The sequence below is a fragment of the Xyrauchen texanus genome, chromosome 33 (genome assembly GCF_025860055.1).
Source record: "Xyrauchen texanus isolate HMW12.3.18 chromosome 33, RBS_HiC_50CHRs, whole genome shotgun sequence".
Classification (NCBI taxonomy): domain Eukaryota; kingdom Metazoa; phylum Chordata; class Actinopteri; order Cypriniformes; family Catostomidae; genus Xyrauchen; species Xyrauchen texanus.
This window is the reverse complement of record NC_068308.1, coordinates 31,978,808-32,050,896: the sequence shown is the minus strand read 5'-3', so window position 1 is coordinate 32,050,896 and position 72,089 is coordinate 31,978,808. Positions and strand designations below refer to the sequence as shown.

Genomic DNA, 72,089 nt, shown 5'->3' with positions numbered 1-72,089 from the left:
TGCTTCTATCTGAAAACAAACTCCAGCAGATTTTCCAAAGCTATGTGCAACAGAGAGAACGTGGGTTTGTGAGAGTGGTGTGTGTTTGAATAAGAGAGAATAGAGAAAGTGACAAATATACAAAGATACTGACAGACTAAAAGATTTTATATGACTTTCTTGCAAAGCACTATAGTACAGTATACACATAAGTAAAAATGTATTTGAAAATCATACAAAAAGACAGAATAAGTCTACTTATGAGGGAGTGAATTAATCAATTATACAGCAAAACATTACAAATTACATAAATTGAATCAAATCGGCCTGGGGTTTTGTCTTTTGATTTATATATAACCACAAAGACTTGTGTGAAGGAGGGAAGGAGGTATTGCCCCAAGTGAAGGAGTTCAAGTACCTCAGGGTCTTGTTCACGAGTGAGGGGACGATGGAGCGGGAGGTTGGCCGGAGAATCGGGGCAGCGGGGGCGGTATTGCACTCGTTCTATCGCACCGTTGTCACGAAAAGAGAGCTGAGCCGGAAGTCTGTTCCTACCCTCACCTATGGTCATGAAGGCTAGGTCATGACCAAAAAACTAGGTCGCGAGTACAAGTGGCCAAAATGGGCTTCCTCAGAAGGGTGGCAGGCTTCTCCCTTAGAGATAGGGTGAGGAGCTCAGTCATCCGTGAGGAGCTCGGAGTAGAACCGGTGCTCCTTTGCATCGAAAGGAGTCAGTTGATGTGGTTTGGGCATCTGGTAAGGATGCCCCCTAGCCGCCTCCCTAGGGAGGTGTTTCAGGCACGTCCAGCTTTGAGAAGGCCTCGGGGAAGACCCAGGATTAGGTGAAGAGATTACATCTCCACACTGGCCTGGGAACATCAGAGCTGGTTAATGTGGCTCGGGATAGGGAAGTTTGGGTCCCCCTGCTGGAGCAGCTTCCCCTGCGACCTGACTTCGGATAAGCGGTTGAAGATGGATGGATGGATGGATGGAAAGACTTGTACAGAAGCATATACTATATCATTGTTTAACAACATTAGAGCTCATGGTAGGTCCATCTTACACATTATTGCTAAAAAAACTAATGTGTATGGACACTTTAAAGAGGATTCAGGAACGCTGCTGTTGTAGTCTTTTTCATGCCATATTTTGAGGGCAACACTTTCATATCTCTCTCTTTCTCTATCTATCTCTCTCTCTCTCTCTCTCTCTCTCTCTCTCTCTCTCTCTCTCTCTCTCTCAGCATTTGGTCCTAAAGTCTTGAAAATTTGAGGACACAGTAGTGTGTTTTGTTAGTAAGAGAGGGCATGAAACTGTTACATCAAGTTAACTTACACTTGTGCAAAACAGCAAACTACCTTATTTCCTAAAGTTCTCAAAGAAAATTACAGCCACAATAAAATGGAATAATACAGTATAAACAAACAAAACATGATATTAGAGGTTGGTCATCTGCTTTAATTATTGTTTACGATGATTCATTTAATGAGTGAGTCAATTTTTTTTTATACATTTGTCATTTATAGAGAAAAAACATTTTAGATAATCATGATAAATGCAGGGCTCCACTGTAAGTATTTTTCTTCTGCAGGCCTGGTCAGCCCAGTAGTTCATAGTATGTTCACTGTAAAAAAAAGTTGAGAGTTGACATAAAAATGTGCTTCATGTGGTAACATCAACATGAACTTGTTTTATTTTTTTAATTATTACATTTAATCAAAAATGTAATTTAATCTGACTAAATTTAGCTGCCAAATTAGGATACACCAATGAAAATATTTTTATGGGTTAGATCATGTAGAAATAGATACTTGAAAAAAAAAAAGATAAATTATTTAAATTTAAATTAGCTGAATTCGCAACAACCAAGTTCACATGACAGAAATCCAAATTTTTTATGGCATAAAAACACATTTACAAAATAAGTGAAATCAAGATTCAGCGACAAGGCATTCTGGCCCGAAAGTGCAAGCGACAGTTCCATCAACTGGCCTGAAACTTTCTCACATTGGACCCAGGCAAGTGGGCCGTACATTTGGTCTTGCCCTGAAATGGGACTATATAAACTGAAGACAACTATATAAACTGCAGACAACAGCGGCCAGCAGTAAGCAGTTACACAGTAAGCAGCATGCTTAAGAGTGTATTGCGTTTGTTTGCTGGTTTGGACTGGCTCACACAGACTTTTGACTGTCAGGTTGGAGCATTTGAGCAAGGGCCAGGTAGAATTACACTTGTATAGGTAACATTATGTATAGGTGTAAATGTTTGTACAAAACTATCAAACTATAAAACACATGTGAGAAATAAGAAGTAATGTAGGGGACAGTGGTAGCTGGTGCTTTTCAAAACTGTGAAAGTGCTGACTGTTGCTTTTGGTGTCTGCAATTTTGCTCCCAAAGCTGCTCAAACTACTACCCAAACAGTGAAACTTCTTTATGAAAATAAGTAAGCTCAAATTTTGTTTGCATAAAATACACAACATATCAGATTACAAAATCTGAAATAAATATGCATGCATCTCCAAGCCAACAAACACTGTGCTTGACAGTGGTGCTTTTACATCCAGTTATGTTGAGCAGACATATCACTCTGTAGCTCTAGACTCGTTAACCTGTCTGGTCAAGGCCTGGATGGGAAACCTCCTGGAGAAAACGGAGGTTGCTGCTGGAAGAGGTGTTACAGAGGCCAGCAAGTGGTCTGTGTGGGTCCAAACACCCCAGTATAGTGATGGAGACACTACAATGTAAAAGGCACTGTCCTTCGGATGAGACACTGACACTCTGTGGTCATTAAAAATTACAGGGCATTTTGTAAAATTCAATTTCATATGCTTTTATGTAACTCCCCATTTTAATGTTAAATAATTGGCCATTTAAGAGCCAATAAGATTGATTAAAAGTTTTTAAAAAATTAAATGCAGATATATTGCAAATAGCACTCATAAAGCTCCTTTAGACTTCCAGAGAAGTATGACTTCTGGACTCAAAATGGCATGTTTAGATACTTTTGTCCAATGAACATCGATCTTTTCTTTCTGAAATCTAATGATACAGGTATCTTTCATAGACTCCCATTGAAGCACATCTTCAGAAGCGCTCTACGTGTCATGCGACAACTGACATCTATGGACATATTCGTGTAGAAAAAGAAGATGCAATACTTGAATATTCCCTGTAATCTCAGAACCTCTTCTTAATATGATTAACTCCTTGCTATCCTTATTCAACTTTAAAATGGCAGTTTAAAACCAGCATCAAACCACTTATTAAGAAGCCACAGATTGATCCTGGAGAATTGGCTAATTATAGACCGATTTCAAATCCCCCGTTTATGTTGAAAATACTAAAAAAGGTAGGGTCCTCCCAACTATGTTCATTTCTACAGAGAAATAGTATAAAGGGACAATTTCAGTCAGGATTTAGGCCCCATCACAGTTCAGAGACTGCACTTATCAGAGTTGCAAATGACTTGCTCTTATTGTCTAATCGCAGCTGCATTTCTCTTCAAGTGCTTTTAGATCTTAGTGCTGCCTTCGATGCCAGAGATCACAATATTCTCTTGAATAGGCTTAAGAATTATGTTGGCATTTGTAGACTTGCATTAGTATGGTTTAAGTCCTATTTATCAGACTGCTACCACTTTGTCTGCGTGAACGAGCAATTGTCAAATCAAACAAAAGTTAAGTATGGAGTGCAACAGGGATCAGTTTTAGGGCCTCTGCTTTTCTCTGTATAAATGCTTCCCCTGGGAGATATTATCATTATGCCAATGATAACTTTATATTGCTTCGAAACCCGACAACATTTCACAATTCACCTAATTAGCAGACTGAATCAATTAAATCAATGATTGGAAGGCCATAAGCTGCTAAAATATTATTTGATTCTCGATGGATGCAATGTTACATTGTCTTCTACATTGAAGAATTTAGGTCTTATATTTGATACCAATCTGTCCTTTGAAAATCACATTACCAATGTTTATATAACAGCAGTTTTCCACCTCTTAAATATTTCTAAGTTTTGACACATGCTCTCTGTTGCTGATGCTGAAAAACTAATTAATGCGTTCATGACCTCAAGACTAAATTATAGGAATGCATTACTGGGAGGATTTTTATTTGTTTTATTTTGTTAACTACGCACAACGTTTTCAATTATGATGATGACTAAATGCAGCCGGTGCCAGCCAGACATCACTTCAGTCCATTATGATGGGCTTTAGGGGATGAACTGATGCCAACTCCAACCATAAGACATGGAATACTTCATATGCCACTGCCTGAACCTTGGACTTAGGATAGACCTCACTGAAATGACCTTCTGCAGTTAATCCAGGATAGACTTAAAAGACATTAGTCATTAATCTTACATTTCATACAAAATCTTTGTTTAAACACTGACCTTTAACACTTACTTATTTTACTTTAAAGCATGACATGCACTGCACACAAATAACTCATATTGGAATTATATTCATGCTGTTTAGCCAGAGGGGAACTGGCCCCCACAGTGAGCCTGGTATCTCCCAAGGTAATTTTTCTCCATTAAACAACATCTTATAGAGTTTTGTGTTCCTTGCCACAGTCACCTTCGGCTTGAGGTTCTAAATACAATTATTATTTAATTATTTATATTTATACACAATTTACAATCATATTTAATAAAACTGCACAATTATGACTCTAAGATTTACAGATAATACAGTTTCTGTTAATGCATGATTTTCTGTAAAACAGCAATGAAACAATGTGTGTTGTGAAAAGCACTATATAAATAAAAATGATGACTTAATTCAAACGGATATAGATTATTTGTGCATACTTTATATTAAACGTGTAGTTCTCAAGCAATCACTTGAAATATTGGGGCAAGTTGTCATGTGTTTTATATGTTATAATTTTATATAATTATTTCTGTTGGCCAAAATAAATGGTTTGTTATTTTTGATTGTTACTTTCAACATCTTTGCTGTTTTGTGAATAGATTTTTTGTTGTTTCATAGATGCTTTACGGTTTACATTTAGTTAAAAAACCTATAATAGGGTAGGTATAGCGTGACATCATGCCCCACTAATGTGTAAAATGAACTCTTTCTTTTCACCAGTGCAATAATGGTGGACATGCATGGTAATAATTTGGTAGCCAATGCATTAAGGAATGTGCCTATTGAGAAATTGACTTCCAAAAAGTGTCTCAGCTATTGGCATTGTATACATTTATCTGGATAATGAAAAAATCCTTTCTCATGTTTCTTAAAGGGTAACTAAACCCCTGCTCAGAGTCTGACTCCACCCACTAGCAATATTTGAAAAATGCTCGAAAAGTGTGCAGACCCCAGCGGGGATAGAGGGGAAGAACCGAGGGCGGGGCTGAGCGGGGGGAGGGGGGGCGTGAACCTGAGACCCGTAGTGACAGATTAATTGACAGCTGCTGTCAGACTCTAAAATGGAGAGTGACTGGAGTGACGCAAGTAGCTTTGCCACGGAGCGGTCTTTTGAAGTCGAGGACCTTTCTCCCCCACCTTCACCTGAAGTGGAGGAGGGTGAATTGTCTGTGGACACAGGGCCGGAGCCATATCAAACTGCGGTTTTAACTCCTTGTTGAGCATCCGAGTGCGCATTCACCTTCACTCGCTTGCAGGAAAAACAAACGAAACGCTGTTCAGTGATGTTTATCCTTTTAGCAGGATTTTTATTTAGCAAGCTTCACTTGAACATAACATCAGTTAGCTGTTCTCTCAACTTAGAAGAATATGATGTAAAGCGTAACGTCATCATGTACAAAACCGTATACCTCCAAATAAAACTATACAGGTAGTCAATACCGTAATACAATGTATAAGGGTGAAATACGTTTAACACTCCGCGCGCATGACGCAGCGTTTGTCGACCCCAGAGGATTAACTTTAGCCTAACCATAAATTGTGATTCAAATATATATGATCACTCACCTCAAGACGCCGCTGAGGTGGTGGAGTCCATGCAGGAGGAGCAGCGTTTGGCACTGCGTCGCTTTTCAGCGCGAGCTGTTTGGAGAAGCCCATTTCCACCTCCATTGCGTTGGAGAAGCAATCCCGCGTAAAATGCAGTTTGCACACTCCTCCAGCTCTAGGCGGGAACTCGAACTTCCAGAACAAGGACGTGCAACCCCTGGCGCCTAATTTCCAAGTCTGCTGGAAAGCTATACAGTCCAGCAGTGCTGTTGCAACCAGAAACACTACACCTACGTACCATCCTGACCACTGTACTAAATACAGATAATCTACGCTAACTTGAAGCTATCCTAACTGGCCTTAATACTATGCTACTAACTAACTATGCTTCTAACAATACTACACTAACAAATATGCTAATTGACTACCTAGGCTACACAAAATAATCTAAATAACTATATAAATGCTATGCTAAATAGATGCTAAAATACTCTATCCTGATCGTTTTCAATACTCGCAATTCCAACTCCTGACTCGCTACAGTGGTTTTGACTAAAGCGAGATGGTTTTTATACTGCCATGGGCGTGGTAGCTCGTACCAAGAGCGTGGTGAGCTGGAACCTGCTTACGTCAGCTGTCACCGCTTACGTCACGAAGTACCGCAAACAGCCAATAGGAAAATTCAACTGCAGTAGCCACCGTTCAACCTGAAGAGGGCAGCACTCAGACGTTTTTACACCATATATTGTAGAATTAAAACACTTTATACACAAATGTCAAAAAAATTACTTGAATCAATGACCAGTACTAATAAAGCCCCATTCTTACAGATCATTAACTAAAAAAAGTTGGTTTAGGGTTTAGTTACCCTTTAAAGAAGAAACATGACATGTTAAAATAATTATGCTGAAGTCTACCATGATGTTGTACCATGCATTCTGAAAAAATGTGTCAAACTGCAAGATAACTAAAGTTCTGTTAGGTATCCAAAGCAAGCTAATAAATGCTCTCCACCTCCCAGACAATAAAAATAAATGGTATTTTTAGCGCACTCGGGAACAATCATTTACATCTGACTATTTCCAAATGTGAAATTGCTAAAATAACAATTTACCAAATTTAAGGGTCTAGCAAAGGGCGAAACGTTCAATTTACACAAATAAAACAACAAACAGCAGACAGAAATGTTTATTTTCTATGAAAAGTGAATAGACCGTTTGATGGAGCTAAAATAACCATGGCGATGGATAAAACAGAGGCATTAAAAATAGTATCCTTAATCAAACCCCAAGTCAAAAACAAACTTACAAGCTCTCGTGATGACAACAGGTCAATGTGTGACCGTGTTCATGAGGTTTTCTTGGATAACAATCTAAAAAACTGTTTGACAGGCTGGTGACATCTTTATGAAGACTTTATAAAGGCTAACAGACCTTTCAGCCTCCTGTTGTCCTGAAGCCATTTACTGTTAATCAGTCACCAGGAAATATAATCATGGATTTAAGCGAAGGATTGAGACAGAAGGAAAGTTAGAACAAAGAAGTAGTAGAATAAAAAGGACTTTATGTGAAATATAACATGGAAAAAGCAGATCTGCGATGGAAACATGCACGTGGAGCCAAGCGGTCAGGTCTCCAGGGGCAGGGCTGAGGTAAGGTGAAGAAGGTCCAGGGAAAAGTGGCTATTTCCCCTTGACGTGCTCCATCAGATTAGCATCAGTTCACTGCCTTACGGCACTGACATGAGAACACTTATGAAACTGGGAAAAAAATGTGAGCCTCCGAACGGCAAGGGAGGGCCCAGACAAACCTGCAGCCATATTCACAGTGGGTGTGTACACAACCGTTAGAATGCTTTTCATTCATGCAAAATATTGAAGTAATAGTAAATGTAAAATGTAGTTTACACAAAAATGAAAATTCTCTTATCATTTACTCATCCACATGCCATCCCATATGTTAAGGACTTTAATTCTGTGAAGGACATTAATTCTGCTGAAAACCAACGAAGGTCTGTAGGTCCTCACAATGCAAGCGAATGGGTGCCACAAATTTGAAGCTCCATAAAGCACAAAAAGGCAGTATAAAAGTAATCCACAAGACTCCAGTGGTTAAATCTATGTCTTCAGAAAATATAATACGTGTGGCTGAGAAACAGATCAATATTTATGTCCTTTTTTACTATAAATTAATATGGCCACCTACTGGCAATATGCACAAATAATGCAAAATGCCAAAAAACAAAAGAAGAAGAATGTGAAAGTAAAAGTGGAGATTGGTAGTAAACAATGACTTAAATATTAATATGTTTTCTCACCTACACCTATCAAATACTTTCTGAAGATATAGATTTAACCACGTGAGTCATATGGATTACTTTTATCCTTTTGGAGCATCAGTATTTTGGTACCCCTTCACTTGTATTGTAAGGACCAACAGAGCTGAGAAATTCTTCTTAAAAATCCTTGTTTGTGTTAAGCAGAAGAATGAAATAAATTTAAATTTTTGGGTGAACTATTCCTTTAATGAATAAATGCTTAAAGTTACTATACATGTTTTCTTTTCTTTGTTTCAATTTAGTTTTTTAATACCAGGCATAAATAGTTTCTACTGATAGACAACACTGATATAGTTTACTGAGAAATTGTACCTGTCTCTCTGAGAGTGCTAGGCTCTGTAGCTCCCATAGAAGCATTGTGTCTGCGTCAGACCCAGAATGAATTGTTTAAAGCCTCTTGTCTAATGGATATCAATCTTATTTTAATTTTTTTTAATTTTTGTATTAATTCATATATTAACAAATAAAAGCAAAAACATTTACAAACAGAATCAATAATTAACACCCCCCCCCATTACCCCCAACTAAGACATGAATTGTGTCTCCAACTTCTGATTGGCATTGCCAGCAGGTGGGTGTGTCTTTAAGTCCTAACCTATATAATCTAGAGAAGGTCCAATAAAATCTATGTAAAACCTTGGAACAGAATTATTAACTCCTTTTCCAAGTTCTCCCTAATGTATCTTTAATCTGTTTGAGAGATTTGAATTGTAGATGTTAATTTATCAATATAATGACTCCCCTGCTCTTACGTGAACCAGCACTAAAGAAAACTTGCCCACCCTATATCTTCCCAAATTTTTCATCTTCCTGCAAGGAAAGATGTTTCTTTAAGAAACAATATATATCACATTTCTTATGCTTAAAAAAATAAATAACCTTCCTCCTTTTTATGGGGTGCCCCAACCCATTCACATTCGACGTGGAGAAAAATAACCCACTCTGGAGTGTTAGTCCACAAAATAAAATCCAGCCGCTAGATGGAACCAACACAAACAGGAAAAAAAATGCCACCCAGCTTCCTCAGACAGCCAGAGTAAGTACAGCGGATTCATCTACTCTGGAGCTACATGAGAGCCAGGACTCTGTGAGTTTGCTTGAATTCCAGTTTATGGCCTGTTATATCGAGCAGACTTGGAAGATCTCATCTAGGAATTTCACCATATCTCTGCCTTCTTCATGCTCAGGAATTTCAACAATGTTATTTTGTTGGCTCCTATTTTCCAAATCTGCAGTTATTCCAAAATATTTTTCACATCAATTTTGGTCACGAGCGGATTAGTGGATAATTCATTTTCCGATGACTCCAGATAATCGATCCATTTCTCAACATCTGCCACTCTTGTGACCAACTCAGAGAATTTTGTTTCCATCGCCGTAATCAATCAACGTATTACAGTGAGATCCTCCAAGTCAGCAACAATCTTCGTCAGCATCACAGACATGTTGAACAGTTGACATTGAATGGCTGCACCGTTCAAACAGTGTCCCTAGACCGCAGGTCCAGCAGAGGTTTCAGCTTGAGCACGGAAGTGTCTTTTAATGTCTCCAGAGACCAAATTTTTTGACTTCCTTACACCATGCTGGGTGTATCGAATCTCAATGGATTATAACATGAAAATAATAAAAAACTATCAAAGTGCGCAGAGCTCGCCATTTACATGTCTGCTCCTCGCATGGCTTCGCATGACTCCCAATGGATATCAATCTTTTGTGCATTGATTTAAATGGTACAGCTACCTGCCAAAGACTCCCATTGAAGCATGGCTTCAAAAGCGCTCTATGGGCCATGGGTCCACTGACTTACACTGGCGGCAAAACGTTTGGAATAATGTACAGATTTAGCTGGTTTGGAAGGAAATTGGTACTTTAATACACCAATGTGGCATTCAACTGATCACAAAGTATATTCTGGACATTACTGATGTAAAAACCAGCCCCATTACTATTTGAATTATTTTTTTTATCAAATCTAGATAGACCCCATTTCCAGCAGCCATCACTTCAACACCTCATCCTTGAGCAATCATGATAAAATGCTAATTTTGTTCTTGAAAATCACTTGCAATTATAAAAAACACAGCTGAAAGCTATTTGGTTCATTAAATTAAGCTTAACAATGTCTTTGTGTTTGATGTTTTATGTTGCCACAGTATGCAATAGACTGGCATGTATTAAGGCCAATATTTGGTAAAAATGGCAAAAAAAGAAACAGCTTTCTGTAGAAATTTGTCAGTCAATCATTGTTTTGAGGAATGAAGGCTATATATATATGAAGGCTTGAAATTGGCAAAAAACTGAAGATTCCATACAAAGTTGTATAGTGCAGTCTTCAAAGACAAAGGACAAATGGCTCTAACAAGGACAAAAAGAGATGTGGAAGGTACAACTAAACAAGAGGTTAAGTACATCAGAGTCTCTAGTTTGAGAAATAGATGACTCACATGTCCTCAGCTTACAGCTTCATTGAATTCTACATGCTTAACACCAGTTTCATGTACAACAGTAAAGAGAAGACTCAGGGGTGCAGCCTTTATGGGAAGAATTTCAAAGAAAAAGCCACTTTTGAAAACAAAAAGAAAAGATTAGAGTGGGCAAAGAAACACAGACATTGGACAACACATCATTGGAAAAGAATGTTATGGATCTTAACCCATTGAGCTTTTGTGGGATCAGCTAGACTGACAAGACAGCCACAACTTTGGCAAGTGCTACTGGAAGTGTGAGGTGAAATGTCACCTGAGTATCTGGACAAAATGACAGCTAGAATGCCAAGGATCTGCAAAGCTGTCATTGCTGAATGTGGAGGATTTTTGATGGGAACTCTTTATTCACGTTATTAATGTCCTGACTATAAATTGTGATCAGTTGAATGCCACTTTGGTGAATAAAAGTAACAATTTCTTACCATAAGAGCAAAATATGTACATTATTACTTTTGCCCGCCAGTGTATATGGAAAAATTTATGTAGAAAAAAGCAGATTGCAACTTGAACGAACAATGCGATTTTTTTCGCTAAGGTAATGAAATGCACAAAGATTAATATGTAATTTATCAGACCTGATTATTTGTTCATTTTAACCTTGTCATTGCTCCATTTCTGATGACATTTTAGGGGAAGCCGTGCTTCCAAAATAGTCTTAAAGCAATCACCACTGGTTTGAACAACCCCTAAGTGTAGCTAAACCTAGAATTTCACTTCTTGATTCGAATACAATCACACTTCATCAGCAGATCTGATAAGGCATTAGAACTTTGCATTAAAACACTTAGAAATGATTTAAACAGTGGCATTTGAAAACATTAGTCTATTTGGATTGCTACAAGAGATATTATGTAAGGTCATTCAAGTGCAGGCTTCAAAAGTCTGTTTTTCCCTTAATAGTTCACATGTGAGAAAAGCTAATGGCCCACAGTAAACCAGTACTGACACAATCAGAGTGTTCTGTAGACAGGGTGGCCTACAGGGTCCCTGCAGTCACACAATCGTTTGTTTGTTTGTTTGCTGGTTTGCTTGAAGGACGACATTTAAACGGGAGATGCTTTCTGAACCATTGGATACCAAATACCTTGAATAGACTCATAGACACGCACACATGTACTTTTTTACAAGCACAACCATTCAACATCCTTAGCACAATGAGTACGTATCATAACTGCGTACCATAGTCACAGATCAAACTTCATAATAAAGTGTCAGGGTCAAATATATTTAAAACCTTCATTGGATTAAAATTAAACTCTAGATACTGATTGCATTGAGCTGCCTAGTAAGTAACAATGTAGACAGCATTTTAGGGCATTATACAGTAGGCGCACACTAGACACAAAGTCAATCAAATCAAATCACTTTATTGACACACGACCATATGCACAAGTGCAACAGTGGGTGAAAGACTTGTGTGCAGTTCCGAGCAACATAGCAGTCATGACAGTGACGAGACATATACCAAATTAAAGTCTGTTCCAAAAGGTAGGCAGCACAATGTATAAATGGTGGACAAAACTTGAAATCAAATAGAAATGTCTATTACAAATCTACTTGTACTGTAGTATGATTAAATACCAAAAAGTATCAATAAACAATGGCTCAATGTAGTTAGTTATCCAGGCAGTCTATCAATATTCTATCATACTGTTCACAGTATATTATATACACTCACTGAGCACTTTATTAGGAACACTATGGTCCTAATAAAATACCCAATGTGGTCCGCCTCAAGGTTCGACCTGTTGTGCATTCTGAGATGCTATTCTGCTCACTACATTTGTACAGAGTGGTTATCTGAGTTACCGTAGCCTTTCTGTCAGCTCGAACCAGTCTGGCCATTCTCCATTGACCTCTCTCATCAACAAGGTGCTTCTGTTTGTAGAACTGCCTCTCACTGGATGTTTTTTCTTTTTTTGTCACCATTCTGAGTATATCAAGTCAAGTCAATAATTTTTTTTTTCTTTGTTGTTATATAGCGCTTTTCCCAACACATTTAATTTCAAAGCAGCTATATAGAAAATTATGCTTTAACAGAAAAAGCTGTAATATAGTAATGTGTCCAAGTCATAATAGTGCAGTTTAATAAAAAACATGATTTTAAATTGCACCTTAAAATAAAAAATAAAAAATAAGTATATTATATTTATATTTAGAGACTGTTGGTGTGAAAATCCCAGGAGATCAGCAGTTCCATAAATACTTATACAAGCCCATCTGGCACCAACAATCACTTAGATCAATCAGAATCACTTAGATCACATTTTGTCCCCAATCTGATGGTTTATCTGAACATTAACTGAAGCTCCTGACCCATATCTGCATGATTTTATGCATTGAACTGCTGCCACATGATTGGCTGATTAGAATCCAGATAATCACATGAAAACTAAGGAGGTGTACAGGTGTTCCGAATAAAAAGCTCAGTGAGTGTAAATTGCAGAGATAGCATGCTTAGTATGGTAGTATGCCATTCTGAACATAGCCATTGTCTCAATCAGGTGCAACAGTGAAGTGCTTGGTTCGATAAGCACCAACAGAGCCTGGTACGTGAGAGGGGTCAACAGACTGTGCAGTCTAACTAAATAAAAATAAAGCCAAAAAACTCCCTATTTATTGAACAAATGCGATAATTTCTCATTGGAAGCATGTGCATGCCAAGGTCCTTGATGACAATTTTAGTCTAAAGAAAAGTAGACATAGTATCTATTCCAAAACCTAGTGAGTTGCCTCTGGCAGCAGCAGATTAAGACCTCATACACTTTCCAAAATGTAGGTATCTTAATTATGCTGCCTCCTATATCTCGTTTTGGCCAAATTCTAAGGTATCATCCTATGTATCCTTTCCTGCGTAAGCGATCTCAGAATGCACCATGATGAGCTTAGTGAAAAATAAATAGAAGAGTCTCCCGTGCGCTGCGCATAAGGAGTGATATTTGAATTACGTGTGGAGCTGCCGCCTTTGTACAGCATTGCAAATAGGTCTCTTATCAGGCTCAATTTAATTTGGGATGCTGCCATAGAAGACAGCTGCATTTGTAGGCAGAAGACAGCGAGGCAGCTCACTAAGTTTTGTAACAGACCCATGTTGATAGAGGCAGGCATTGTTTACACCCACACTAAAGGATACTGTAAATTAAGTGTAACAATCCTGTTTATATTAATAATAAATTACATAACAGCAAAAAGTATTTTTTTACATACACACGCTGATTGCTTGAACAGAAAGTGGTGGTACCAAACAATTAACTGAGTGTATTCGATACAAAAGAAGCACAGAACAATTTACATACTGTACTCAAGTTTAAGGTGAAAACTGAACTACAGCCTTTCCTCAATATGTATGCGTTTGGATCAGTGTTGATCCTACTGTGTACTTGCTGGGGATGGCATTGGGGAGACATCCTCTGCTCGCTCACTTCGTTCATGGAGCCATGCGATTGAGACCTCCATCTAGGACCAGGATCCCTTCATGGGACTTAGCAATAGTCCTTGAAGGTCTGGTTAAGACCCCTTCGAACCTCTAGAGTCAGCGTCTGATAAACGTCTGACTCTCAAGATGGTTTTCCTTATGGCAATTACTTCTCTAAAAAGAATTGGGGATCTACAGGCTCTGTCTGTCTTGCCAGCCTGCTTCAAATTTGCCCCAGGAATAGCTAAAGCAATTTTGCACCCTCATCCTGACTACCTGCCTAAGGTTTCTTTCTCGACTGTTCATCCGGTCACTCTCAAAGCCTTCTGCTCACCGCCTTTTACAACGCCGGAGCAGAAAAGACTTCACAGACTTTGTCCAGTCTGTGCCCTTCAGACTTATGTCCACCGCACTAGCCAGTGGCGTAAGTCAGGGCAACTATTTGTTTGCCTTGGGGGCCGCAACAGGGGGCGGCCGCCACCAAGTAGACTATGTCGCATTGGGTGAGGGATGCTATTGCCCTGGCCTACGAGGTGCGTGGTCAAGCTTTGCCAGTAGGTATCAGTGCTCAATCTATCAGAAGGGTCGCCTCCTCTAAAGCCATGTCTAGAGATGCCCCTCTGCAGCATGTTTGTGATGCGGCAGGCTGGTCCTCTCCACACACATTCATAAGATTTTATAGTTTGGATGTTCATGCCACTCCGGGCTCTTATGTCCTTGAGTCAACATCACAAGCTCATGTCTGAGACCTCTCGCACTCTTGTGAGCACAACTACACAACTGTAAGGGGTCCTGATAAAAAGCAGAACGAGATGCTGCACTTCATTAATGCACTGGGATGCCCCAGGCCTGCTTTTCAGACAAAATACCTGACGATGAACCTGTGACGCATCTATTTATAGCCCTGCTACAGGTGCATCCAATGATGTCACCAGCAGAGGCTACAAATTCTGGTCAATTTCATTGACGTGTTGCACACATATTCACAGCTGGTCATGCCTAAAGTTGTTCCCAAATTGCAATATCAGCACAGCATCTCGTTCCGCTTTAATCAGGGAACAAGGGTTACAGTTAACTAACCCAAGACGTTTTTAATGACAGACTGTGGTTCTTCTTCTGAAAACATAAAACTAGTAACCTTAACATGTTCTAAAAAGGATCTTGTTTGCAACTAATTTGTAACTTCTTTTCATCTTATACATCGACATTACCCAATTAAAATACACGTAAAAAAAGCAATAAGCTTCAAATGGATGTAAGTTACAGGGTTTTTTCCATGGTTAAGAGACATGACATAAAGCTAAGCGGTTTATTCATCATAGTCTCATGACAACAAGATTTTGTTTGAGATGGCAAAATCGGAAGATATCTTATAACTTGTCTAGTACAAAAATGCACAACTTTTATTACCACAGAGAATAAAATCAAACAAACCAATCAACAAACAGAATTTCAAATCAATAAAATACAGGCATGCCATTTTAGCTAGCCTCCTATCCAACCCCTTATTTAAAAAAAAGGAAACAGCAGTGCACAAATATGGTTCCTTTTACCATATTTATTTATGCAATGCAAATGACTGATTTACGTCTATAACCTTACATTAATACGCTTCCCTCTTCTCATTTCAAACCCCAATGTTTTCTTCTTCTGTGTACACAAAGTTATTTTCCTATTAAAATCATGGGTAGGTTTAGGGTTTGGATAAAGGATTAAACTGCATGTTTAGGTTTGCAATAGGGTCAAAATGTAAAAATCTTAATAACATTGTTCATTGGTTAGTTTTCTCTTTGGGGAGTAAGTCATATGCTTTTTTTTTTTTACAAGCCAACTAGTACGATTTCTTACAATTTTGCCTGGGTTGGGTTTATTGCTTTTAGAATAAAGCAGCAACAGCAATATGCTAAAAGACATCAATAGTCAATATATTTTATTTTGAATTACAATAATCACAATGAACATTTCTTCCACAAACTAACATAATTTATTAGCCTTACTATAGGCTATTTGCAGATGCCAAGCCACATAACGATCAAAGAACATTCCGTGAACAGTGCAATACTTGGCGGCCACAGGTTTGTGTATATTGGCTATTTTACATTGGCTTCAAGAGTGGCTTATCCAATCTGATTCTTAAATACAAGGAAAATTGACAATCCCCTTAATACACATTCCTGGTCTAATTGTACATGATTCATCTGTGCATGTTAGTTTCCGCTTCTGAAACAATCCTTTTCATGATCCAATCAATACATAAAATCAGGTCTGGCTACTCATATTTTCTAATTAAATATTTTATTTTACTCAGAAATATATCACATTACAGAAGTAAAATTAATTGCAGACACTGTTTCAAGTTGATTTAATTATGAAATGAAAGAACAATTCATCAGTTACTTTTTTAAGTTAATCATCCCATGCTACTGAAGACCATTTAGTAAGAGTAGCATTAAGACTTAATCATCAGTATTATTTTCTGGTTTTATTACATGAATTAAGACTTCAGTACTCAGGGAATGAATGGAACACTATGCTGTTAGAACAACAGACAAGGACCCATATGGCACTGAACTATTGAACAACCCAAATAGCTATAAAATCAATGGTTAACAAAAGACTGTGGCTGACACACCAATGGACTGGGAAGAACAACACCTATATAGCTCCTGCACCTATAGCAATTCAATTTCTGTCATATCTTAACAAACAATATTGCACTGTGATGCATTACTGCTGTCTGTATATGCACACAATAAAACATTTTCTGAAACAACACAAAATAAAAAATCAAGCAGTATGATCTCATGAACATTATGTGACTATGGTGAGATTTCTGCAAAATAATATTATGTGGTTCATGACACATATCACGGCAGTTCCGAGATGTCGATTCGCATGCTCTTCAGGAGTCGTTTCCCAGTCCTTTACATCGCAAGTGCAATGCTCTATTAGTTGAATTACCATGCAATATAATCACACTTGAACAAGCTTGTAAATGTAGTTGGTTATGTAATGCAAATGTTAAAATTAGGGATGGGCATTTTTAAAAACGTTTGTAATCGCGTACGCTAACCCACAAAAAAACGAGTACCGGTAATCGTTTACTCCAAAATTAAAATGCAAGTAAAAAATATCAAGTATGGCACGTTCATGAAATTTATATTTTGTTTTATTCAAATGGTTTTAAAATAAGGTAAGTTCAACAAAAATCTTGAAAGTAAAAAATATTTGCACTCACTCTGAGCTTAGAAACATAGAAACCAATGCTGATGGCATTAAGCTAATGAATTTATATGAACTCTACATAGTAGAAATAATATTTGTATAATTTCACGTTATTATTCAGAAAAACAAATGCTACGTGCCTATGTTAAGAGATTTATCGCATAAACACACGTGCCTGTCTGATAAGCTTCCGAGTTTCTCGTAGTGCTTCCTAGATTCTTTCTACCATAAAAACAGATCCTCGTCTGTTGTCTGCATGACTCCAATAAGAACCAAATATCATTAGAGTGCAATTTAATAACAATCAAAATATTACAAGTATTGCTAGTGTTACACTAGGTTTTGCTTTCAAAAGCTCTTCTCTCATCGAACACCTCGATGGCACACATCCACATTGCCCTCCAGTCAGTAACTGCGAGATTTGGTGAGCGATTTAGAGGTTAAGTACAGTATTCAGCACCGCTCACAGTAGACAAATGTGCAAAGAAACATCAATTTGCAATCTTAGAATAGTTTTTTAAATAGTTGAATAGCTGGTGCAGAATGAGTTTTCGATTAGTCCATTACTCATGCACATCCCTAGTTAAAATGTTTTATCTTACAAATCATGACCTATAGTAAAAGTGTTTTGATGTCATGGGAAAGCATTGTGTAAGGAACAGGGCAAAATGTGTATATGAACCAACAATCTGCTGTGATTAATGTAAAAGTTCATAAAAGTATTTGTTGTTTTAGCGCCTCTAGTGTTCATTTCACCAGGAAACTGTCGTAATACAAACAACGGGTCACGTGAAAATAATTTTGCTAAATTGTAGGTATAGTAACGTGATTCTATGGGAACATTTAATGACTAAATACAACAGGTGCACTTTTAAGAAATAAACATAACCAAACGTCTATGTGCATGTGCAATTTCTAGTTAGAGCATTGACATTTATGGGTCATTTTCATCTGTACCAGGATGGAAAAGTTCCTGTGGCTGAACAGTAATCTCCTGTTTCCATTGCACTAAGATTGCCTGTAGGCACAAAACAGCAGCAACCTGCACAAACTCAGTTTATAAGTCAAGCTACCCTATTATTTCTCATGCCATGACGAGACAGTTAGACTATAGTTTAGCATGTCTGAAAAATTAGAAAGAATCTGCAACTTACAAAGAGTTCTGGGTCACCATCTGATCTGATAAGACAGCGGACAGCAGGAGAAAAATAATATGCAACTAACCAATTGTGAGTATTTTGAATAAGAATATAAATAGTTTAATAAATGTTTAAAAAACGAGGAGAAAACACTTTCCATTTTTGTTATTGTTGATATCAAAGGATATGTGTCCAGTCAAACTCCAGTAAACACTCTTAGATAATAAGTGGTTCTGCACCATTTTTAAAAGGATTAAAAATGGCTGGGTTTAGAATAACCCATTCAGAACAGTGATTGTCCAACAGATTGTGTTAGCTGTAACTCTAGACATCTAACAACAAGCTGTACAGGTTCATGTTGTCTGTATTTACAGTGACAAGTCCTCACTCCCAGGAGCATGCACAAGTTTTATTTAACTTCATCACATACAGCATTTGTTACTTTAGGGTAGTTGTGTGTACACAAGGCAAATCTGAGTTTTTGTTTGTACTTTAAAGTGTAATGATACACATGCAGGGATTTTCATTTATTCAAGTAAGCATGTTAAAATGAGTGTGATAAATATACTTGAAAAAACTTATGCTTATATTAACTTAACTGAGTGCGTTCTATGCACAACAATACTCTGATAACTACCAAAAATCAGCTTATTCAAATAATCAGACAACGCAATAAAACTGTGTTTACAAGAGATTTGAAATCATCAGATTATTCTGTGCTTTTTATGTCAAAAGGATAAACATGCATTCGCACAACACTTGCACACATTGAATAAGCTGGTAAGAACGGCAGTTAAGCTGTTTACACGCAATGCAAAACTAGGATATAGGGCAATTTGAGGGGTTTGATCAGTTTATGCCTTCATGCCCTTACCACAATAAAGGAAAACCGTTTAAGGCATGTACAAGTTCTTACATGCTGTTGGCTTACTAAGCATAATCAGTGTAAGATACAGTTACAGTCAGAAGTTTACATACACCTTAGCCAATACATTTAAACTATTCCTGACATTTAATCATAGAAAACATTCCCTGTCTTAGGTCAGTTAGGATCACCCTTTTTCCTCCAAACATAATGATGGTCATTATGGCCAAACAGTACAATTTATGTTTCATTAGACCAGAGGACATTTCTCCAAAAAGTAAGATCACTTAGAAACTGTAGTCTGGCTTTTTATGGCGGTTTTGGAGCAGTGGCTTCTTCCTTGCCAAGCAGCTTTTCCGGTTGTCAATATAGGACTCATTTTACTGTGGATATAGATACTTGTCTACATGTTTCCTCCAACATCTTCATAAGGTCCTTTGCTGTTTTTCTGGGATTGATTTGCACTTTTCACACCAAAATACATTCATCTTCAGGAGACAGAATGCAACTCCTTCCGGGATGGGTGCGTGGTCCCATGGTGTTTATACTTGCGTACTATTGTTTGTACAGATGAACGTGGTACCTTCAGGTGTTTTCAAAATGTCCTCAAGGATGAACCAGACTTGTGGAGGTCCACAATTTATTTTCTGAGGTCTTGGCTGAAGTGTATGTAAACTTCTGACTTCAACTGAATGTTAAAGGAATCAGTGGCTTAACATTAATCGTTTGATTTTGTGTTATCATTGTCATAGCACAGCAGTTTCAAATGTGGTTGTATAAAAGCACCACAACAAATAACTAAATAAAAAACAGACAAAACAAAGTGGAATATACAGAATTCAGCAACATTTTGAGTATCTTTCAAAGAATTGATGCCATTAACCTGGAAAATCAGAATCAGAAAATTAAAATCAGTTACAGAAATACTCAAACCAGCCCATCTGGCACCAAAAATCATCCAAGTGATTATCAGATCAGACAATCGTGTGACAAACAAATCATATGATCTCAGTGATTTGGACTGTGTAATGATTGTGGTGCCAGATGGGCTGGTTTGAATATTTCTGTAACTGCTGATCTCCTGGGATTTTCACACACAACAGTCTCTAGAATTTACTCCGAATGGTGACAAAACAAAAAACATCCAGTGAGGGGCAGTTCTGTGGATGGGAATACCCTGTTGATGAGAGAGGTCAACAGAGAATGGCCAGACTGGTTCGAACTGACAAAGGCTTCGGTAACTCAGATAACCGCTCTGTACAACTGTGGTGAGAAGAATGCTATTCTGAGATGCGGGTTGGTACTCTTTTGGTGGCCCGAGGAGGACCTAAACAATATTAGGCAAGTGTTTTTAATGTTGTGGCTGATTTCAAGATTGCGATGCATCATAAAATTGCAATTTGTACACAGTCCTAGTATTTTTTATGTACACAACTTTGTTTCCAGGCAGACTAATAAATAAAACAGCATGCCCTCACTCCTAAAGGTTGTATAAAGCCAGCCAATTAGATTGGAACTCACAATTTTAGACAGCCTTAAATATGTATAATACGCTCTAGATGATCAGTGAACTGAGTGTGGGCTTGCGGTCTGAGGCTGAGACTAGTTACTATGGCTCCAAACTTGCTATACACACAGAGAACATGTGGATCTGTCCTGAGCATTCAGTAGGTACAGGTGGGCAGGCTCTCTTTCACACACTCTCACCTAATCCAGCCTCTGCAGTTAGTGCAGGTTGTGTGCAGTCCTGGTGGAAACTTCAAAGCACGCCACACTCTAACAGCGACAGGAGCAGAGACAGAGCAGGTAGGCACCCTCAGCATTCTTACACTGTTTATGTATTCACCTGAAATGGCAAACATAGCTGACCTTTGAGAGGAAATAACAGTGCTGCTTATCTGTAACTCATGCAAATTATCCTACAATATTTGTTTTATTTATAAATTGTAGATGCTTTAAGGTGGTGTGTAATATTTCCAAGTTAAAATACATTCCCGTATCCCAGCTTAATATGCACAGATAATTTGACAAGTAAGCCAATTTGTAAAATGATTCCTCTGAAATTTTAAACAGTGACTATTGTGGTGCAATCAAAACATTGCTCTATTTGTTTGAGCATCCGTCGAACACGACAAAGTAACATTGACTCCAATAGCATGAGTTTGGGGGCGGGTCCAACGGGTCTGGTATCGAATGTTCTGAAACCCTGACACTGACCGCAGAGTTAATGACAAGCACCATTCCTCATCAGACATATTTGTATCAATTCAAATGTGTTTACCTTTTCCTGTGGAACAATAGCACGTTGGGGGTTTTGGATGCGGAAAAACCAGGAAGTAATCGTGTTCACAAAAACAAATTATGTGCGTGATTCAGAGGTTGAAGTTTCCCTCTAAGATTATATTTTTAATACATTGATGATTAAGTTTTGTGTATGGTTAACAAAATTACTGTTCACTCTATTACATCATTTACAATACGCTTTTGGTGCCACTCTGTGGACTTTTCACCCGGAAACTGGACTTCACACATGCTCATACATTTAACAACACTTGTTAATGTATGAGTAATGGTTCCAATTTCATTAAGCACTAACCAATTTCAGCTAAAGAACTTTCGTCCTACTGTTGCCGAATTCACTGTGAGATCAGTCTGAGGACTATGCATTTGTCTAACCAATGGCACAAGGATGGAGTGTTTGGGGAAACTTGTTTGATTTTTGCCTTTGCAGTTTTGTTATGTTAGTGGTGCAGAAATGACACATTTCATCTTTAACTTTTATATTAAGTCCGCCCTCCATCCCCTTTCTTGAACAATATGTTATTAAATTGACATGAGGTGTGGTTAGAAACCACTGTCTAAATTTCCAGTAATCCCACCCATCCCCAAAATTGAACACTATTCCTTGTTTCCTGCTTCTGTCAGACAAAGATCAGACTAGTATGTGAGCTGCGATAAAGGTATGTCTGCTAGGTTTTTGGGAAGTTAGAGGAAGGGCTGAGTCCGCATAATGGTGACACTTGAGCTGCTTTAGGGAAGACAGCCAGCCCAAAATGTAAGAGAACATGTTGTAATCGGATTTAAAAATAATAATATTAATAACACTGGACTCAAATGACCAGCAAGTGCAACAACAGATGGCTGTTGGCTATAAAAAAAAAGGGTATATTTTCCATTAATTGCAATTCATACTTAAAATATATTTCCATTTTGTATATGAATCAAAATGATCAGTTTTCAAACATAATTAGTTATGTATGTATTGAGAATTAGGAATTAATTAAAGGCAATAATGCAAGTGACTGCCATGGGCACATTTCTTGAAATGTCATAAATGCTGACAGTGCATATAACATAATGTTTACTTACGCAATTCTACAGTCAAGTATTCCAGGGACAGGGTAGAGGAACATTAAAAACTCTGTCATCGTTAAAGTGCTGCAGGCAAAGATTAACAGAGCTTAACTAACACAGTACCCATGTTAGTAATAGAGTAACACTTTAAGTTTATTGTAATACAGAAATGTCCTTACACAGACCAAGGTGATCAAATTGCTAACAAGCTATAAAGGCTTTCTCTTCCATGCAAGATTTTGTCCTAACCAGCTGCTCCACATAACAGTACTTTAAACATCAAATACTGTACATTATTATTCAATGTGATTGTGTCACATTACACATTTTAACTTTGAGTGTGGACAGAAGAATCGCTTGTCACTGGAATCTTATTGCATCAGGGCTGGTTAGTCCTCACCTCAATTCTCCAACTCTGTGGTCAACTATCCACACCATGAATTCAAAAATATTAATCTTAAAATTCACCTGTTACCTGCATGCGACATCCACCAAGATCTTTGCTCGGCATATTTAAGTATTAAAAGCTTTACATAACTTTAAACCTTTGCTAAACAGAGTGCTCCACATGAGCCGGTGTTTGAACTGGTAAAACGTTAGCTAAATAAAATGCCTTGGATTTCCTTGGAACAGAGAAACTGAAGGTCATTATCAGAAAGACAAGGCCCAGGGCAAAAATGTTCAGCTCCCCACATACAGGGTGGTTTCGTGCCAGTGAACTTTGTGTAGCTGCATAGACGTTATTTGCTTTAAATGGGCATGTAATGGTCTTGTAAAGCCCTAGGGCAGTGCAGAAAACATAGCGGAGGTAAGCTGTACTGGGACATTCAGAACATTGCCATATGTCCCAAATGAGCAGTTTATAGATATACCCTTCACCCTTCAGCTGAACATAAGTACTAGAATCAGTCTGGGGAGAGAAACTTCATTTCAGAAGACTATGTCATGTGCACTGAGTAGCTTATGTTGCAAAAACTTGTGTGCAAGTGTTTGTCTGTCTATAAAGGCATATTTTCACGCCGTTATAGACAGACAATTTTGAAAAACCTTAACTCGGCTGCATAAAACCAGACTAGATTATGCCTGCTCTGACCAACAGTACTTCAGCCTCTATATCAAAGACAGTTCTGATGCTGCTGTGGTTCTGTATAAATGATATGCAGCATCAAAGCAGCCTTAAACTTTGTTGTTGTCATGTGATAGAGCATACATTTCATTATTTATTGTTTGTGATTTGATAATAAATTTGCATTCCTTACTTGACCATTGAATGTCATTATCTGGTGCCAGTGGCCTGTGCAGTAAATGGAGGAAATGTTTATGCAAGTACATGATTTGCTATTTTGAGAAGTTGGTATTATTCTCTCCTGAACTTGACCCCAAAATAAAAACTAAATTATGTGACTATATTAACATTCTTGTGTTTCATCTAACAGCATTTTTCAGTGTATAAATGTAATGAATAAACTAAAGGCCCTGTGGCAACTCTGTCAGACAAAAACTGCTTTTATAGGATGACCCAGACTTCGGAGACACTCAAATGTAACTCTATTAGGACTTAATACATTGTAAGGCCCAGAGCTGAATAAAAATACAATAAATCACCAGGGAGTTAATTAAACTATCTGAAAAGACCATTGACCAGCATTCCTTGTGAGACACAGTTAAGGGTTTATGGACAATAATCTTAAAAATGACTGGAAGTATTGATATATAGGTATATTCATGATACAGAGAGCACTCTGTGATCCATTTCAATGCTCTAAATGTGTGTTGACACAGGTTAGAAACAGGCTATAAAACTTGTAGGTCAGTAGCCATGCTTTCAAGTTTATATATCACTTAAATAAAGGGCTCAGTTAAATTAATTCATGTTTATGGTTGGTAGTTTGGGCAAATATACATTCACCTAAATCTAAATTATACCTTCATAAATTTTAATCTGTGTGGTTGGTTACACATCCATGTGAAACGGCCATGTTGAAATGTGTGATTTATGTTATTTGCAATGCTTACAAGGCAGAACTGTGCAGAACAATCTGGGCAGGATTTTTTATTTTAAACCTCTAATGGCCAGACCCAGATCTAGTCACTTAACAAAGACTCAATTCAAACTTAGTTGTGTTGACAATTTTAGCCTAAGGTATGCTATTTATTTTAGATTATTATAAATGTAATTTTATATATTTTTTAAGAAATTTACTGTAAAATTGAAAACCTCAATTTTACCTACAGATTGAATGTTCAGCATTCATAATCTAACCAACAGCAATTGTCATCATACTATTTGCATACTTTAAATTCTGATTGGTCTTGTCTTCCTTGAATACATTAAAAGGAATATACAAGTTAAGCTCAAAGCCCAATACTTTTTCTTTAAAAAAAGTGAAAATGAAGGTTAAAATGAAAACCTTACAATGGAAGTGAATGGGACCAATCTTTGTAGGGTTTAAAGGCAGAAATGTGAAGCTTATAATATGATAATAGCACTTACATAAATGTTTCTGTTAAAACTGGAGCTGTAGAATTGTTTAAATCATAATTTTTTTACAGTCGTTTTAGGATTTACGCCATTACATTGTCATGGAAAGAAAGCTATAATATTAAAGAGAACTTTTGTAGTAAGCAATATTATCCCACTACAAACATATTAATATGAATAAGGGAGTATTTTAACCTTTACGGATTGGCCCATTTACTTCTTTAAGTGCCTCGATAATTTTATCTTTTTTTTTTTTTTAAAGAGAAGGGGCAAGTTGAACAAATATTTGTGCCGATCAACATTGTTACAAATGCTGTCAATATAGCTTAACTTTTATTTAAACAAAAGTATTCCTTTAAGAGTCGCCTTTACACTGTACAGTGACTACAGTGTGTGTCATTTATTCTTGTGCATGGCTGACTGAAAATAGATGCATGCTAGGTGTCATGCCAATGGCAAAGTGGCTCTTTTTTAGCATTTCATTGGCAATGAATAAAAGCCTAAACTTACCTAAAACGTTAACACTTTTCTTTTGCTGCATTGCAAGTGCTGTTATTTCCTTCAGAAAATACAAATCTAGGCTAGTTTGTTTAAATCTGCAAAAGACCAAATTGAGGTGTTAAGGACTGAAGCACCAATGATCATCTATAGTAAATAGTGAAAATTAAGTTTGAACAGTTGTGTTTATATAAACTAAAAGTGAATATAATATATAGACAAAACCTAAAGGCCTCTTCCCTTCTATTTGTATCCCAAAGAAGAGATAACTGGAAGGCACACTGGCTATTTCACATGATTACACAAACATTATTCCATAATTTGGAAAGCATGCACGTCTCCGTGTCCAGAAGGAAGTGAACACCAGTTCAGCCAGTAAGCGAGCAGAACTTGCAGCCCAGTTTGGCTGGGTGGGGCGCAGGGATCAGTGCAAAAGATGCTCACAGTGGTTTGGCTGTGATACATCAGTCTGCTGCCAATTCTTTTTTCCAATGGGATGCTTACAGTTTCCATTCTCTCTTCATTCGCCCTCTCTGGGTGTTGCAGTTTAGATGAGCTTCTTTAATGGTGAATGGAGAAAGTTTGGGACTCGATCCAGATAAAAGTCATTTCACATTGGGTGGCTGCCCTGGAACAGCCACCTAAACCTGCAGTAAGAAAACACCAAGCTCTTTATCATTGCGGAAACCAGCAAATGTTTGCAAAAAAAAAATTTGATATTGTTGGAATCACATTTGTCTCTGACTAAAATTTATTTTAAAAGAACAAAATCTATTTATATGATGAACTAAATGGCTTTTCACATTTCTTAGCTTTAAATTCTATGTGAAACACCATCTACAACCTATTTTACTCCCACAATCTGATGTACTTGTAAGCAAAACAGAATATTCAATGCAAAAATATTTTAGCACAGGACTTGATTGGATTGTGAAAAGTGGGCTCAACATACAAGAATGGAGCCAGTGGGTTGGGTTGAAAAGTAAGAAGTACTTATGACATATAAGTGGACCCTGTTTACACCTGGTATTAAGATGTGTATTAGGTGATTCGATCACATGTGGTCAGGCGAGATACATTGCTGTTTACACCTGGTCACACAAATGCGTCTCCCGTGACAACTAGTGTTTCGGGTTTCAGGGGAAGGTCTATGATTTTATGATGACATACATCAGTCACTATGTCAGTGTGTTACTGCATGATTATTAACCATGAAAATGTCAGAAAAGACAAGGAAAGCGTGAACAAAACTGGTGCACTGTTTCTCCGAGATGCAGTTGAACTTTAATCTAAGCAAAAACTTTACTATTCATATTGCATAATCTTCTAAAATGAAGTTTCTCTCCCCAGACTGATTCTAGTACTAATATATACAGCCGATGGGTGAAGGGTATATCCATAAAAATAGCGTTATCTGTTGGGATGTGGTCACATGCGTTTTTGACTACCTCTGTATGTAGCTTTTGTGATCCGAACACAAAACATTTTAGACCTCGTTTAGACCTGTATTTAACCCTGACTGGATCACTCGAAACTCATCATAATGCCGGTTGTAAATGGGGTCTTTGATAAAACGATACGAAACGATACGAAACGATAAAGATTACAAACTTGTTTAAATAATGGAATAATGTGCACCAATAAATCATCCATTAAGGACACCCATAAAGAAAGTAAATAGGGTACATTTTGATGTCATGCAGATGTTAATTTACAGTATTTCACTTTAAACAAATTACCAAATATGATTGTAGATTTAGGTTTGTGCATTCATAAACAATCGTTTAATTAAATAACTTTTTTGTTTACTCTTGGATGCTTCAGTAGCAACTGCAGTAGCAACAAAATTAGTGGAAGTGAGACATAACTCATCAGTCATGCTAAAAGAAAAATAGGAGAGTTACATTACACTCAGTACTTAAATTAAAAACAAACACATGAAAGTATTCCTTGGAAACCCAAACCAAACTTATCATCAGAGAATGGCCTAAGATAATCAATGGAGAGTTGAAGATATTAGTTTTCTCTCTGTACTACTGCCACACAATCCAAAGTTTCTATGAAGAATGCAAACTGGAAAGTTAACAGTGGTTTGTTGCAATGAGATTTGTATCTCCAAGCAACCAATCTTTTATGATAAATTGTTTTGACACTGGGCAGAGAGAACATAGAAAAAAAAGAAAGAAAAATTGCCAATGGTAAACCTTCCCATAATGCCATCTTAAAATAGATGCAGGAAACCAAAACGTACCAGTTAAACCAACCTCCAAAACTCAAATTAAACACATGAATGAAGTTATGACAAAGTCCACAACTAGAAATAAAAGTGTAGAATGATTTCTCTATCTGATCCCTTTTCTCTATTTTGCCTTTTTGCTGTCTCTTTCTATCATTCTGCCAGTCTGGCCCATTTGTAAGTTTCAACGCATCCAAAGCTTTCATATAGACAAGATAATTAATTGATCGGCAAAGTGGTTTATTGGAAGGTCACAGAATCCACAGACAACAATACACTTAAATTGCCTGCTTGGAAATGTGGAAAGTACACAGGTTGTGGCAACGGAAGCAGGCGTTCTTCATCACAGATAGTGTGTTCCCTTAACATTGTAAAATATTCAGTTTACATGGTGAACATTTGGATGGAGACTAGCTGGAAGTACATCCTATGATATATTGACAGGGACGCATTTAAATCAAAGATGCCAGGAATTTACGCTAAGAGATGGAACATGAAGTGCATGACATGTCATCATTTCCATTCCATGTTAAATACAGATGTCGCTATTATGGGTGGTGTGGAAAATTTCATAACTTGTGTCATGAGTGTGTTTGACAGAGACAGTGAGGGAGAGAGAGAGAATGTATGTGTGTGTAATTTGTATTATTTCCATGCAAAGTTTAGTTGTTTTGCTTTGTCATTACCTGCAAAAATCTATTTATATTGCCTCTCATTCATAAATGTAATGTGTGTTTTAAGTGGGTGTCCATAATGTATGTTTGCGCTTGTGCATTAAACTGCAAACAAATGTCGCACACCGTCATACTGAGAAGAGTAAAGTCCACGCTGAAAGTCTTAGCTCACTATTGACACTAATGATGTACAAAAACTTACAGTAACATCTACAATTACGCAGGCCATGAAGTGTCCAGACATGTTCTAGAATATCTTTGTTTGCAAACAATACTTGAAAGCTATAGGTAGTGTTTCACAACAGAAGAAATACTGTATAATGCAACAAGACTTGACCTGAGGGATGGGGGTAGGGGGGTATGTATGTGAAACCCGTTAACAGCTTTCTCACAGAACTACTGTATATTCGGCAATGTGTGTACTTGACATGCTTCCAACGTCTGTTGTAAAGGCACACTTTCTCTTCTCAGTAAGTCACTAAAATCCTCTCTATAATCTCTCTAAGACCTTTAATCAGAACACAAATATGTGGATTGTGTAATAAAATAAAAAAAAGGTCCCTGCTCTGGATCCAGGGGCATAGATTCCGGATCACTCAAATCATGACTTAAATGGCTGATTATGGCTTTATAAATACTTCTATTTCTTTCTATTAATCAGAACCTGTTATTTTATGATATCGACACACTTTTACTCAAACACATCTTTCGAAGCATATTCATTTTTAATGCTTTTATTACAGACTCAACAACATATATACATGTATTCCAATATGGATAGCTTGCACAGAAGCTCACCTATAGGGAGTTGGACTTATTGTCAGAGGACCGCGGTGCAAGTCCAGCCATTAACTCAAGCAGACACGTACAATAAATTTGCTTTTTCATTTCACTTCTGCATTTTAAAGATTTAGATTTAGTTATTGATAAGGTAAGGATATCTTTTTTAAATGTCTCATTTATATTTTAAAACCAAGGTTTTAGGTAAAAATATATCTTAAATTCACCTTAAAACCGAGTCTAAATACTTGCTTTTGGCGCCCCCAGCTGAACATCTCACTGAAACCCTGCAGCCAAAAGTAATATACAGCACGTCAATTTTGAATTGCAAAAATGTTGTCATGTTCACGTGAATTTCATGAGACCAGTCTGGTTAAGTCATAAACATGAAATAGCTAAACCACTGACCGCAACCCTTTTCTCGTTCCACACATGACCACCCTGCCTTAAAACAGCCTTAATGTTGGCACCCTTGGCACTTATGAGTATGACCAAGGGACAAAGTATGGTGGTGTTTACAAAATATGTTCTCATAAATGTTTTCAATTCCTATATTTCGCAACAATGCACAAAATAAAATACCACATTCTGACTTCCTTCTTACATCAACAAAAACAACCAAATCAAGACACATTTTTAAGATAATATGATAGGATGTTTACTGTTACATCATGCAAACAAAAAAAATCCAACCTACCACATTATTAGGCCACTTAAAAAATACGTTTCTCTGCAAAAGGTGAACCTTATTAAATTTATGGCACACTCATAAACTTTCTGTAACGACCCTGGAAAAACATGGATTTCTCCTTCTCCATTTAATCCCACCATAAGAGTTCCTGTCACATGCAAATTTTAAAAAATAAAAAAAATAAGTAGTTCACCAGGTGCACCAAGCAACCACCATATCATGTTTTTGTAACTATTTTGTGTTAACATTGTAACCCTTATCCTGTATGCTTGTGGTAAAGGAACTTGGAATCTGGAAATCTGCCAATGGTAGGGCTGCACGATTATGAAAAAAAATCATAATTGACGATTATTCCCCTTGACATTGTAATTGCAATCAATTTAGAGATCACTAGAATTTAGGTCAAAAAGATTATCGCAATTAATCACATTTTTTGTAGTTAATTGCAATTAATCACATTTTTTGTAGTTAATGGCGATTAATTGCATTTTTTGAAAATCCTGAAATGTATCACCATATATATTTCCTGTCAAATTGCATTTATTTCCATCTTAGGAAAGAAAACAAAACAATATGTAACAAAAATATGCTTTATTAACATTTTAAAAACAAGCCTTCCACAATTTAAAGATAGAAATGCACTAAAATATCACATATCCCAGTAACTTTAAATGTCTAAAATGAGAGGTTGACTTATTGAAAGAAATAGTCCCCATAGGTTGAGTATTCATTCCATTTGTCTATATTCATAATTTTACATTTAAAATATTAATCTCATAGCATTATTTATGCATTTGCAAATGTTGTGTAAATGCATTTATTTATGCACTGAGAAAATACATCTAATTGCCACTTCAGATGAAGCTTCTGTGCCACCTTTGCTGTGTATAGATGGCTTTAGTCCACATAGGTTTAGTTGCAAAGTTAAATCTCTTAAACACTCCTCCTCCACAATATTAATCTGCCGGTAGACTGTGACTATCCGTTTCCAACAGCATTCGTGAAGTTGCGTTCAAGATTTGCGTCAGAGCATCAACATTAGCATCCAGTGCTGCTTTGAGCTCCACGGGAAAAGCGGAGTAATAGTTAAGACTTGCTGTGCTTCAGTGGTAATTAAAATGTGCTGAAAATGCTTGATTTCTATCACAAGTCCCATCTGGATTCTGGAGTTTTGTGCATCAAATAATAGCGCTAAGAGGTCTATGGAGGCAAAGGCGTGGCCGAGCATTCATCTGGGGAGAGAGGAAGCGGTAATGGTTTTCACCTGAGATGAATTGTTGGTAATGGCATAAAAAAACGAAGCTGTTATTCAAAATACAAAATTCTGTTATACACAAATGTGAGCAATTTGTTTGTGATTTGTCTTCAATGCTCACCTGCTGCAAAAACACACATTAAATAGAAAATTAAAAAAATGTTTTTTTACACAACTGGACTGCTACAATTGACACTTTTCTCGATTAGTTACTTGAGGCAGCTGTAATTGCAATCTCTATTATTTATGTGATTAATTGTGCAGCTCTAGCCAATGGCATCATTCAAATGTCAGTCTGTCAATATACTTCAGGGTTAGTTCAAGCAATACATTTAAATTCTGTCCTTAATTACTCAACCTCTCATTGTTCAAAACCTGTATGACTTTCGTCCATGAAACAAAATAAGAGATGTTTGGCAGAGTGCTAGCCTCAGTCACCATTTACTTTCATTGCTTTCCATACAGAGTCATACAGGATTGGAACAACATGACAGTAAATAAATTATGACAGAATTTTCTTTTTTGGGTGAACTATCCCTTTAACTATCTCAGTTAATGTCAGTACAATGTAATGGCTACCTGTAAATCTGAATGTACATTCTTCTTATCCATAGACTGAGGAAGCATGAACTCAGACATGGTGCAGTACTCCGGAGTAAAGTGCAGTGATGACATACCTAGTGTGCTCACTGATGATAGCTACTACACAAAGAAGAAGCGATATGTGAGAAAAGATGGGAGATGTAACATGGTGGTGCGCCATGTTCCAGAGCAGTGGCTCCTCTGGGTCACTGACATCTTCACAACCCTGGTGGAGATCCGCTGGAGGGTCATGTTCTTGACATTTGCCCTCTCCTACATCTTATCATGGCTCCTTTTTGGAATTTTGTTCTGGATCATTGCTCTCACCCATGGCGATATGAAAGAGCCCACCAATGAGCCATGTATGTATGAGGTGCGAAGCTTTACGGCAGCATTCCTTTTCTCATTAGAGACCCAGACAACCATTGGTTATGGTTTTCGTGGCATGTCCGAAAACTGCATGATCGCCATAATTTTTGTTACTATCCAAGATGTCATCAGTGTCTTCATTGATACTTTTGTCATTGGTGTAGCAGTTGCCAAGATGGCATCTGCCCGGAAGAGAGCCCAAACGGTCGGATTCAGCAAATGTGCCGTGATCAGCTTACGTGACGGCCACCTATGCCTGTCATGGCGGGTGGTAGACTTTCGAAAAAACCACATGGTGGAAGGGACAGCTTATGCACAGCTGGTCCAGCACATGGCCCATGCCTGTGGGAAAATTGACATTTCATACAAAGATCTCATCATTGAAGAAAGCAACATCATCCTGGCCACCCCTACAACCATAGTTCATAAGATCAGCCCCGACAGTCCTCTGTACAAGGTGAGCTTGCAGGACTTGAGGAAGGAGAACTTCGAGCTTGTCATGTCTTTCACCTACACGGACGACTGCACAGGCATCCTCCACCAGTCACACACATCCTACACCCCAAGTGAGATTCTGTGGGGCCAGCACTTTCAAGAGATGATAAGGGTCACCCGCAAGAACTACAGAGTGGACTACGCCCTGTTCAACCACACAGTTAAAGTCCTGGTCCCAGAATTAAGCGCAGAGAATTATGACCTAAAGAAGTGCTCTCCACAGCCAAAACACAAACCACTACACATTAGTTCTCCAACAGCAGCTGTGGAGTTGGTTAATTGGAATGGTCTCGATGCCGAAAAAGCCTCTACCAGCAGTGCCGTCCAAGAGTACAAGCTATAACAGTGGGCCAGATACATAATGACTCTATAGCACTTTGAAATGAGGCTTCCTTATAGGCTTCAGTAGTATAAGCAATACTGCACTAAAGTAGTTCAGCCAAAAATGAAACTTCAAGCAGGATCTCAAGAAGTTTTGTCACTGTAGCAACATTTTTGCAAAATTATATTATGTGACTCCTTACACGTATCGTGGCAGTTCTGAGGTGAAGTGTCCACTGAGTTGTGCTAAAAGAGAGCATATTCTTCGTGGCTCGTACACTAGTCTTTTTCATCACAAGTGCAATGCTCTATCAGTTGAGCTACTGCGCAATTTGATCGCAAGTGATTGTAAATGTAGTTGGTTATGCACAGCAAAATTTCAAATGTTTTGCCTTACAGGTCATGCACTATAGTAAAATTGTTTAGATGTCATAAGGCTTTGGTGTTTCTGAACTGATAAACTGCTCTTTTATTCATGATTTCAGTGAAACCGAATAAAACACATGTTGTTCTAGCATCTCTAATTTCAATTTAGCCAGGAAACTACTGTGATGCGTACAAGATGAGTAAATGATGGCAGAAATGTCAATTTTAGGTGAACTAAAATATCCCTTTAGGACTTGGTGTTGAAAATAAGTAGGACAATCTAACAGAGATCTATAGGCCCATCTAATATACATGGAACTGGAAGATCACGTTAAAGCCCTGTAGGTACTTTGGCTTTGATGAGATTACTATTCAGAGCACAACATTTTAAAATGATTTGGTCATTCTAAACTCAACAAAACTTTTGGTTGTGTTTGAATAACAGAGTATTAGGTTGTTTGATTTATGAAGATTTTATTTCTAAGGTATATCAGCTGTATATGTGTGCACCATCTAGCAGTCTTGCATAAACCTAGAATCTCTTTGTATAAAATGTTCAATCACAAACACTTGCTCTTGAAGATCAAAGAGGTGCTAAAACTGTGATGTGAATTGCAGATTCTTCCTCTATAACCTTAAAGGTTCTTTGATATACAGATAAGTAAAAAAAAGACCTCCTTGATTAAATTATGACCCAACAGGACTACGCCCTGTTTAACCACACAGTTAAAAGTCCTGGTCCCAGAATTAAGTGCAGAGGAGTATGACCTAAAGAAGTGCTCTACACAGCCAAAACACAAACCACTACACATTAGTTCTCCAACAGCAGCTGTGGAGTTGGTTAATTGGAATGGTCTCGATGCCGAAAAAGCCTCTACCAGCAGAGTGGTCCAAGAGTACAAGCTATAACAATGGGCCAGATACATAATAACTCTATAGCACTTTCAAATGGGGCTTCCTTATAGGCATAAGTAGTATTAGTAATACTGCACTAAAGTAGATCAGCCAAAAATGTATCTTCAAGCAGGATACTCCTTACACGTTTCGCGCCAGTTCCGAGGTGAAGAGTCCACTGAGCTGCGCTAAAAGCGAGTAAAATTCTCATTCAAACAAATGTGTTTTTTAATGTTAATACTCTATCGAGTTTTAAATCAATAAAACCTCCCTCCTTACCTTAAACCAAACCGACAGTGTCATAATAAGCAAAAGTGACATGGAACGCAATTGCCGTAGCAACCGCAACATTTTGTGATGCTTCTATGACACTTTTGGCTCACGTCAACTCACATGTTCTTCCGGACTCATACCCTGGTCTTTTGCATCACAAGTGGAATGCTCTATTAGTTGCACTACTGTGCAATTTGATCGCAAGTGATAATGCGTTTAAATGTAGTTGGTTATGCAATGCAAAATGTATAATGTTTTGCCTTATCTGTCATGCACTATAGTAAAAGTATTTAGATGTCATAAGGCTTAAGTGTTTCTGAACTGATAAACTGCTCTTTTATTCATGATTTCAGTGAAAGGGTATAAAATACATGTTGTTCTAGCATCTCTAATTTTAACTTCACCAGGAAACTACTGTGATACGTACAAGATGAGTAAACGATGGCAGAATTCTCAATTTTAAGTGAACTAAAGAACCCTTTAAGAATTGGTGTTGTAAATAAGAAGGACCATCTTAAAGAGATCTATAGGCCCATCTAATATAGATTGTATCCTGGAGTAGTACAGGAAAATCACGCTAAAGCCCTGTAGGTACTCTGGCTTTGATTAGATTACTATTCAGAGCACAACATTTTAAAATGATCTGGTAATTCTAAACTCAACAAAACTTTTGGTTGAGTTTGAATAACAAGAGTATTAGGTTCTGTTTGATTTATGAAGTATTTTATTTCTAAGGTATATCAGTTGTATATGTGTGCACCATCTAGCAGTCTTGCATAAACCTAGAATCTCTTTGCATAAAATGTTCAATCACAAACACTTGCTCTTGAAGATCGTAGACATTCTAAAACGTTGATTTGAATTGCAGACTCTTCCTCTATAACCTTAAAGGTTATTTGATATCCAATGATGTAAAAAAAAGACCTCCTTGATTAAATTATGACCCAAACCCTTGACCAACATAAGAGGCTATGGATCAATTATAATGATCAACAGTGAGATTAACCTGACCAAACTGTGGTCCGTCAGTCTCTTTTGAATCAGTTGAGGAAGCCCAGAACATTGATCCACCTTGTTCTGCAAAGTGGTTAATCTTTCTTTACAAAAAACTAATAAAATATTTTTAATATTCAATGTTTACATAGCATGCAACAAGCTCCCTAAGGAGAATCTAATGGGTGATATCGGAAACATTTCACCAACAATGGCAATAAATTATCATTTCGTTCTTGAATTACCCTGTACTGTATAGTTTATTCCTACAGAAAGACCCTCTTGAGACCTAGCAAGCTTTTTTAACTTCCTTATACTGTTTAGTGCAGGGTTTTTCTTTTTTTTTCCCCTTATTTTTTATTTATTAATTAATTAAATAATTTATTTGAGTAAAAATATATTATTGGGTACTTGATGCATAACAAGTTCACAAGGTTATTGATTTATTTTTTTTACTCAAAATCAAGACTGCAGTGTAGGAATTAAAACAATTTTAAAAGTACAAATATTGATCTTGTAGTCTCTCAATTAATATGAAACCACATCTAATAATAAATAAACCCACATGCATAATAATCATAATTAGCTAAATGCTTTTTAAATTGCAAGGAATAGGGCATGCACTGTAAATGTTATAAAATTATTTGTCAACTAGCCTGTTATAGCATTTCAAGCTTGTTAAATCATACATTAATGTGACCATATTGGACACATCCCCAAACATTTGGCATAACAGGCAAGCCCAGGATGTTTTCCTTGAAATGCACCAGGACTTAAAACAGTGGCATTTATGGTCTAAGTGGTTTAAAAAAAAAAAAAAGAAAAAAAAAAAAACATATGTTCACTAGAGTGAATTAAACTGAATTACTGAGTCTTGGTAGCTTTATCCTAGGAAAGTGAAGTCTCCAGCCCTCCACCTTGTGGTTGGATGCAGCGCTATCCAAGCATCACCTCAAATTAGGCTGAAAGGTAAACAGAGGACAGACAGCTCACACACCACGTTCACCTATAAATAGACTGTATTATTTATAGAAATGAACAAGAAAGTAACTAAAATAAGCTCACTGAAACAGCTTCACAAATAAAACTATAGCACGGCTCATTACTTATGATAGGTAATCAATGTGTGACACGCAGCAGCCGGGAAAGGCAAAGGCCTTTACTGCTGGGTTTTCATTGGACCACTTATAAAGAGAAGGGGAAACATTCCTCTGATTGAACAATAAATGATCATTAATTTATTTCACAATGGACTTGTATTAGTAATTCAGAACAATACAATGCATGGTCATAATATAGAATTAAATGTTGAAGATAAACAAAGACCTAAGACTTAGAAAAAAAGTGTTCAAGTTTGTGCTATTACTGGAAAATGTATTATTTATAATTACATGTTTATATATTTGTTGATTATTTTTCATAATGACCAGATGATCCTGGAAAAAAAAACTTTACAATTGCATAATCTAGACTAAAGACCATCATTTAATTTAATTAAATAAAAGCCACAATACACGGCCAATGGTGTAACTAAATATTCAATATTGGCAAGGTGACCATATGTTAATGTTTAAAGGGATAGTTGACTTAAAATGTAAAAATAAAAAAATAAAAAAGAGAGAGAGAGAGAGAGAGAGAGAGAGAGAGAGAGAGAGAGAGAGAGAGAGAGAGAGAGAGATGTTAATCTCAGTCACCATTTACTTGTATTGCATCTTTTTTCCGTAAAATGAAAGTGAATGGTGACTGAGGCTAATTCTGCTTAACACCGTCTTTTGTGTCCGACGTATGCAAGAAAGTCATACAGGTTTAGAACAGCATAAAGGTGAGTACACGATGACAGATTTTTCATTTTTGAGTGAACTATCCTTTTAAAGCACTGTAACTATCAATCAGTCAGTCAAAAAAAACATGTAAACATGAAGATACACCAACATAATAAGCACATTTCTGAAGCTTTATACAGCATATTATGTAATGGGGGGAAACCTGTATGAAGATATTATACTTGTAACGATGTGTTTGGATTCAAATTAATTATTATCAACAACATGTAAATGACACATATACTCAGTCCTCAATGATATGTTTATAATCAAAGGAAAAGTACGATATAAGCACGTACCAAACTGCAAAAACCTACGTAAAATCGTGAATTGCCAATTTATTTACTTGTCTGTGTATTACCCAATGGATTTACTTGAAAACTAGACAGATTTCTCATCTTTTAATCTCACCTGAGCTTTTCTCTTTCACTTGCTCTCCAGCCTGAGCAACATAGCTTTATCCGCGCGTCAAACTCACCCTCTCACCGGATTGGTCGGTTTCAATGGAGTGGGCGTGTCTAACCGGTACTTGTTATTTAAATGGCTTTGAAGCCTAGTGGAAACAGCACACGAGTTTACCGCACGTTACATACAAGGAGAAACGTGGAGATTTCTGTTCTAATCTTTGAATATTTCAAGACCATACGCGGAGAGAACAACATCAATGAGAAAAATATTGTGGATAGTAAAACAATTCGTGGGATATACATATGAGAACAGTTTCTTCATTTACAAATGACTTGGTAAGGTCCACATTACTAACATTTTATAAATTATTACAATATATGCATTTTATGATTTTGTGTAACAGTAAATAAACGCACTGTATATGCTATATGAAGTGTCTTTTATTATATACATGTTTTTGTTAGTTTTGAGAATGCTAAAGGCAATTAAGGCAAGTGTATTTATAAAGTACATTTCATATTTACACAATGGTCATACAAACTGCTTTACATAAACATAAAGAGAAAAAAGTACATTTTAAACAATTTGAGAACAAGTAATTAAAAAATTATAAAATGAGAGAAAAAAAAAGTACATTTTAAATAATTTGAGAACAAATTATTTAAAAAAAAAAAAAAGATTAAAAGAGAGAAATAAAGTTTTAATTTAAAAATTTATTAATTAATAAAAAGGAAATAATAAAATACATACATGTAAAGTGCAGCAAAATGCTCAGTCAGTAAATGCACAGGTAAACAGGTGTGTGTGTGTGTAGTCTGCACTTGAATGTGGCTACTGTCCAATGAAAAGTTCATTAAAGTTTAGTTCTGGCCTTTAGAAACACATCATTCAGTGAGAGCTGTCATCAATATTTGCATTTTTTTCATCTGAAGTTAAAGATCTGTTCCAACAAATATAAAAAAGTGACATGATATCTAGGGTATCACCACACCTCAAATAAATGGAGAAAAAAAGAATGAAATAAGTAATGGGGGGGAGGGGGTAGATTAAGGGAATGTCTTTGTCCTCCCTCGCACCTGTTGACTCCATATGCCCCAGAATAGCATGACAGATATTGCTTACAAAAAGTAACATATGGGGTTTGTTGTTGCATTATGCATATTGTTGCATATAGCACACAACGTTTATTCTTGTATATTGTTGTTTTTATAGTCTGCTTTACTGGACTGTACTAAGTGTGTACTATTGGTCTATTTGGGGCACAGCTGCGCTCGGCAGTTGTCAGGACTCCAGCGTCAGAAGGCTGACAGACGCACAGACCTCTATTCTGCCTTAAAACACCCACTGACTTTAAATTGGCAGCTAAATTGAGGCTTAATTTGTTTTTCAGGACTATGCACACCACATAATGTTAACAACAATAAAAAGGCAATAGGAATTTCCCTAAAGTATGCAAGCCAGTGGAGATATTTTAGGAATATTAATCTAACTAGATCACCAAAAAGAATGTAGACTTTATGTAACATTTTCCATTGGTCCTTACTGTTCCACGCCATCAAAATAAACATCTCTCCTGGATATAAACACTGTCATATTACGTTTCATGTAAGAAATAATGCAATCTATCAACCTGCTCCTGATCTGAATGTCTGAGAGACCACATGTGAAAACAGTCTTTAGGAAATGGTGAATTGATGCTGAATAGAATCTGAGCAAGCCAGAGACCAAAAGAAATAAACCGCTTGCTTTTGTTCGAGATGGCAGAATTCAATAAGGAGAAAATAAAACCTCAAGAATTACAAACTGAATACAAACTTCATAAACTACTTTGATTCAGTCATTCACTTTTTATTTTACTTGCTCCTTTTACTCCTTTTGAATGGCATGCATCTACTAAATAATATAAAAAAGGGCCCTTCTTTTCAGTTATGATCGTCAGGAACATTGAATAGGAGCTTTGAGTCGTGTTTTAACCCTCCCCAAGGAATTGTCACAGGGCTATCAGTATACTGCTGTGAGAGAAGATGAGATCCCAAAGGACAAGGTCTGAAGTCAACAATACTTGTTTCAGTCCCTGTTCTGCACCCTCCAGAAAACTGATCTTTGCTTGTTATATTTACTTTTGCTGACGTTTAAGCAATAGATCAGTATGTTATGTGCTTCGAGACACTCTTTTAGTAGGTCAGGCACAAGATTGCATTTGATCAGAATGTCTGATCAGTTTTACCTGGAATATTTGCGAGGACATCCCCGCAAGACTAAAAGTCTTTTAACATTTAAAGTAGCTTCACTACAACATTTTAAAGAAGCTACAGGTGTGAAAGATTTCAGGGCTCAAGAGACAGACTAAGCATGACTGAGAACAATGTTCCATCTACCCATACTCCGATTAGCATGGTATGTGAAAACGGGTTTTATTAATGGTTCAGTGGGCAATAATAAGCTCTGCACATGAAAAGACTGGTTGGCATGGCATTAATAAGTGAATACTGTATAATGGCACTGTCGGGTACTGAAGAATGCCATTATACAGTATTCAAGATAGTTATAAATTGTGTAGTGACAAACTGACAATTATGTCCAATATAAGCTAAAAAAAAAAATGGTGCAGTGATAGAAATTATAATATGATATAAAATAAGGACATATGATGTCATTTTGCATTTCTACAAGATCCAATAGAGTTCCTCTAAAGACAAATTATGTCTTGACATCACCATACAGCAAACAAAAAATAATTGATGCTTATACATTGATACTTCACCATTTAGTTTGCAGCCTCACTTTATGATTTGAAGAAATCAGACTTGGGTTAAGGTCTGTTTTGTTTTTTCATTTTGAGTGAAGCTTTGTTGGATCATGCTGCTGTTATTGTTACTACTGCTACTTTTATTGTTATTGGATTAACGTGCAAGGACAATTATAAGTAAGCCATTCTTAGATTGATTCCCCTCGAAAAGTTAAAACCCCTGGCTCTGTGGCACTATCGAAATATTGCTCCATTTGTTTGAGCATTTCGACAAGCCCAACATATCAACATTGGCTCAACCAATGACGTGAGTTTGGGGTTGGAATTTCTTTTTGGTCGACCAATGGAAGACAACCAGTGGAATTCCATTAGTTGATACTTGTGGGGCAGAAATTCTGTACTTCACTTTTAACTCTTGATTAAACTATAGTGAGGATGTTGTGTTTTTGAGGATTTTGTAAATTAACACTAACTGTTCTATCTTGTTCCTGATAGACATTTGATTGATGAAACCACCAGAGCAGATGAAAAAGAAGTGACCACCTCATCTCTGGGCCGTCAGACCTTTTTGTCAATCAAAAGGTCCAACTGGAGCAACGAGACGCCTCCTGCGTCTGGCTCTGAACAACCCCACCATTTCCTGCTTGTGTTGGTTTCCGTGAGTGTTTCAAAACTGTTTCTCCAACGCTTTTTCCAGAAACTCAGACTGTTTTCCAAAGCAGAAACCGCACAGACCTCCCAGACTGAGGTGATGGGAAGTGTGCGGGCCAACCGCTACAGCATTGTGTCATCAGAGGAGGACGGCATGAAGTTGGCCACTGCTGCGGTGCCAAATGGGTATGGTAATGGGAAGAGCAAGGTGCACACCCGTCACCAGACCCAGAGCAGGTTTGTCAAGAAAGACGGACACTGCAATGTGCAGTTCATCAACGTCAGTGAGAAAAGCCAGCGCTACCTGGCCGACATCTTCACCACGTGTGTGGACATTCGTTGGAGATGGATGTTTGTCATCTTCTGCTTGGCCTTCCTGCTGTCATGGCTATTTTTTGGATGTATCTTCTGGCTGGTCGCCATATTCCACGGAGATCTGGAAAATGGAAGTCCTAAGTGCGTTTCGAACGTAGGAACTTTCACGGCTGCGTTTCTCTTCTCCATTGAGACGCAAACCACTATCGGCTATGGCTATCGCTATGTTACAGACGAGTGTCCCATCGCAGTGTTCATGGTGGTTTTTCAGAGCATTGTAGGCTGCATCATTGATGCCTTCATCATCGGTGCTGTTATGGCAAAGATGGCAAAGCCCAAGAAGAGGAATGAAACGTTGGTCTTCAGCCACAACGCTACAGTGGCCATGAGGGACAGTAAGCTATGCCTGATGTGGAGGGTGGGAAACTTGCGCAAGAGTCACCTAGTAGAGGCCCACGTTCGGGCTCAACTCCTTCGATCTCGCACCACAGCTGAGGGCGAGTTCATCCCTCTAGACCAAATGGACATTGATGTGGGCTTTGACAGTGGCATTGATCGCATCTTCCTGGTGTCACCCATCACTATTGTCCATGAGATCGATGAGGACAGTCCTTTCTATGACATGAGTAAACAAGAAATGGAAAACTCTGACTTTGAAATTGTAGTGATCTTGGAGGGTATGGTGGAGGCCACGGCCATGACCACCCAGTGCCGTAGCTCCTACATGGCCAGTGAGATCCTGTGGGGTCACCGCTTTGAGCCTGTCCTCTTTGAGGAGAAAAACTATTACAAAGTAGACTACTCTCGCTTTCACAAGACCTATGAAGTGCCCAGCACCCCCCTGTGCAGTGCTAGGGACCTTGCTGAGAAAAAATATATTCTGTCCACCTCAAATTCTTTTTGCTATGAGAACGAGGTGTCACTTTCAAACAAAGAGGACAAAGAGGAAGGGAACGGGGATAGCCTGGGGCCTGGAGGAACAAACACAGACACTTGCTCAGACTCTGAACACAGCCAGGCCACCATTCCACTAGAACCGCGGCCGCTGAGGCGAGAGTCCGAAATATGACTTTGCAAAAGTCACGTAAAGGTTTAACAGACACCTCATCAAACAAGCACTTTGAGCTGAACTGAGCCCTTCGGCAATGCAGACTCAAGCTAATCGTACAGTTGCAAGGTGGAATCGACAGAAAAAACTGTACAAGAGTGTTCTTAAGAATATGCAGGGTTATATAAAACAGCATAGAGGCACTGCACAGCTAATGAAGAATGCACATCAAGGGGAAGAGAGGGTTACCCAAATAGGCTACCTTTTAGACCGTTGCTTCTAAACGTCATGAAGCAGAAAGGATGTAACTCATAGGCAAAACTTGAAAATGAGCAAGCATGTGTCCCTGTGCATTTGTCCAATTCAGTGCCAGAATGATTTCGAGCTTAGAAACATATTTTAAAACATTTTAAGTCATTCACATATTCTGCTACAAAAGTTGATTTGATGTCTGCATTGAAAATGTACATGTACCCAGTCCTGTCCATTTCAGTTGGGCAGTTTTAATAGTAGCAAACAGGAAAAATACACGAATGCTTAATATTTACAATATGAAAATCTGCAAAAAAACAAACATTAGAATTTAAAAGCAATAACTCGCCACCTTTGGCACAGAAGGACTACAAATTAGAAATGTACAGTGTTAGTCAATGTTTTAAGTATAATGAAAAGGACATAAAAGTTCTGTTTCCACTGTGTAGTAAATTATTCCATCATCCCCTTTATTCCTTTTCTGTTTGAGTCTGCTTGACTTAGTCTGTGCATGCTGTTTGCTTCAGGATATCTGAAGGCATGCTTTTATGAATCTGGGGAGAAATGCACAGGAACATGCCTGTTTATTGCAATAGATCGGACAGGGTCTTTAGATCAGTATCAGAGTGAGACATCACAGTCATCGTGTCCGCAGGGGCAAAAAGAGTTAATGTGTTAATGAATGTCTTTTTACAAGTGCTGCTAAGTTGCATATTATATAGAGTTTTAGATGAAAACCAAAAAGAGTATTCAAAATTATTTTTCATAAAGAATGGACATGGGACAGTTGACAAGTCAAAACATGGAATAATATATATATATATATATATATATATATATATATATATATATATATATATATATACACACATGTATATGTAAGTGAAAATAATTGTTTTGTTTGCTTACGTACATGTATGGTTTATTTTACCAGATATTTTCTTATTCAAAGCCAAATGTGTAGGACAAAGACAGAATAACAAAGCCCACTGAAAATAAGATGGCTACAGGTTAGCCTAACTCATTTTCAAACCACTGAACCCTTATTTTCTTCTCATATTTTCAGTGTTACTGTAGTGTAGAGCTACATAAGTGTTTGGGTTGGAAAATGTTGCTAGGAAACCTTTAAATTTAAGGTTATGTTTGCATGAATTACATACTGTATATTTTCATTTTCAAGCTGTGTGATTGTATAATGGTCAAATGGTTTGGGTTTATAGACATTTTGTTTTATTTAAAAGAAGAACAGAAAGCAGTTCACTCTCCCTTCTGACTCTAAACCTCTCTAATTATTCATTATTTCCCAATCAACTCTAACCTCTTGTCTTGCCTGGCAAACTGCAATACAACCCAAATGACTCATTTGGCAGGTGTACCAAGGACGAGGTAATTAGACTGAGAATGTGGTACTGTGATCCAATGACAATCAGAACACAGAATCTGAGCTCAGAACCGCACTTGCACACAAAATGTGCACTTGAGATTCCACATCACACTTGATTGCGACGTCAAACCTCTCTGAATACCTAAAGTAATGCAAAACGGCCATTAGAGTACATTCTCCAGAAAGCTCTATAAAAGGAGACAATACATTTTAGTTTTTTGAATACTGCACAATATATGTGTTAAGCATAAAAAAAAAAAAGAGTATAAATTGCTTTTATATTGTTTCATCTATCGCTTTTTTGTTTTTTTGGCATGTGGTTTTTCAAGAGACACTTGATGAACAGCCAAATATTCAGTAAGCCTGATGTGTACCGGGTAACTATTGGCTAATGGGGAGGAATTGCTCTTTATAATGACTTACGGTCTAGGCAGCATTTCATTCTCTTTGTTGTAAATATCCCCATACTTTATGCAGTTGTTTTGTATCAGTCTTCCCTATTGTACTGAAGAAAAACAAAACAATGGAATGTACAGATTTTATATTATGATTTAATATTATTGTTGTTCTTATTATAATAATAATAATTATTATTATTATTATTGTAATTATAATTGCACATGCTATTTTATTTCATTTTTCAATAAAACAAGATTGAATGGTCAAAAATCGTTGTGTTCACTTAATCCATATCTCTTTAAATAGACAGTGGAAATGCTATCCAAAACACATAAAAAATAGACATATGGGTAGTTGACATGTAATACTCAATCTAAAACTATTTCAAACATAATTATTTTAGAATTATTATGCAAGCCATTTTAATGGTATTTCAAATGAGATACTACATGGAATATATGCACTTTTAAACCGCATTACCATTTAAAATGAACTGTTATAGGCCAAAAGTTCATTTTAAAATGTTAAAAATGGACCAATCGCAGCAGCTAATGAGACTGGGGAAATTCCCTTCCAGAACATGTATGATCAGCACTGGTACCCCCCTGGGACGGGTGCTCTCCCCACTACTCTTCTCCCAGTATACAAATGACTGCACCGCCCAGGACCCCTCTGTCAAGCTCCTGAAGTTTGCAGATGACACTACTGTCATCGACATCATCCAAGATGATGACAAGTTTGCATACAGAAAGAGGGTGCAGTCAAAACAACCTGGAGCTGAACATGCTCAAAACAGTGGAGGTGATTTTGGACTTCAGTTGGAACACCCCAACATTAACCCCGCTCACCATTCTGATCAGCGCTGTGGCTGCAGTGAAGTCATTTTGGTTCCTGGGCACTACCATCTCACAGGACCTGAAGTGGGAGATGCACATTGTACTTCCTTCACCAGTTGAGGAAGTTCAACCTGCCACAGCTTCTGCTGATACAGTTCTATTCAGCAGTCAGAGTTTGTTCTCTGCACTTCAATAACTGTCTGGTTTGGTTCAGCTGGGAAATTGGACATCAGAAGACTACAAAAGACAGGTCAGACTGCTGAGAGGATTACTGGTTGCCCATTGCCCTTCCTTCAAGAACGGTACACTTCCAGAGTGAGGAAAAGGGCTGGAATTCACTCTGGACCCTACTCAACCAGCCCATTGCCTTCTGGCTGGCGCTAAAGAGCACTGAGCACCAGAACCGTCAAGCACAAGAACAGATTTTGCCCTCAGGCTATCCATCTCATAAACAGTTAAAACTGCCCCAATTGAGTAGTAATAATGTGCAATACACAGCTTAGTCTATTTATATTGATCTAACATACCCTACCTCTTCTGCAATACAGTACATTCCCTTGCACTATCTGTATATAACGGATTTGTATTTATACATACATACGTATATACTATGGGTATATTTTTTTGTCTATTGTGTATTTCTATATATACTTATATTTTATATTAGCTTTTTATTTTTATTAAAACATTTTATTATTTCTGTCTTGTTGTTGTTTGTGCACTGGATGCTTCTGTCTTGGCAATACAGCGCATTCTGATACTAAAATACAGTATACACTTTGAATTTCTTCATAAAATTCTGTTGATAAAAAAAATTAAAAAAAAGGTTAGTTATGCATCAACTTCCCAATAGCTTTCATGTTATAACTCTTACAGACAACTATTATAAAGTTGTCATAATACTATTCTTTAAAGACACATTCAGCTCTTGACCTAGAAGAATACATATTCTTTTATTTCTATTTTATTTATCTCTCAATGAGTCCATGTGCTATCTTGATTCTACATTATTCAAAAAAGTAATCGGAAGTCAGCTGTATCTCAGAGCGTTGGGAAAATACAGAGTAAGCGTGATACAGTCGTTTTGCTCAGTTTCTCTAAAGGAGCCAATAGAAATTTTATAACAATAAAGTAACATCATTTATTGTGAGTGGAAAGAGAATGGCAAACCAAGAATAACTACATATTTATTTTCAATTTTACTTTGTTTTATTTATTGTAATCATACTTTGAAATCTACAATTTTATAATGGGAATCAATCAGTCTCCTTTTCAAAATGGGTCTCTGTATTTTCCCAGCGGTCCAATTGTGACCACTTGTGTTTACTTGTCCTGTGAGCATGATTTATTTGAGGCTGCTCAATCTTATTAATAAATCAATAATAGACCCTTTAAAAATTATATGTACAAAATATGGTCTTTGTAGTGTATGACAGGTTTATTTGCTTCCTTTTATGGAGTTTTGACTCTGACATAATCTTTAGAAGAGCAATTAAATGGCTCTGAATGTTCAAGACAGTCTGTACTGTCATTTACAATTGTCACATCTTTTTAAAATACATCAACAACTCTTTTAAGACTTTTCAAATTTCCCACCTCTTGCACTGGTGCTCCATATTATCCTCCAACATTGTGTCAAGATGAGAAATTCCAGTTTATGAAGGAGAGGAAACAAGTAATTTCATATTACCTAATAGGGATGACTGTCATGCTTTTCACATCCAATATGAGATTTGTGTTCAAGAAAAATTATGGAGAAACTCGATTCAGATCAGTGCCATGGAAAATATTTCTATACACAGGAGGGTTAGTTTGACATTAATGTCAACTGAGGTAGCCTGGATTTCTGGAGCAATGGAAAAGGAAGAAACTGAGTACGTGTGTGTGTGTGTGTGTGTGTGTGTGTGTGTGTGTGTGTGTGTGTCACCTCATATGCTCTGTTCATTAATGGTAATTAGCAGATCCTCTGATGTAGATATTAATAGGAAGGAAAGGAAAGAAGGAAAACACAGAAGCACATGATTTCTTGGAGATTCTTTCATAAAATATTGTTTTGTGCAATATGGCTTTTGGATTGCATTAGCGCAAAAGGTGAATTACATAATACAGAGCACTAAGATGTTGTAACATCCTCATGCTTTGTCTTAAAGCATGGCACAGTACATTGCATTAGTTTTCTTCAATATTTCAAGATTTTGTGAATTTGAGGATCAGTTTATTATGCATGTACATATTTTAAAGATGCATTACTTCGAGGAGTAATGATGTCCAGTAATTTTGATAAAACTAAAATATTTAAAATGAAATTAAAAGACAGAACAGATGGTTTTATTCATTTAAATATTGCAAAATGACTCTATGAGAAACTTTATGTAAAATGAAGAAGAATTCTGCTCTAGGTCACTAATCAAATGTAAGCAAATGTGTGACATTGGCCATGTTCTCTCCTTTGTGCAAATGGTCAGATTTGTGAATTGAAGCACATGCTCTTTGGAATCTTCTCAAGTCATCAGGTATTGCACAAACATGTGAAGTCTATGCCAGCTCGAGTGCATGCTGTCATTAAAGCAAAAATGGGACATACCAAATACTAAGAATTTCTGAAATTCATGTTCATGTTTTAATGCAACTTTTTAATTAATTTGTGTGCTGATTTGCCTGATAATGTCATTTGTAGTAGGCTTTTGGATTTTAATGTGTAAACAGGCCTGGATATTTAAAAAAATATAACATAAATCACAGCAATTCACATCTGAAATTAAAAAAAGGTTGTGGCATGGATGTGAATAAAATTAAAGATTAAAAAGCTTTTGTTAAAACGTGAGCAGACAAAATCTCATACAAATATCAAACTGAAATAAAAAACAACTACAACGATTGTGTGGTAAATATAGCAGAAACTATTAAGTACATTCAACACTGAATTAGTTAGTTTAAGCATGAACTTGAAAATATTAGGTTAATTCTACATCTGTACTCAATTCAAACGTGTAAAATGAATGTTCTTATGTACCAATCCTAAAGTAGAAAACCATGTCATATTTATTTGCTAATTTGAGAATATTTCACAGGTAAATGAAACAAGTAAATTTTACTTATCTTTTTAAAGCTGGTGTTCCCGGCATGTCTTTAATGATGTATGCACTTGCATATCAAAATTACCATTTCATGATAAAAAAAGAAATAAATCACCTGTTGATTGTACCATCATTGTGTTTTGTGCACCAAGTGGTCAGGTCTGCGTGTGCAGCTCTGAATCTTGTTCCTACCACTACATGGCATGCATTAAGCGTCCCTGTGGAAGGTTTCTGTGTGTTAAGTGGTACATGACTAAGTATGTTAAAAAGGCATTGAAATGCTGGTACACTTTTAAAAGCATGGCTTAGTTTCTTAAGTAAAATCTCTAAACTAAGATTGAGAATTTTTAATTAAAGCCACCAAGAATTGTGTGTAGCCTTTACTTGAAAATATTTTCTTTCAAATTTACTAGTGATTTCTGCAACAAAATAGTTTCCTGTTTTTTTTTTAGTAAACCCCACTCAATTTATTTTCAGTGCACTGCACTGATGGGAGCCTCTGGAATATATGGGACAGACTGTCACACTTGTGGGAAAATAAGGAGTAGGGCGTCACCCTTTTCCGCTCACACCATTTAATATTCCATTTATTTATTGAATTATTCATTTAACACGGTGAGCAGGAAAGGCGCACTGAATCTGTGCTTCCTGTCTGAAAGGCTTACATTGTTGGGCAAGCTGCAGTGTAACAGTGCTTATTTGGTGAATATATGTTCCCGTGTTTCTATAACTCCACCCGCGTTCTTTAGATTTCTCATGTGAGTCAAGCATGCTGCAACAAACCTTTGTGAGAGAGACTTCATAATTTAAAGGTTCTAATAAATCCACATTCAATGCAGCCTTAGTGTAAGGTTTAGGTTAAGTTCTTCTTTTCAGCTGTAAACTCCAAATACCTAGTTCAAGTATGTATCCTATTTTTTTATATATAAATCTTTATTACTAATCATTAGTTCATAAAGAGGTCATATCATACTTTTTTATCTGTTTATTTTTACCTGAGGTCCACTTGTGTTGTTGGTAAAACATTTTTGCAACCCTCTAATAAGTCTTAGAATTAAACAGGCCATTTTTTGCTTCTGTGCCTTTAAGACTTACCTTCTGTACTTGTGAAATGAGATACAGCGCTTTGCTGCTCTCACTCGTGAGCTGTGGGATTGCTGTCAAGTCCATTATAGCTTTTAATTCCCCTATCCTTCAATAAAAGTCTGCATTATATTAAGACAGGTTCACAAAAAAATCCATGCTGATATGTGCCGCTCAAACTGACTATCTAACCATTAACACAATCACAATCACAAGTTCATGAAATGGTTAAGAATTCTGAGGTCTGGTGTATCTAGATGAGGATCTGTGTCTATCAGTCCATACACTAATCTTTCTGCCCAGCTGTGATCTAAAGGGAGGGTAAACAATGCTGAACTACAAGCCCCCCATCCAGGCAACACAAAACAATCTGTGTACCAAACTATCACCGGAAAAAACCTTCTAATAAGCCACCGTCTGGGAAACTGCTCTCTCAGACACTGAGAGTTTTGCCGTAAGCCTGTGATCTTCATGCTGTTGTGTCTGTCTATTGTGCATGCTATTCTGGTTTCACACAATCTCCTGCTCAGCAACATCCTAGATAGATCATAAATAGAGCTGAGACCTGAAATTCTGTCGAACTCAAAATATGTAGTTTCAACATATAGTTTCACTACAGCCATTTTAATGAAGTATGCAGGGCATGATGGAACATGAAACAACACATGTATGTAAATACCATACTGCAGAGATCGACCTGCAATCACTGGAGCTTTCATTGGGAAATTATTGTGGAAACCTGAATGTTTAAAATTGGAAAGTGATGCTCACAGTTCATGAAATGTGTCAGTGAGTAAGATTAAAAAAAGAAAAGGTCAGGACAGATCAGGGAAGATGTGGCAGAAAACAGAAGATGGAAAACAGAAGTGGGGGGGGATCTCAGATTGTGAATGATTTACTGGAATTCATATTGCAGAAAATACAACTCTGCATTTCTTTCATAATAAAAGATGATAAAATATTTCATAATATTTTACAATTATTTATCAAACAAAATAATTATATTGTACAGCAATGTAATAAAATCAGTCAATTTTGATTTATTGTTAATGTTCTATTGATTAAGATGTATTTTTCATCACATTCTCAAGCATGCTTTGGAGGCAAAGTTTGTGCAAAGAGCTTTTTTGAAGCAGATTCTAGCAGGTTTTCTTTTATGTAGGTCGTCCATACATTTAAAAAAAAAAAAATTTAATCCATGCTGAATCATTTTTAGCCTCTTTCTCTGACATCTTTCTTTTAATACCAGTCTGTTTCAATGTATTCTCTGTGGCCCCTGTGGTTTTCCAGTACACACACTCAGACCATGCCCTACCACATTATTTGTTAACTGGAATATTTTGGCATAAATTTTAAGGGGTTAGACAGTCTTGTTGATGGTATGGGTACAACAAATTTTCTATGAATTGAAATAACTGCTGCAGAGTTCTAAGAACAAAACAAAACAAAAAAAAGAAATAACTGCTGCATGAATAGACAGTGCCAACTAACAAAGTTATATAAACTATATTAGCAATTTTAAATGTCTGGAAAACAGCTGTTGAGATTAATAATTCAGCATTCTGTATGTGTGCAGAAGAGGGTTTAACTACTGTATGTCCTCTAAAACTGGGCCGAACTGTAGATTGTGCAACCATGAGAAACAGATATTTCTTTATCTGCAATATTCATGAGATAACCTAATTACTAAAACTTCAGGGAATATTTGGTACAACACATGTTTAACTCACCAGCTAATGAGGAAACATGAATTCCCTAATGCTTTTATCATCTGCTGTTCAGTTAAAGTCCCAGGCTGCAAACAGTCTACTGCAGTATAGATTTCACAGGAACCGTAAACTAGATTAACTCCCCCGTCATTGTTTCAGGGAGGCGTGAATGTCTTTAGCAGGGACCTTTCTTGAAAGGTTTCGTAACTATGTCACATTGAAATCAAAGTTAAAATACACCACCTGGCCAAAATATAAATACTAAATTTACATACTCTAATATTTAGTTGGACCACCTTTAGCTTTGATTACGGTGTTCATTTGTCATGGCATTGTTTCAACAACCTTATGCAATGTCACAACATTTATTTCCATCCAGAGTTGCGTTCACTTTTGGCCGAGATCTTGTAATGATGACAGGAGAGTCGAACCACTCCGTAAAGTCTTCTCCAGCACATCCCAAAGACTTTCAATGGGGTTAAGGCCAGGACTCTGCGGTGGCCAATTCATATGTCAAAATTATTCCTCAACTCTTTCACAATTTGAGCCCGATATATCTTGGCAGTGTTGTCCTGGCGTATGCCCATGCCGTCATCGAAGAAAATATCCATTGATGGGATAGCCTGGTCTTTCAGTACATTCAGGTAGTCAGCTGACTTCATTTTATTGCCATAATGTTACTGGAGCAACCACATAACACTGCCTCCAGAGGCTTGTACAGTGGGCACTCTGTTTAGTCCCAATCCTGTAAGTTCTCATCTCATTGTGCATGTGGAAATGCTTTTACTTTCACTATGAAACATAGCAGTGAGTTCTACTGTCGATTTTTTACAATGTGACATCACCAAGTGTTTTAGTGATCTCCGATCACGGTCATTTTTTTCTTCCACGAAGCTGACGGTTCCCCATTATCCTTCTACGTTCTTATCCCAATTCCAGTGATTTCAGCAATCTCCTTAGTTCTTTGCTTGATGCAGGCCAATAATTTCCCCCTTCACAGTAACATCTTTTCCACGACCAAAGGATACATCTTCTGACATGGTTGTTTAAGAAATAAGAAGCTATACACTGCATCAGTTAGGTCTAAAATAATTGTTGCCAGTTATGAAACATACTAATCACTTCAATAATGATCCAATCACAGGCTCTTAAGTATCTGCTTATTTCAATTCAAATGGCAACTTTTTTTTTTTTTGGTCAGTCAGTGTACTTTCTCCTAGCCCAGCTTAAAGGAATATTCTGGGTTCAAAACAAGTTAAGCTCAATCAACAGTATTGGCAGCATAATGTTGAATACCACAAAAAAAAATCTACGACGCATCTGTCCTTTTCTTTAAAATGCACAAATCAAGGTTACAGTGCAGCACTTAAAATGGAAGTGAATGGGGTACATTTTGGGAGGGTTTAAAGGCAGAAATGTTAAACTTGTAATTTTTATAAAAGCAATTACATAAATTCTTCTGATAAAACTTGTGTATTATTTGAGCTGTAAAATAGGGTTTGTTGACATTACATCGTCATTGCAATGAAGTTGTACAACTGGCTTTAAATTTACACAGAAAAGGTTAGTAAGCAATTTTATCAGACTTAAATAATGTTAACACGCAATATTGTTTTCATCTAATGGCTGTACTTTGAAACATCTGAGTATATTAATGTTTACTGAAGGGCCCCACTCACTTTCATATTAAGTGCCTCACTGGAACCCAGATTTTTGCTTTTTTTAAATGAGTCATGAGAAATAAAAATGTCCTTGATATTTTGACATATAATAGGTCTTTCTACTATTAAAACATACTGTAAATTTCAGAACTCAAAACTTAATCCCCAATGCAACAAAAGCATTAATTGTGCCTCGCTTAATCATTCATTACCACCTCTACAGCTCAAAAACATCAACGCCTACTTCTCAACATTGCACCCTTGGCCCAGCTCATTGGTGCTTCAGTTTTATGAACTGAGAGTGAAGGACAAACCAGGCCTACTGTGGCCTCATGAACAACCAAAGGGGACTCATCTGGACTATTTAAAAAAAAAAATTTTTATTTAAACCTACACAGACAGACGTCTTTGTCCACTTGATACATAATCAGGATGATACTGGAAACTGGAGGTGTGTGCATAGATTACATATTGATGTGGACTATGTATGTGCATCACATGGATGTGTCTTCGGCATATACTTCAGCGTGGATTGCTTGTGAACAGTCATAAAACGATTTAAGCATTGCAAAGGAACTGTTATTGATGAATTGGGCAATTAAAAACACTTGGACAATTTGCAAAAAGTTCCATTTATAAATATTTTAAATGTCATGACTGTTTGATAGTTTTTGGTGCTGACACCCTGTTTACACCGGGTGCGTCCGTTGATGCGACGCAATGGCTTGAGGCTTTATACAACGGGCGCATTGACACAAACTTTCTAAACTGTTTATTTGTGTTGTTACCAGTAGTAGCACCAGCGTGTGCAGTGCTACTATCAATATTATGCCACAAATGCTGTCGATTGAGCTTAAATTGTATCAAACTCGGAGTATTCATTTAATCTGCAAAGACAGGTTTAAGTAAGCCATTTACAGCAGACTGTATGTGTTTTCCCCGACAAGTGTAACATTGGCTCAAAGGAGAGTTTGGGACTACTTGTTTGACTGGTTTGTCATTATTCACCAGACAAGTAGGACCAGACAGAATCTGCATCTTCTGCACCAATTTTGAGGAAAAATCTGCAAAGTTCTGCGGAAGGGATTTAAACATACTAAAATGTGTTCAATGGAGCTGAACGTAACAAACTCTAGCTGGTAGCTGAAATAATTAAATTAGCCAAAATATTTAATAATCAAACATGCAAGGAGTGGGAGATACTGTATGTAAAACTTTTGTGAACGGCAGATGCCACATTTCTGCTGAAGTTTTCTGCTGAAGAGTTCTTTGTGTGCAAATTCCGTCTGGGCCTGCCTTTAATGTATATAGTAAAGAGCTGGCATAGACATGAAAGACAGACAGTTCTAAAAGAGCAAAAACTATCATGAATATCTTGATTATTGAATTATGATACCTTAGTTTTACACTAACTCAAGCAGATTTGGAAAAAGTATGTGACTTTTGAAGCATCCATTAAATATGGATAATAATAATAATAATAATAATAAACATTAACGGGATGTTTCACAGCATCCCGTTAAAATAAGACCAAATATTTAGCTCTGGCTCAAGAATACAATACCCCTATATATCAGTTATAAAACCAGATAATACATGGACAATTTTTACACTTGACATTAAATGACAGCCTCATAAAAGAGCATATTGAGAACATTTTTACACCTTGCATCTGTGGAATTTCACTAGGTTCCCTTCAATCAGACTTTTGGAAACATCCAAAGACAGCACTAGTCAATGGAACAAATAGGTTGTGACTGATTTCACAGCTGCAGCTCTCCATTCAAATAAAGTGCCTTTGACACAGGTTTGATGGCATTACTTTTGGTTACAAGACAAGCAAGAATTATGTTTTATATTGCTTTAATTTATTTATTTACTTTGATTTTGGAACTTGACAGTCAGTGATGTACTGTATCTGTATGAAATAGATCTAGGTGAAGATTCTTCAAAGTTCTCCTTTTGAGTTCCACAAAACAGCATATGTGTTTGGAATGACATGAGTAAAGAATTACAGAATTTTAATTTCCTTTAAAGAGGGAACCCTCACAAATTAATATTGTATATGACATTTCATGACATCTCTGACCCACTAAAATAGCCGTAGTTCTATTTCAGCAAGAGAGGGCATGGCCTGGCTTTTTCTTGTGTTATCCCTCTAAACAAACATCTTCATGTTTCCTCTCCTGTGTCGGACGAAATTAGCTCTGATGTACAGGAGATAGACCTGGCACATGCAGACATGACCTTGACAGGACAAACACACAGAGTGTGAAGCAAAGTTCAGGCCCACAACAGCTGGTCTCTTTTAGCCAATCAGGACCTGGCACATGGGTTAAAACCAAACAAATGCTCCATTGGTCACATAAATTAACTGCAGCTATGTGGAAGAGTAAAAGTTGCAGAGATGAATTCTTTGGAATCTTCAAGTCTCTCTTCTGTAAAGCTGAAGTTTTTACTTCAAGCAGATAGTTAGAAAAGCAACATAAAAGTCGAGTTAACACTTACCATATCTTTTTTGTTGAAATCAAAGTCTGTGCATCCAGAATCTAAAGTTTTTTGGCGCAAAATTATCTGTCAAGGTAGAAGCTAAACAAATAGTTGCCACCAAAAACAAAAACATGCCTGATTTTATTTGAATCTAAAAACAACATTCTTTCAATAGTTGCACTGAATTTGAGGACTGTTGTGATTTTGCAAGTTGGAACAAAGGCTTTTCATGACTGTGGGTGTAATCTAATTACAAAGTAATTAAGTACTGTAATTGAATTACTTTTTCAGTATAAAAAGTAGTGTAGTGCATTACATTTCAAATCATTGTAATCAGATTACAGTTACTGTCTTGAAATTGAGTTAAGTACTTTTAATTACTATACTACGGTGACATATTTAAAGAAAATAATATTTATGTAGAATATATTTAAAACATAAATTATGTTAATATGTACATCTGTTTGTGTTACTTTGACAGCTGAAGGGCATGTGCCCCTTAGCGAGTCAAAAGGGGCACATGCAAAAATAGACGTTATTTTAAATTCGTTAAGCAGAAAAACTAAAGCTTTTTTTGTGAAAAGTGTTTTAGAAAGTAACGTAAAAGTAATTAGTAATGTCGTACTTTTTTGACAAAGTAATAAGCAAATTACATTTTTGTGTAAGTTACCCAACACTGATCATGACCTGAAATGCAATTGAATGTAATAGCATATGAACCTTCTGATCTACTTTTCTGGCACTGTATAGCATTGTGATACCACTGTGACTTACGCCACATCCACACTAATACATTTTCAATTGGAAACGCATATTTTCCTCTATGTTTTGGCCTTTGGTCCACACCGAGACGCCATGACAGAGAAAACTGAGCTTTTCGAAAATGCTCTCCTAAGTGTATACGTTTGAAAATGCTGTCTTCGCATTGTAATGTGGGAAACTGAGATATCTGAAAACGATGACGTATTTGTTGTCATGTGACCTGGTCATGTGACCCATTCATCCCACAACAATCAAGATGGCCGCCCATGTTGTAGCGCCATTGTTGTGCCTGATATCCACTTTGATAGCACTGTTAAAGATAAAGGTTACTTCATCACATTGCATTCCTTCAAAGGTGACAGGAAGTTTACTCGGAATGGCTGTCTAGTGACAGAGCATGAGGACAATTTCGTTTCAGACAGTACATGGAAAGGCATTTTTTTGCATGAGCAGTAATGGGATTTAAGAGTTTTTATAAGATTCAGTGTGGACGAGAAACATTTGGAAAAGGCTTAAAAATGACAGACTGGACAGAGAGCGTTTCAAAAACATAAACAATGTTTTCAAATGTATCCGGATTAATGTGGACGTAGTTTTAGACACTGAAATCAGCTCTTTAAAATATTAAAAGCATAAGCTTGTCAACAGTTTCCACTTATAACACTCCTCCCTATCATTTGATTGTCATATGATGAATTACTGTTGCCATTAATAGAAAATGTCCATATATATATATTTTTTTTTTATAAAATTCTGTTTAAATTACATTCACGCATTTGGCAGACGCTTTTATCCAAAGCGACTTATAGTGCCTTTACTACAGGGACAATCCTCCTGGAGCAACCTGGAGTTAAGTGCCTTGCTCAAGGACTCAATGCTGGTGGCTGTGGGAATCGAAACGACAACCTTCTGCTTAACAGTGTAGTGCTTTAGCCCATTACACCACCACCACTCATTGAAACTCTTATATTGACCTAAAAACAATGTCTGATTACACCATTTTACTCACTTGTAGTGCCCTCCGCCATGGTCATGTAATGTTCATGAGATCGGGCTGCACAAATAAGCAGCTGCTTACCTCACTTCTGTGACAATTCTTCCAGCATTCCTCCACCACACCAACACCTACTTAATTTTTCACTGATTTACACTGATTTGAATGACGATAACTTAATTAAAACATTTATGGTGCAACATTAAATCAGTGCTTATGCTGAGTATATTTGGTCTTTTCCACTGAAATTCCACATGTTAATATGATGCAATGGTTTACTGAATTCCCCCCCAAGAGTCATCTATCCCATAGCCTGTGTCACTAGGGTAATGTTGGTAAAGAGGCAATACATTTTTTTTTTCCACCAATGCGTCCCACTGTAATACTCCCGACTGAAATAGACCTCTGTGTTGTAGGGATAATCTAGTCAGCACTGGGCAGCTGTGATATTATAACTGAAGTGTTAATCCCATATATCTCCAGTACATGCTGTGATAAAGATACTAGAGATTGCAAGGTACTAAACTTGAATGTGCATCTGTGTTTTTTGGTGTAATTATTGGTCTATTTATTTCATCCCTGTCTATCCCAGCTATGAAAGCTGGAAAGATATTGGTTTATATCATTTGAGGACACTAAATATTGTCTTTGCTTTTAATTCATCAGTGCTTAATGAGAGAAAATATTGGATCTCAGATAGCATCATCATAGTTCAGACTCCTATACAATGCTGAATAGGGACTCAGCAATGCACACAGCAAAGATTTCATTTAACCCAATATTTGTCCTCATTAATGCAATTCACTTGACTCATTTGTGGTAAAATTGAACTTTGGACTTTTTGGGGTACATATTGCTTAAATACATAACATAGAAAAGCAAATGGACAATTACTAGCTAAGTGGTTCTTCTGAGAACATTTTCATGGTAAACAGGAGAACACTGATTTTCAATTTGGGTTTATTTGTTGAATGTTACCTAGAGATGTGCAGTTTTAACAATGTTAACCTGTGGATCTATGCCTTGCCTCCACAGAATTGTTGATTCATTTTGTAAGTTCTCAGGATGCAGAGTTGATTGGTCTGAATCCAGGGCTTTGGCTCTGATGGCATGATGCCCTGTAGCGGCTTTTCGGCAGGGCACCTTTCCAGTGGCCAAAGCTGGGAATTGGGTGTTTGGGTGTTTACTTCCCAACAAATTTGTGTGATTTGGTTGGAGTTAATATTGACCCTTTGGTGGGGAGGTTTTCTAGCAATGTGTGCACATGGGCTTCATTGCATTTATCTGTGATTGGGAAGGTCGGTGTTGTTGGAATGAACTGTATACCAAAATTCAGCTGCCTGCTGCGGTTTATCCCTGTGGATGTCCCCCTCTCTTGTTTTGGGTGACTTGAAGTCCTTCATTTGGAGTGGTGAACATTCCAGATTGCCTTTCGGTGGGTTGCATGGGCTGATGGTAAAGGTGGGCTAGGCCTACCCAAGATTTAGTTTTGTTTTTATGCATTCGGTCTCGGATATTTGGTTCATTGGTCGCTTCCACCTCCTTGGTTTTGTTTTGAATGGGAATTTCTTGCCCCTGATTCGCATTGCAAAGCCTTTCTATAAAACTAAACGGAGAGGTTGGGTTGCACCACATTGTTTCACATTTGAACATGGTGTTGACAAAGGTGTCCAGAGTGTTTGGTTTGGACATTTGTTTGAATGTTGCTTCGAGCGTATAGCTGAACCCAAGGTTGTGTTATGATAAGTCCCCTTTCTGCTGGACGGAGTGGATTGTGAGGGAGATTGGTGCGCTCTCTGACCTATATGAGAGTGGAGTGTTGAGATCCTTTGAAAATATGGTTCAAAATTTTGGGATTCCCAGGTCTCAGTTCTTCGGGTGTTTGCGGCTGCGCAACCTGTTCTGTACAATTTTTGGGAGCAGCATGCACCCCTCTTGAGCGGCAGGTTCTCTGGGAGTGGTGGCTGCTTTTGGAAAGGGTCATGCTCCCTGCTGGTTCGGTGGAGAAAGATTTGGGTTTGGTATTGGAGCAGGGAGTGTGGGCTAGGATTCTAAAGAACGTCTGGTCTACATCTGGAGATTCAAGGGTGTGCCTTGTGCAGTTTGTGTGTGGTGTGTTGGGAACTAAAATACAATTTTGCCCCAGGCAAAGTGTAGTTTTAAATGTGTGTAATAATTTTTTTTTTCTTTCTTTTTTGTTTGTTTGTGTACACTCAAGTGTGACCACAGGGATATTTGTTGAGGGCTCAGGGTGGGGTTGGAGATTGGGAGGGGGAAAGGAAATAATGGGGGTTAAATGTTGATTCTGTGAATATATGTATGGCTTTTCTGTATCAATTGTGTGAATTAATAAAAAGTGTTAATTGAAAAAAAAAACCGTTAACTTTGTATAACCCCGAGGTCTCATGTGATGAGTCTCTATTTTGGATTCGCTATACGCAACACATAATTTATATTTAATTATACTTCTGACGCACGGTGTCAAATGACCAAAAAACATGGTGTTGATTTCCGTGAACTGCTTCTATGGGCGCATTGCCAACAAAAGTGCCTCTGGTAAGAAACCTCTTAAAAATCTTTCCCAGAAACCAGTTTGGTTGTAAAGAGTAGTGTTTCCAGTTTAATTTGCTGCTTTAAATCTTTCATTCATTTTTCATGTTTTGGCATGCTAATACACATTAAGTACTTGGATGAGTGCTGTGGAATGGTCTTCTGACAGACGTTTTGACATCCTCCCAAAAAAAGAATAAACACTGTTGTCATGTTCCCGTACATCAGGAATAAGGAAATTATTATTTTGCTATGACTGTTTGGGTTCTGTACTCCAAAGTCTGGGCTTTTTTAAATGCAGCATGGTACAGCAGCAGAGTCACTTAGGGCATGTTCACACTTGTAGTTCGGTTCTCTTGGTCCAGACCAAAAAAGAAAATGATACATTTAGTTCTGGTTTGCTTAGCGTTCACACTGGCATTTTTAACACAGAACCTAAAGCTACAAAACAAAAGGGACAAGGATAAGTTCCCAACCTGATTGGACAGTTTTATGACATATATTTTGTGACTGAACTTGCCGAACATCCAAAACAATTCTGGCACCTGGGCTAAATGTGCTCATTGACCGATCACTGAACATTTTGAACACTTGAGAATTTTTGTTTGTTTTTGCCAATATACTGGAAATATGCTCATCGGACCAAATGTTAATAAGGAACTTTACCTCCTCATTGCTCCATGCTTGCCCTCTGCTCATTTTGTTTTGCATACACCACTCTTACATCTCTATCTATGTTATCAAATCACGTGATTTTTAGAGTGGCATCTTGTGACATCACATCCTGCTATTCAGTGGGTCTCGGTCTGCTTGTTTGGCGTGCACCAAGGTTTGGATGGCAGCATTCACACTTCTTCAAATGAATCGCACTAACGGAGCAATCGCACCAGAGTTTGTTTTAATCGAACCAAACCTGCCAAGTGTGAACACACCCTTAGAGCAACAAACCATGGTCCAAAGCCACACTCTTCAAGCTCTTAATATGAACACAGCCCCATAGAATAGGGGTCAATCATGAGTCATCTTCAACATCATAATCATCATGAACATTATCAAACCAGATCTTGGCGTTAATTGAATCTTGGAACATGAACAAGGTTACACTTTGCAAATTGAAGCTCTAAAATTTATTTCTTATTTTGTTTTCCCTATTTTAGCTCTGTAATGTATAAAAAACAAGGAGAGAACATAATAAAACATAATATATCTACAGCAACATGCAGATGTTTGGTGTTTGGTTAATAGGAAACACATCTGCCTTGGTGACGAAGCAGGACATTTGAAATGTGTCATTTGAGGCTCATTTCTAGAGATGCACTGCTGCATGACTGTAACAGTTCATCACAAAATGTTATTAGATTATGTTTGAGTTGTTTGTGAGGACACAGCATTTATCAGCATGTTTTTTTAAAGCCTGGTTGCCATAGGAAACAACATAACACAGGAAGTCGGAATGATGCTTCTGAATGGTCCAGTCCTCTAACATCAGCACCATTATGCTGGGTTACTGACAAGCGGCATCTCTCATCAGACATTTTTGCATGGGTTCTAATGTGTTTACCTTCTCCTGTGATGTGACCAGTAGCGTGATTCATCAGCTGTGTGGGAGACCTGGGCTCTTATCCAGCACTTAAACCAGTAAGTATCGCATTTGAATGATCATTGACAAGTGCAATTCGGAGGTTCCATTTTTTCTTCTAATAAAATTGCTAATGAGCTAACATGCTATATGCGTGTTAGCTCATTAGCAATTATAATATATAATATATAATATATGCCAGTAACCCTCTGTTATTGTATTTTATGATGACTTTGATACTACTGCATCAGATAAGCGTAAATAAGCAGAATATAGACAAAAGTATAATGAATAGAGACATATTTATAATGTGAATGACTTTTAGCTGCAGACTGCATATCTATACATCCATCCATCAATAGAAATAGGAATCGTTTAGTGGAATCAGCACTAGAATCATTACATAGCCTACTGCATGACTCTGATTTCACATACAATTCAATCCATGGTAAATATACACTCACTGAGCACTTTATTAGGAACACTATAGTTCTAATAAAGTACCCGACGTGGTCTTCTGCTGTTGTAGCCCATCTACCTCAAGGTTTGATGTGATGTGCATTCTGAGATGCTATTCTGCACACAACAATGGTACAGAGTGGTTATCTGAGTTATCGTAGCCTTTCTGTCAGCTCGAAGCAGTCTGGCCATTCTCTGTTGACCTCTCTCATCAACAAGATTTTTCCGTCCACAGAGCTGATGCTCACTTGATGTTTAATGTTTGTTTTTGGCACTATTCTGAGTAAACTCTAGAGACTGTTGTGTGTGAATTTCCCAGGAGATCAGGAGTCTGCGTGATTTTATGCATGATCGGCTGATTAGATAATTGCATGAATATGTAGGTGTACATACAATAAAGTGCTCAGTGAGTGTATACAGGATCAGAACAACTACTACAGTATATAAACTCATAAACAGTGATATGCAACATGTTACATTCTTCAACATACTCTACCCAACAAGTTGGCATTACACAGCATTAAGCATTGTTTGATTTAAAATAGCACTGTCACAACAGCGATGTGTACCACATAGCAAACGTAACACTTTTGCAGACACTGATGGATGTGTTGATGGCAGATATTTCAGCCTCCAACCTGTTGCACTCCATCTCTTATGAAGTCTGCAGTAAGTAAGTATACACAATCTCCATACTTATGTCACATAGTGTTCATGCCAATAGGGCTTTTCCTGACTTTTTGTAATGTTACAGCATGTTAAGGTGATTGCTGAGTTACCAAATCATCTCAGAGTGTTTTGAAATTTGGTCATTTACTAATTACAATACATATTTTGTTCAACAGAAACTGTATTAGGCCTACTCACATGAGGGCTGCCATTTGATAAAATAAATTACTGAATGAATTACATGAAATACTGACTAATTAATCAAATGAATTGCAAGACCCCCAAATTCATATAATTAAAATACATTACATTATAGAGGCAGGTGCGTAAACATGTCCAAATGTTCAAACTGTTGTACTGTTGGCAGACTTGGGGGCCGTTCACACGAAATGCATTCCGTCTGCACTATATTTTAATTGTTTATCTATGTACACATGCATCAGATGGATATATTTGGCTGTTGCATTTCTCAAGTCATGAGCAAAAACATAGTGGTACTTCAAATTGGTTTATTATTGAATATACTTACAGGTAAAAATGAATTCATTTTATTATAAATTTGTTTTTATATTCATTGGATTAGTGTTAAATTGATAGCTTTTATTAAAAATATATGGTTTATTCTCCAATGCAGAGGGAAAAGCAAATGTTAATAATCTTATAAACTTTAACAGATGTTAAAGTACCCCTCAATCTCTCTTTTTTATGCAATAAAAAAATTGGTCAGTGTTGTGTCTAGAGTGTGTGAACCGGTAGCCAGACCCCTGACAGCTGGGATCACACAGCCAACACTATGGGTGGATCACGTCAAACAACAGGGGTCATGAAGGTTAGGAATTTCATGAACAATAGGAAGAGCTTTTTCTGTCTGCAGGGCCTGGCATGCTTTTGATCGAAATATAAAATGAGGATGTGTGTAGTGCAACAGTTGTTTGGTTGCATAGGTACAGTAGAAGCCAATTTTGTGTTCAGACTATTATTGTATGCTTGGTTAGCCCAGTGTTATTATTGTTAACAAAAACTAAAGTGAACACTAAATGAAAATATTTCAATGATTACATTTTCACTACATGACTAACAATCTTAGAGTGAAAAGTAATGAAAACTAAACTAAATTAAGAGGTCCAATTGAAAGATAGAGAGAAAAAGAATATTTTAGTAGTATTTTCATGATTTGCAACCACTACAAATTATCTCGTTATGACTCAGTTTGCTTTTCATGATGAAAACAGGGCAAAAGAGGGAAAGAAATATGTCATACAGGTCCTTGGTTTTGATTAATCTCATAGACCTCGTCTGAAACAGATGCACAGCAGCTATCTGCCCAATAGAGTTGTTCTTTTCTTTTACATGGCTCAATGCTCACAGACTAAATGTTTAAAATGAAAACAGATTCATCAGCAACGAGGGACTGGTGTTCTTCCTGCCCTACCAATACAACAGGATCTGACTAATAAAACAAATTTAGACTAACACATCTAAAAATAAAGATGTATGCAGTTATAATAGATTATAATATATATATATATATATATATATATATATATATATATATATATATATGTTTAGCAGAATAAACATAATTTATAGTTATTAAAAGTCTTAATAGTTATTTCAGTGGACTAAATGTATTAACTGAGCTTCAGAGATGTGTTTGTGATTTTCATCTGTGAAACTTTATGTTGATATCAGGCACACAGAAAAAGTTTTGTAAACTTGTGTATGTACTGTATGTATGTATCTGCTTTAACCAGCAATAGACTCTAATACAAACCAGTGCATCAACAACACCTCAAAGCAATGGCATACAGTTAATTGAAATGATGACCGGTGCACTTTACCTAATGCAATCGGCAACACATTAGAATAAAATTAGCTTTTAAAACTTACCACTGAATTTCACTACAGAGGTCTGTACTCAGGAGTGGTAACTTTGGAGGACCATGACAGCATACATATGATCAAAGCTTTTGATTGGCTAAGGGGCAAAGGCAAAAGTGCTCATCAGGCTATTATTGAATGCTTGTTGCACATGTGCATGACATTCGCCAGATCTCAGTTGATTAAAGGGATAGTAGTGATCCAGTCAGTTTTGTGTGAGAAATATACCAATACTTAAATAATTTTTTACACTAAATCTCCACTTTCACTTTCACATTCTGAAAGTGAAAGTGATATTCGAAAAAGGTGTTATTTTGTTCTGTTCTCACCCAAAACCGATTGGATCACTTCAGAAGACATATATTAAACCACTGGAGTCGTGTGTATTACTTTTGGATGCCTTTATGTGCTTTTTGGCGCTTCAAAGGTTTGGTCACCATTCACCTGCATTGCATGGACCTACAGAGCTGAGATATTCTTCCAAAAATCACTTGTTTGTGTTCAGCAGAAGAGAGAAAGTCATACACATCTTGGATGGCATGAGGGTGAGTAAATAAAGAGAGAATTTTCATTTTTGCTTGAACTATCCTTTTAACATAGAGCAGTGTTTCTCAAACCGTGAATTTGTCCTTACAACCTCAATAACCTTTTTCAATTATTCCATGAAATATGTGTGTAACACATTTTTTATATTTTAAAATATTTTGTCACAGAGACAATTTAAAAAATTAAGCAAAGAAAATGAAGTAGGTTTAATATCAACCAGGGCTGGACTGGGAAGAGAAAAGCGGGACTTTATTTTTCAAATAAATGTCAAGCATTTTGCACAGCAGCCCCCCACCTGCCCCTAATGTAGAGATGCAACTGCATATGACATAAACCATAAAACAGGAAATTATGTCACAAAGAGGTTCCACGTAGACCCTAATGAATGTGTATCAAGGTCGGTAATTTTGTTTTTGTTTAGTTGTTTTCACATATTTTGATATTTTTATATTAGCTCAGGTTATGTACCATTCTTACAAAAAAAAAAGGTAAAAAATATATGACACCTAATGTACACATCTCTAAAATACATGAGACTACAGTGTGTCCTTAACTTCCCTTTGCAGGGGCTATTCCATATCCTTTTGGCATTCCATATCTGTCTGTTGACTAGTTTCTGATTTATAAGGAAGAGAAGTTCTGGCGTTCCCAAAGTACCCTTTCAACTCCTACTGACCTCTGGCACACTAGCATGCATGAGTTTCTGTGCAGTTGTATTGATTGTAGGGAAGACCAGGTCTAGTTGTCACATGGTGAAGTTGTCAAAAGGGCTATATCTTAGTAACTATAAGATTTAGAGTCAAATTTCCAAGTACACAAACGAGTATTCTCTAGCAGTGGTTCTGAATGTTGGTTTCAAATTACTATTTAAAAACGATAAATATTTTGAATGAATTCTATCCTTAAAGCCAATGCAGCGATATCATCATGTTTTTGCTATAGCTGTTGGGAAAACAAACAAACACTTGCATGCACTCAGTCAAGGGTCAACTACTGTATGTAATGAAGGAAAATTTTAACTGGAAGGTTGGTGCTGAAAACAGGGGTATTTTTCATAAATGTCAGATGGGGCATGTTGTCATATGTTTTAAATGTTAAGTGTTAATTTTAAATGTATACAGTTTCTTAATTACGGTATTTATTAAAACAAAACAATGGTTTGATATTTTTGTACATTATCATTTACATTTTTGCTTTTTTATATAATTTTTATACAGATAAGCCTGGTATTGGGGCATGTTGTCACAAAAGGTAAATACGGTGTGTGGTCAATGAGCTGTATTTTTTCTTTTTCCTGAGCAATAATGGTGGAAATGATAAAAAAAAACTTATTTGTATTCAAGACTTTAAGGTATATGTCTATACAAAAATGTACTTTAAAAAAAATATAGCTACCCTGAGAAATATTTACTGGAGTAAAAAGTTTGACAACTAGCTCCAGTCTCCCATGTGGGTGCTTGTCTTTAGCTGTCCATAATGGATGCATATCTGTTTACAATTATAGTTGTGTATGTGTCAGTCAGTGTGAGAATGTATAACTTGCTTTGGCAGTAAGAGCCACAGCACTCTGGGCATCAGCACACTTTATAATTTTGGAACCCACTCTCTCTCTCTCTCTCTCTCTCTCTCTCTCTCTCTCTCTCTCTCTCTCTCTCTCTCTCTCTCTCTCTCTCTCTCTTGGTCTCTCGCTCCATGGCTTTGATATCAAACAGGATTACCCAACACATATCTGATACTTTTATCAACGGTGGCAACAGTCCCTTAGGCCAGAACAGTTGTGATTCTGTACTACAGCCAAGCTTGGATAATGTCAAGGACAAGCAGGTTCCTCCATCTATGAGTGAAGCCATTCTGGAAGGACTTTGGGAAATGTACTTGTCTTTCAAATGACTGATCCCCACTGACAGTCAACAGCTCTTAGATCAAGCAACTGGAAGGCTGCCATTGTATGACTGCATTTGTTGTTAATAAACCAATAGACAGACATAAAGATGCACCACTTTAGCGAACAGTATTTCAGCGCAAAAACCTTCATCTTAATTACCAACCCCCAGCAGTCCAATGCCGCATTTACATTACATTGCCAAGTAATTGCCATTTTACACTCATATCATCAAACTCTGCGTAGGGCATCAATTTGGTCAGCAGCAGCCCTGAATGCTGTACAGATCCAGCAGAGAACATTTTTATCCACAGCGACTTACAGTGCACTTATTTCAGGGACAATCCCCCCGGAGCAACCTGGAGTTAAGTGCCATGCTCAAGGACACAATGGTGGTGGCTGTGGGGATCGAACCAGCGACCTTCTGATTAACAGTTATATGCTTTAGCCCAGTAGCCCACTATGCCACCACCACACCACTCAATGGCAAAGTATGCAGATGTGCATTAAACAACACAGACAGATGTAAATAACGGCATCAGCTGGCACAATTCTTTCTTAGCAAATTCCACCCAAATGTTTGACTGGTTTGGACCAACATGTATAATTTTCTCAACTTTGATGTCTCCTCTTTTAAGAGTTCAATGTTCATGGATGTAAATATGCGAAAGAGTTTTGAATCTGTTTAAAAGAATGCAGTCTGTGAGTTGACCCTATTACTGAGTGTGATAGGTCACTCACCGGTGTAAAAATAACCCTGTTGCACTGAAACCACAAGTACTCTTGAGAGTGAAATATCTACTGCTCTGACTGTTATATAATAATATTTAATTGTTTACTTTGCTTGAAAATGCTGATCTTTGTTGGCCTTACATCCTTAATCAGCAGAAACGACCATGTCGGGCGATGTCATTTTTTTTCTTTTTGATCCAATACCAAGTATATCAAGGCCATTAACACGAATATTGATGCCAATACAACTTCTGAGTTAAAATATGTGATTCTTCCTTTTTAATATTACATTTGGAAAGTCATTATTATTAACATAAAAAAAAAACAGCATCTCTCTGTTTGAATGCATGCTGTGAGTGAACGCTGTGTACACGTTGAATCGTTTGCATGTACATTAGTACAAATGGATGTAATAAAGGCAATAAAGGCAGTAAAGTTAACAGACACAAACACACACAAAAATATAATTTTTATGATTTAAAAAAAGTGGGGTTGAAGTCAATATGTGAAAAGTGAATGAGAAAATGTTAAATCTGGTACATTGGGGTAACTGGAGCTCAGTGCAAAGACATGATATGGGAAGGATGGGATGTGGGGAGAGCATAAACAACAGCTGTAGCGAGAATAGGATTGTATTGGAGAGTAAGTTGAGTATGCCAGGAGTCTGGCAAACGTCTCTGATCACACCTTTTGTGTGGCCATCCCACAGGTTCCAGGGTATTTCAACCAGTTGAGACACTACCAGTATGCACCAGACCTAGCTGCTTTATAAGACAGCTGCAAACACGTAAACGTTCGCAACACATTGTAGCATGGGTGTTGCTTGGGGTAATGAATGGAATAAACAAATATGCTTGAAATTGGCTTTCCATTGTTCATATAAAAGCACCCTTTCAAGGTTGTCCAGCGTCAAATGAGAATTTACTAAATGTCAACGATTATCATTTAAATGAGATCTTTTAAAATGGTGCTCGCTATCGACAAAGCAACAAAGTTTCCAAAGAGAAATCTGAATGACAAACTTGACATATTTAATCATATATAATCACTCCCACTCGTGCACATCTTGGTTACTGTGGAAAATAAACTGATAGTATCGGAGCACCAACAAATGTTCTGCCATCTAATTTAGAGTTCCCCATAGGCTGACATAGCACCAAGGAGAGGGAGAGAGAAAGAGAAAGGTGATAGTGGTTAAAGCGACACAGATGAAGATAAATGTAATGATGTTCAGTTACAGGAAAGACAGAAAGAAAGAGATTGAGAACTGATGCTGGATAAAGTGACACAATGAGAGGTACATTTATAGATGCAAGAGAGCAACAAAGTAGAGAAGGATAGAGAGATTTAGAGGCAGCACACAAAGCAGATATCTGAATAATAAATACATAACGGAATAGGTCGTCTTTAAATATCTGATAAGCCCTTAGTAAAGCCTGAGGTTTGTAATTACATACTAGTGCGAGAACAAGCCTGCACATGTTTTATTCACTTCTTTGATATGATGCATGACATATAACAGATCACTTTTCATATCCACTTTTTTGCATTTAATATTGCCATTTTTTATGGATTTTTTTAATTTGACAAAAACATATAAATAAATACAGTCAGTTTCTTTTTATTGCTATGCAAATTAATACAATCATGCAGTTGTGTAATGTAACGTATAACATGGCTTCAGGTAATGTTGTTTTGTTCTAGTCAAGCCATGTCAAGTTTTAGTCAATTAATGTTTTGTTTATGTCAAGTCTATAGTCAAGTCAAGTCAAGTCAAGTCTAGTCAAGTCGTTCTTTTTTATGTTTTGTTTTATTCACGTTTATAGTTAGGGTTTCTGGTTATCACGATTTATATTAAACCACTCATCATCATAGTCTTTGTCATTACCAGAGTCAGCATCGTTACAATTAACTACTTTAACTGGACGCATTGTCCCTTTAAACACAGCGTTTGATGCTGAAAACTAGTGAGATGCTCCAAAAGTGTCCGTCTGACACAACTGTACAGACAATCAAGAACGTGTCTAGTGAGAAAATGACAAAATGTGACTAAATGGATTGCTGTTGCCTGTAGGCATATGTTCAATGATATGGGAATAAAACAAACAATAATATTGACTTCTAAAACCACTTTTAGTATTGTCTAATTAATGCTTTACACATCTACCACAACAATGCAATATATTTAAATTGGAATATCTGAATTATTAATAGTGGTTTAGATTTAATGTGTTAATTCAGTGCGATTCATTATATAAAAAATAGCATGTTAAAAAGCTTGAATTAACCAACTGTTTTCATCAGGTGGTAGTGAGCGAAACGCTAGCTGTATTGCAACGCAAAGCTGTACAGACAACAAACCACAACCAGGGTTGCTGAACACAAACACAGCTGGATGGAGCACAATTACGAATGCAGGGATCTCGAGACATGTGTTTCAAACTCCATTTAACTTGACACAGCAACCTAAAAACACTGTGTTTATGATGCGACACGATTAAAGCAAGATGGGCCGTCGGATGCAGGTCTATATTGGCGCATCCTTTGAATAGCACTTATAATAAATCTATCTTGGACAGATTGTTTTCAAGAGCAAAAAATGTATTCCTGTGGACGGTAGGCCAATGATAGGCTTACGTTTAATAATATGGAAATAAACTATATATTGCCTCCTAAAGCCACTTTTTGTATTGTCTTATCAATGTTTTACTCATATGCCACAATAAAGTATTGCATTTTATTTATCAGAATTATTATTTTTATAATATATATTTATAATTTGTTTAAATATAACTATTTATATTTAATTGTTTTATTTGAGGGATTTATATATGCGATATATTGTGATTAATTCACATTATTTAATTCAAATTATTTAGAATTATTTAATCGCATATCATGTAATTTATTTTTAATCTATTGACAGCCCTAATTATAATATAATATAATATAATATTTACTAAGAATATAACAGTTAATTTTGTATTCACTTAAATTCATATGTTACGGTATAATATAATACGGTACCTCATGTCTTATCCTAGCACGTGTGTAGACCTGTGTTCCATTTGGTCTCATAATAGATTCAACAACAAATGTTCTTTCAGTCCAGCTGTGTCTATAAGACCATTTTGTTGGTGAGAATGAGAGACACAGGCCACCACTGGATTCTCTTCAATGTCAGTTAGTCATCGGTCGGTCTGAACTTTGCCATCATCATTGGCTCTGTGAAAAAGTGCCACAGAATGAACCAGCACATCCTTTATGCTCTTCAACCAATTAGCCATCCAATAATAGCATAGAGAGCACCACGGCAATGTACAGACTGCAGATATTAGTGTTGCCGAGTGGGAGGGTTAGGACAGGGTGAGATAAGCATAGAAAGAACAAGCACAAACTGTATGCACACACACACACACACACACACACACACACACACACACATACATGTGGACACAAGTTAATATAAGAGAACATATTCAAATGTAGTGTGAAGCACATTCAGGAACATTCATAATTTGCTTAACAATAATAGAGGCATGAATGCAGCATCATTCAAATGCAATAGTTTTCAGTTACTGGTGCCATTGTAAAAATGCACTATTCACAGTCTGCCATGATTAATTTGATCTATGAGTGAAAGTGTCCAATAATAGGGCAGTTACTGAGATTAAGCAAGTTGGACTTCTCTTGTCATGTGATCCAAACATGGCTGCCGCACGAGGGTACTCTCTCCATGTTGAACACATACTGTTCTACTGTTCTACTCAACACATGGCCTGCGGGCCACATGCGGCCCTCGAGCAATCTTTTGCGGCCCTCGTTATTATATCATCATCAGAAATATATTTAACTTATTTCAACAGTCTATCAAATCTGTATGAATTGTGAGGTGTTCATTTTCACGAGGATTTACACTTGTTCTCTACATTGCTGAATCACATTAGAGATTGCAAGAGGATGTTACAAATAAATAATAATTATTATAAAAACATTTCTGAGCATGACTGATGTTATGAGAGCAGCAGTTGGTAGGCACACGCAGGGCCGACGGTGGACTTACTGGTGCCCTCCTAGGGTAAGATGGTGCCCACCTAGGGAGTTGGTGCCCTACGCAGACTGCGTAGTCTGCTTATAGGTAGTGGCGGTGCCGCACGCGCGTTCATACTCAGAACATGTGCACTCACGTGCGGCCCATCAAACATGCACGCACGCAGTCTCATATGAGAGTTACTCAACACGTTGCGAATCTGTCCATCAATCGCTCATCAGAGATATGTACTCGTCATGATAACAGTATTTACAGACGCCTTCACAAATGCATTTATTGATCTACTTCGGTGCAAAATGCTAAGGGGTTGAACAAATCTTTGACTTGTCAATGAAGGACTTTTGGTGCTAATTTTGGATCCTATATAGCTCTTGATTTTGAACACATCTCTAGTGTTTGTTTTGTTGAACACTCATGGTGTTTGTTAGTTGACAATCAAAGTGACAATCACAG

General features: G+C 37.1%; 2 protein-coding genes across 4 annotated transcripts; both read left to right on the top strand.

Annotated features, from left to right (window-relative positions):
• The first annotated feature begins 18,472 nt into the window (after positions 1-18,472).
• On the top strand, positions 18,473-33,856 carry LOC127627262 (inward rectifier potassium channel 16-like). 2 transcript variants are annotated; one of them, XM_052103606.1, is made up of 2 exons: positions 18,473-18,608; positions 31,968-33,856. In XM_052103606.1, the coding sequence occupies exon 2, from the start codon at positions 31,979-31,981 to the stop codon at positions 33,140-33,142; it is 1,164 nt and encodes a 387-aa protein (XP_051959566.1). In that variant the 5' UTR covers positions 18,473-18,608; positions 31,968-31,978; the 3' UTR covers positions 33,143-33,856. The 2 variants fall into 2 exon arrangements, with proteins under 2 accessions (XP_051959566.1, XP_051959565.1); XM_052103605.1 differs by lacking the exon at positions 18,473-18,608 and adding an exon at positions 21,049-21,189.
• Positions 21,137-43,739, top strand: LOC127627259 (inward rectifier potassium channel 2-like). 2 transcript variants are annotated; one of them, XM_052103599.1, is made up of 2 exons: positions 21,137-21,189; positions 41,122-43,739. In XM_052103599.1, the coding sequence occupies exon 2, from the start codon at positions 41,378-41,380 to the stop codon at positions 42,659-42,661; it is 1,284 nt and encodes a 427-aa protein (XP_051959559.1). In that variant the 5' UTR covers positions 21,137-21,189; positions 41,122-41,377; the 3' UTR covers positions 42,662-43,739. The 2 variants fall into 2 exon arrangements, with proteins under 2 accessions (XP_051959559.1, XP_051959558.1); XM_052103598.1 differs by lacking the exon at positions 21,137-21,189 and adding an exon at positions 37,469-38,212.
• The last annotated feature ends 28,350 nt before the right edge of the window (positions 43,740-72,089 follow it).

Excerpts from the sequence above, each read along its gene's own strand:
- LOC127627262 (XM_052103606.1), top strand. The coding sequence starts at position 31,979 with ATGAACTCAGACATGGTGCAGTACTCCGGAGTAAAGTGCAGTGATGAC.
- LOC127627259 (XM_052103599.1), top strand. The coding sequence starts at position 41,378 with ATGGGAAGTGTGCGGGCCAACCGCTACAGCATTGTGTCATCAGAGGAG.